Source organism: Megascapheus bottae, chromosome 2, assembly GCF_031878675.1.
Source record: "Megascapheus bottae isolate mThoBot1 chromosome 2, mThoBot2.hap1, whole genome shotgun sequence".
NCBI lineage: Eukaryota > Metazoa > Chordata > Mammalia > Rodentia > Geomyidae > Megascapheus > Megascapheus bottae.
Window position 1 is genome coordinate 83231801 of NC_143510.1, and position 72089 is coordinate 83303889.

At 41.7% G+C, this 72089-nt stretch overlaps 1 protein-coding gene across 1 annotated transcript; it reads right to left on the minus strand.

Annotated features, from left to right (window-relative positions):
* Positions 1–3654: 3654 nt before the first annotated feature.
* Pah (phenylalanine hydroxylase) lies at positions 3655–55204 on the minus strand. Its single transcript, XM_090328515.1, has 13 exons — positions 55066–55204; positions 51296–51403; positions 41084–41267; positions 27883–27971; positions 20126–20193; positions 16523–16719; positions 14320–14455; positions 13030–13099; positions 10275–10331; positions 7872–7967; positions 7205–7338; positions 5827–5942; positions 3655–3774 (listed from the first exon to the last, which is right to left on the minus strand). Exons 1-13 carry the CDS (start codon positions 55123–55125, stop codon positions 3731–3733), a joined length of 1359 nt encoding a protein of 452 aa, XP_090184641.1. The 5' UTR covers positions 55126–55204; the 3' UTR covers positions 3655–3730.
* Positions 55205–72089: the final 16885 nt, after the last annotated feature.

Sequence of the window (72089 nt, forward strand, 5' to 3'; positions counted from 1 at the left end):
AGGTCTAGAAATACTAAGGAATACCAACGAGTGATGCTGGCACACCAGGTCCCTGGAAGCCATGGAAATGTGGTCACAACCTGGATGTCACCAATAACTCTCTGCACTCTTCTTGGTTCCCAGTCATCACCAGTTAGCTTATTGCCAGAAATACAAAGAAAGATTCACTGTGTTCTCATCATCCACGTTTCTCATCGATGCCTTGCTATAAGTTCCTCGTGGGTCCATCATCCTTTCAAAATCCACCGCCATAGAAAATTATTTGGCGGTGATGGTGTGTGTGTGTGTGTGTGTGTGTGTGTGTGTGTGTAAAAATCTTAGTGCCAGTGATTGTATATAGAGATTACCTTCTTGAATACTTGTTTGTTAAGCATGTCATTTAAAATATGATGTAAAATCAATGTTAATAAATTCTTTAATAAAAAAAGAATATTCTCATCCTACTTCACTACCTAGCTACTAATGTCACTCCTTATCTTTTAAAAACTTTTGATGGATTCTTCTATTTATTATTGGCATAAGAGAAGCAATGTGTAAAAAACATCCAAAACAAGTATTGTTAAAGAATAACCAATTACAAATGACATTTTATGGAAAGGTCATGTTTATACTACAGAACTAGAATCTTTCTCTGTAATTATTTACCACTCTGACCTTATTTTTTGTATGGGGATTATGCTTGCTACAGATGAGACGATAACCTGTGTCTTAGCTGAATTGGAGTTCTTACTGGTACATATCAAAACTCCTATGGGTTACAGGTTTTCAAACATAGGAAATCTATTAAAGGCAAGACTATGAATCTGTTTCTACGGGTGTAAACTGTAGTGGAAAGCTCACATTTTTCTCTCTTTCCTTAGTAAGGGGTTATAGGCATTCTAATTTTGTCACTCTATGATTTCTTGCTACTGATAGGAACATCTACTTTTAGAATATTTCAGCTTCATTAAGGACAACTAGGAAGTTTCATTAGTGCACTATTTCCCCTTATTTGCTAAACAAATATTTACAAGCACTATAGGTATTTTCTAATAGTATAAATACAATTTAGGCATACTCTAATGTGCAATTTCTCAATCATTTTAGAAGACAACATTGCAGCTGGTTTTCTTTTTAAACTTTTCCTAATAAAAGTTTGTGAGATTATCTTCGCTACATTTTATGCGATGCCTAATCAGAATGGTTTTACATGGTTGAGCACCTACTATGTGCTAGGTACTAAGAGTTGCAGAGATAAAACTAAAGATCTCTGCTTTCATAAAACAGCTGTTTCATTGGTCAATTTGTTAGAGCCCAACTAACTTATAGAACTTAGAAATCTAGAATTAAAACTTAGATTCGTTCCTTTCAAAGACATATGGAACAATAGTGTTCCACAATTGTAAAGTCAGTTTATTTACTTCTTTTGTTTGTACACAGCAGGATTGTCTATCAGTGAAGTATAGTGACTGTTACCAGAAGATGGCTCCTTCATCAAAATCAAATAGTAATATTAGCATATTGTAAATATACATAATCCCATGGCAAGAAAAAACAATCCATGAACTGAGAAACATATTGTTATCTTACAACTTCCAATCTTTTTTCATATTTTTATTGTAATTAATAGAAGGGTTACATTATATTTGCCAGATAGAAGGTGAATTAATTCAGATACATTGATACCCTTTCTCATGTCTTGGTCCCCATTTCCCTCCCCCCACCCCTACCCCTCATCTTGTTTTCCCCCCTTCCCTATCCAATTTCAAATAACCAAATACAAATATATCCAATATATCAGATCTTAACTTTCATTTCAGTATTTCATTTCTTTTTAGAGAAAATCTTGCAATGCCACTCAAGCTGGCCTAAATAGACTTAACTCTCCTCCAGTTTCTACCTCCCAAGTGCATCAGTAAATAATTTCTTTCAATAAAATCATATCCCTAAGATTCAAACTCAAACATCTCAAAATATCTTTAGCAACACTAAAATCACTATTTGAAATCTTTACCTAACTTACTCTATAATATTTAGATTCCAAAGACAATTACTTTAAACGTGAAATAAAGGAATATTGATTGTTCCTTTGCAGAATTTTTGGTGTAGAGAGAAATATCAGGTCCACTTCTGCTTTTTTTTAATGACTGGGTTCTAAAAGGTTAAACAGAAATAGACATGACAATCTAAGCTCCAAAACAAACTCAGACAAAATTCAGATGCATTTAGACTAAGTGACTCTTTCCTCTCGGTTGACATTCTTAAGTCTCTCAGATAAAAGGCTTTCTTTCAAAATATCAGTGAATCAAAGACAGCTATGTAAATATAGGGGAACATTTGAGTTGTGTTTCAAAGCTGGAAAGGACTATAGTATAATTCTCTCATTGTTAAAAGACAAACTACTGAAATCTACAGAAAGAAAGTAGCATTTCCCTCTTTGATAAGTAGCAGACCAACTACTGAACTTTGGGTTTTCTCAGACTCTATAAGCCTAATAGATTCACTTTTGAGTAGTTAACAAAAGAACCAGGCATTCATAAAAATGTCAGTCCTTGGACTCATCCACAAGATCCTCGTTGATAGGGAGCTGGGACACAGCCCAGGTTGATGCTGCAGGTGATTTCTGATCTACACTTGAAAAAGCATTACACAAATCCCTCAAATATTAACTAATAACTACTTACAAAGATATAAATTAGAATACATCCTAGCATTAAAGACTGGATCTTAAACATCCCTGTGTTCCCATGAATTGCACCATCAATAAAAGTCCATCCATAGTGCTATGTATGACTGATTATTCCAATGTACCCCTAAAATGGGCTGGACATTTGAGCCTTTGATTACTCTTTCGTGCCACAAAATTACCCAGCTCATATATTTCCAGGCAATGAGGGTACTATTTAAATTTCAAGAAGCATTTGAAACTGTACAATTTTACAACCATAAATAGACTTCCAACATAAATAAAAGTCTTGCTTTGGACTGGATTTGCTGTTTAATTATGCATTCACTTATTTATTCAATGAATATGTACTGAATATCTTCCAATTATGTCATTAGTTAACATCTGCTGAAATCATAAATGTCGTCAAAATGTTCTCCAGACTTGACAAATAATTGCAAAATGGCACTGGAAGTTGTGGGGACCAGGTGGGAAGTTCGAATGTCTCATGTAGTAGTACTTATAATTACAATGAAATATGTTAAATGCCTTATATAATGTTATAAAACTTTATTGTTTGTAACTATTTCAGTGGGCTTTCAAATTAAATGAAATTTACATAGGCACAATAACAAAGCAGTAATCAGAATTGTAGTTAATGCAAATAGAAACTGAACTTTGCCCAACTAGAGTAAACCAAAAAGTTCTAGTCCAATGAACGTCAAGTGCTTTACATTCAATTATATATGTTCTATTAGAAACATATATGGAAGATAATAAGAGCCTATTTAATGCTTCACAAATTTTAATGAACCTGAAATGTGGAATGAGAGCGATTGCAATTATAACTACATTGACAGTATGAAACTACCATCTCCAAATCAAGGATGACTCTAAAATACTTGCCATTACGCTTTGGTTAAATATTAATAGACTGCCATTTTGGATTATTTTGACTCATTTGGTGACCTTCCATTTTGTTCCATAAATTACTTAAAGTTGATATTTCAGAGTTTTTCCAGACACAAGAAGTAGTTAGATTTCTATCTGCAGATTTTCAGTTGTCATGAAGTTCTGTTGCTGAGCTTACTTTATTTTCTGGAGAGCATTGCAAAGAATTCCAACTTCACCTGCAACAAAGGACACCATTCAAACATACCATTCACATAAGGAAGAAACACCCTTCAAGTATAGAATTCTAAGGGATCTGTGGTATGCACACATAAGCCCTTTGCTGCAAGATGTAAAATAGGACTGGAGTAGTTGTAGTATCTTCCACAAAGTACTGGAGTTATTAATGTGATCAACGTCCTCTTTCTATAAGTTGTTTCTAGTAGGATTTAACAGCTTTCTCTGAGCACTATTTTTTGAGCACTATGTTTTATAGGTACATCCCAACTGTTCTGTTTCTTTTAAGACCATCCACATAAGCTTTAAGTAGCTCAGTTGCAAAACCTAAAAGTGTGATTTATTCAAATCTTGTGTGCAGAAAGATACCACATGTAATATATGTACCTGAAATCTTATGAATACCTGTCATCAAGATTTGACACAAATGTAGTACATTTATTCTAGTGTTATAACTCCAGACTATTACTTTTGTCTCCATTTTTCCAAGCGTTTTTGTTTGAGAATACATTCATTTGAAAATGCATGGTCTTCACAGGTAACTCAGTCTAGCTGACCCATGAATTGTGTTGTCATATATTCATACAGCAAACAGCCCCAGGACGTAGACTCTTTATAGAAAGAGAAGAGACCTTAGAGATTGGTGAGAAAAAAAAGTGTGAAGAGATGAGAAGGCATAGCATAAGTCACATAGCCTTAAGGACCCTTCAATTCCTAAATTTGTTATTCTATGACATTAAGAAATATATATGCTATAGTCAGGCGCTACTGGCTTGCACCTATGATCCTAGCTACTCAGGAAGCTGAGATCTAAGGATCATGGTTTCAAGCCATCACATGCAGGAAAGTCTGCAAGATTCTTATTTCCAATTAATAACCAAAAAAACAGAAGTGGAGCTGTGGCTCAAGGTAGTAGAGTGCTAGACTTGAGCAGAAAAGCTCAGGGACAGTGCCCTGGCCCTGAATTCAAGCCCCACAACTGTCAATAGCCACTTGGAGACTACTCCAGGCCAATGCCTAGGAAAATGTCCATTGGGAGTGACTTAGCTTTGGGATTTTTCAAAACACCATATCTAATATGGAATAGTAATTATAACCAGGGCCAGCCAGTTGTTAGTGTGAGAGGGAATATTATAAAAGTGTCCACTGACATTTTTGGACTCTACTTGGCATATTATGTAAGGTAGAAACTCCTCCCCGACCAAGAATGTCTTTCCGTAGGCTCTCCCCAATTTGGTTGATTCATTCATTTATCTAATAGTTCCTGAATTCCTAATACAGTTCTTAGGAATAAGGCTAGGTGATCTGACAGTCAATCTAACCCAGCTTTCTGATCTGGTTTAGCTGGGGAGACAGACAAGTAAGCCATTATAACATAATACAATAATAAATCCCCTGGGAGAGAAGTCTGTAAGAATGCAAAAAACATGGGAAAAACAGCCAAGCCAAACTTCCAATAACAAGACTTAAGGAACAATTTGCTCTTGGACACCTCTAAATGGAAGTAAAAAGAGTGCCTGAAATAGGAAGAACTGTATGGGGAAAGGCCAGAAGAGGGGTGTGGAAGCACCAGGTTGGCCAGTATCACTGGAGAGTAATTTGAAAGGCTAGAGAGAATTGGGTAAGGAACAAGATAAATTGTGATTTTAAGGCCAGTTATTATCATATGCATCATATTATCATATGCAAGGAAGAATAAGAAGAAGATAGATAAGCTACTTGGGTCCAGACAATGTGAATAAAAGCCTAGCTTTTAGGAGAAGGAGATTTTGGACAGACAGATATCAACAGGACACTAAAGGAAACCATTTGGAGATCTTATAATGACAGGCCAGTTGAAAGGGGATATAGTGGGAGAATGGGAAAAAGAATACTCAAGGCAATTCTGACCTTTTATGCCCAGTTGCCCCTAGTGAATCTCTCTGGCTTATATGTAAATGTGTTCCCTTGGCTTAATATTGAATGAATTTCTTCTCGTTCTTTGAGCAAAGGTAAGAGAATGCCATCAGTGTCTGGGTAATCCTGGCTTTATGGGAAAGATAATCTCTACTTACTGTTGATGGAATCAGCCAAAATTTTCAGCTGCTGGGTATTATCCAACACCTCAACTCTTTGGGTATAAGGATCATAGCGAACTGAGAAGGGTCGAGGAATTGTGGCAGCAAAGTTTCTGAAAGCAATACCCAAGGCTTGGGTTAAGGCACCATTTGGAGGCAAAAACAATTCTCAGCATTTCCCTTAGCTATTCACCTATAGGGACTTCTGCAACCAGGGCTAAAATATGGAATGGAGTGTTTTTTAATTGTTATTATAAAGGTGATATACAGAGGGATTACAGTAACATAAGTCAGACAAAGACTAAATTTCTTTTCAGACCCCTTCCCTCACTCTCTCCTAGTTTTTCCCTCCCATCCCCAACCACAAGTGGTGTAGTTCATTTTCCACAGTGTCTAGTGACTGCCACTGCTGCATTTGTTTACCTTTTGTTCCTCCATTTCTGTGCTCCCCTACCTTTCCTAAGACAGATAAATATACAAAAGAAAAAGAAAAGATAAACAACAAAGAAAAAAACTCTTGTTTCTATTTTCTGGAGGTTTCGATAAGCATTATTTTATATGATCAAAAACCCTTAACTGTTGTGAGAAACACTTAGCGATTGTCCTTGACCTGTGGCTCAAAGTGGTAGAGCACTAGCCTACCACTAATAAAAGAGCTCAGGGACAGCACCCAGACCCTGTGTCCAAGTCTCTCAACCAATCAAAAAAAAGAAAAAAGGAAAATGGAATGGAGCTGTAATGAGGTCACACTGGAAGCCTTCATGTGTGTCTGTGTGTACACACACACTCTCTCTCTCTCTCTCTCTCTCTCTCTCTCTCTCTCTCTCTCTCTCTCTCTCTCTCTTTCTCTCTCTCTCTCTCACTGTAGTACTAAGAAGACAATTGACAATTATCAGGGAGAAAGTAATACCCCTCAAGCTTGGCCAAAGTAGTATTGCAGCTTCACAAGCAGCTTTCCAATTATATCCCTACTGCTACTATAAATTTTAGAGACACAGGGAAGATTAAATTTAAGGGAAGACTTAAAAGAAAGTGATAAAGCAGGTTAGGTAGATACCTGAGAAAATCAAGTGGTAAAACTACTTTGCAACTTTGGGAGATTTCTCTGGTTTTGTGGAGGGGACTTTTTTTGACCACGTGGCACACAGAAGAACTTAGTGCCTGAATTTGGTGTTTGCACTGAACTACTTTGAACCAGACAGCAAAATTGTGGAGGGGTCAACAATTACAATCTCCCAACAGACAATGGGCAAGAACAAGGGTAGAGAAGGTCAAGGGAGAAAGTCTATCTGGTACCCAAAGTTGCTGTGAGCAGTGGAATTCCGTGTCCTGGCCAACCAGCCCAAGTCAGGCGCCCATCCTGGTGCCACCTCACCTCACTTTCTCCTTGGCATCATTGAAACTCTCAGCCACATAGTAGATGGGTTGGAACTCTGTGATGGTATACTCTTGGACAGCCGTCTTCTCCAGCTCCAAAGGGAGGAGCTTTGGTTTGTCTGACAAGCAATACTACAGATACATAGTGAGAAGTTTTCAGTCAAACCACAATTCCATGCTCTCTGCTGTATCCCACAGGCCAGAGTCTCTCATCTCACCCTGATTCCTTCCACAGTCCAGCCCCAATGTAGTAAACTATTTTACATGTACTCGACTCAACTCACAGCTCAGCTAAGGTCCACAGCCTACATAGAAAGTATTAGTGCATTCTAACTACATTGGGGAAGGATGATCAGTAGATTCTGTGGAAACCAACCAAATATTTTGGCATGTGTATGCACACACACAAGGTTATAGACACAGGTCTACCTTAGGGTTGGAAGGCCCTACCCCCTAGAACCCTAGCAGCTGAAATTCTCCCTCTAACTGCACAGCCATAATCAAATCATAGCTGCTAAGGCTGCTTAAGGTACCTGTTCCTGGCAGGATGTTCCCCAGTTTGCATCTCTAAATATATGTAAACATGGTTTCAACAGTATCAAGGTAATGGTCTTTTATAATCATCACTTTAAAAATTGATGTTTTGCTTCTGTTAGGAGTCACACCTGTAATTCACCAAAGGATGACAGAAGCCCAGCACCATATGCCTTTATGGAGTCACCTTGCTTGCAGAGCCCAAATTCCAAAGTAAACCAGTAAATCTGGAATGGAAAGACAAGCTGAAGACACTGCTCAAGAAAGAACAAGGCAGAAGATGCTCAAAACCCAATAGCAGTACTGTTTATCTCAATCTATGCAACCTGGGGGCATTTCTCTGTGTTCTGTTTTGCACTATTCAGTCATCTGTTGAATCAAGAAGGGTGGAGCCCAGCTTTGGTGGCTCCTGGCTATAATCCTAGCTACTCAGGGCACTGAGATCTGAGGATCAAAGTTTGAAGCCAGCCTGGGCAGAAAAGTTCATGAGACTTGTATCTCCAATAAACTACTTAGAAACAGAAGTGGCACTGTGGCTCAAGTGGTAGCGTGCTAACCTTGAGCACAAAGAGGCTCAAGGACAACACTCAGGCCCTGAGTTGAAGCCCCATGATGGGCAAAACAAACAAACAAAAAACATGAATAATGGAATCCTATATATGATGGAAAGCACTCAAGGATATAAGGAAGTCTCCCCCAAAGTCACCCTCAACAAATCGCTTTGTCTGTGATTGGAATGCCCTCCATTCCTTTTGCATTTTTCTCTGTGCTCTATTCTTAAGATGCTCTTTAATTGGCAGGGCCTAGCAGATACATCCATAAGTCCCAGCAGTGGAAAGCAGGGAGTCATGTATCAGCATTTAACCCCAGAGGGCTCCAGCCTCCATGCTAAGACTTAGCGTTGAAATGACCCATTGTACTGCATGCACAAGCGTGCACGCCCGCGTGTGCACGTGTGTGTGTGTGTGTGTGTGTGTGTGTGTGTGTGTGTGTGTGGAAGAGAGAGAGAGAGAGACAGACAGACAGACAGACAGACAGACAGACAGACAGACAGAGAAGAGAGAGACAGAGAGAGTGGTTCTGGGCCTGGTGCTGTCACTGAGCTTTTTTGGTGCAAGGCTAGAACTCTACCACTGGAGCCACAGTTCCACTTTCAGCCTTTTTTGTTGGTTAACTGAAGATACAAGTCTCTTGGACTTCCTTATCTAGGCTGGCTTCAAACCTTGATCTTCAAACCTTAGCTTCTTGAGTAGCTAGGATTACAAGCATGAAACATTGGTGTTAACTTAATGTCCTTGTAAGTACGAGGTTCTATCTGGTTTTCCAACCTCACTGGAAGCTGCTTCTTACTCAACTAGCATTTTAAAACTCACATCGATGCAAATTTAATTCTTTAGACTCACGTGACATACCTTTGAGATGGGCAGGACACAAACTACCACCTCCATTTTTAGAAATGAGGGAACCTAAGCCACATTTCCAGGGTGTCAGAACAGATGAAGAAAAACACCTGGAAGTTTTTAACCTTTCTGATGAAATGGTGTAACTCCTTTCAACAACTAATTTACATGTTTAACAAAATGCATACCAAGAAGCTGGAACCTATGCTGGCAAGGAGAAGGGGGGAAGCAGAGAAGGGAGACGAGATAAAGAAAAGAAGGGAGAGAGGAAGCCTGGGCAAATGTAGTCATAGTATTCAGGTATATATGTGGAAATAGAGCTGAGTAGCCTGAGGGAATTGTGGGATTAGATGAGATCGCGAGAATGATGAAAGGGGTGCCACTGGTGAAGAGGCATTGTATTTATAAATTGACATGGTGAATTGAACCCCCTTTATATAACTATTTCAGGGTAGTAAAATATCACTGTCTAAAAATTTTTGGATTCATAAACTTAGATACTAAATCATCTTGATGAAAGATTTGCATTCACCTGTGGTCCAAAATTTATATACATGTATATATATATATTTCTCCTTAGAAGAGATGTGCTGAAGGATGGATAAGGAGGATGTGTTGACACTGGAGAGGAGCATGAAGAAGGAAATCACCTGTTGTGTAGATTTGCTACTGCCATAGCTGCGACAGATGAGTGTCCTCAGAGTTACACAGGGAAGGAAGTGTTTGGCAAAAATGAAAGGCCCTGTCTCATTTCTACTTCCTGTCTGAGAAGGGAAAGATGATAATGCTGGCTCCAGTGCAGAAATTAGGAGCATAAATATTCCCCTCTGAGAGTTATGACTCTAGACTACTGCCTAACACACTCCATTCCAGTGAAATTCCAGGACTATTTCTATTAGCCTGTTGGTGTTTCTGAAAACATTCTCTATTTAAAACTTACATGCAAGATATTTTCATGCTGCTGACTTAAAAATCAACACATGAAGAAAAACTCAATGTGGGAAGTTTCACTTGGACACATGTAACTTGCTACATTCTGACAATTTTGTGCCAAATGGCCTGACTTCCAGACAGGAACCAAGAGCCATCAGCCCACAGCCTCTCTCCTGCCTCTCCACAGCAGAGGAGACTTACCGTAGCGAGTTTCTCAATGTACTCATCGGGTGCTCCCAGAGAAGCCAGGCCAATTTCCTGCACACAGAGAAACAGCATCACTGGCACAGCCCACCGTCTCCTTTACCCATACTATCAACCTGTTCTTGACCTCAGGACGGTGATGGATGACCAGATTCATTCAGCAGGGCCCATCTATGCCTTGTGTGTTCCTGCAAGGCTTCCTTCATCATAGACTGCTATCTCTCTACAGCAAGGGAATCATGCCTCCATTTCTTTCAGCACTTCATAATAGAGAAGGAAGGTGGCCTTACCGTGATCCCACAGCAGGACAGAAACTACAGTAACATCTCATGACTCTAGCCTAATCCTTCTTCTCCCATGCAAGTCAAACATTCCTGAACTAGGGCACTGTATGAATTGTGTGCCATGAAAACCCCGGAGGAGAATATACAGAAGAAGTGACTGACTGGCATCTTTCTAGGCAAATATATAGCTGAGAGTCTTGAATATCATTAATCACTTCTGACCAGTGAAACTATAGAATGCCTCTCTTGTGATCTTTTTTACTCTCACAGCACTTGTTCTATCTCACCGTGTGTGTGTGTGTGTGTGTGTGTCCAACAATAGTCATTTACTGTATTGAATGCCCTCAATGTGTCAGGCAATGTATGAAACTGATTGACCTTGTAGTTTGTAATAAAGACAGAATAAATAACAAATAACTTTGACCACAGAAGTGGTTATTACTTGGTTTTTATTATCTGAGACTCTGTCTACTGTGTGAGAACAGATTGTAGAAATCAAGGGCACTAGTAAAGAGAAATAATTGTGCCCTGGATGCTTCCTTCTAGTCTGAAAGCCTGAGCTTGAAGGGGCCATTATATAGTAGGACTCAAGACTGGCTTTAGAGTTTCTTTAAATATTTAAAATGACGTATTGCCTTGGGATGGTACAGTTGAGATAGACTATCTCAGAGTTGAGACAGACTGTCTGAGAGTTGAGACAGACTATAAATAATAAGTATCTACATAGAAATGAGATGATAGGCTTTGGGGAGAAAATAAGGGAATTAGGGACGATGTTCTATAGAATCCATGGTGGGATTGAGGGGAGAGGCTGCAGTATTCAGTAGGGTTCTAGGGCTAAGCATCATTGAGAAGATGGGCCCAGTCCCACTTATAGGCCCATACTCATGGCTCCAGAGTTCTTGTTGATTTAATTGTCTACTCCTCAAAAGAAAATCTCTTATTGCCATTTTTCCACTTTTACCATCAGAATAGCTTCTGGTGGCAAAATTTTAAAGTTCCCCTTATTCTGTGAGGAAAAAAAATCAAAGTAGTAACAAATCTTTATTTTATTTATTTATTTATTTATTTAGTCAGTCCTGGGACTTGAACTAGGGCCCGAGTGCTATCCTTGGCCTTTCTCAAGGCTAGAGGTCTACCACTTGAGCCATAGCACCATTTCCAGCTTTTTTTCTATGTATGTGGTACTGAGGAATCAAACCCGGGTCTTCATGACTGCTAGGCAAGCACTCTACCACTAGGCCAAACTCCCAGACCCAAATCTTTATTTTAAAAATGAGTCATTGATGCCATCTTGACAACTGTAACTACACCCTTACTGATGACAGCCTCACATTTACAATTCAACTAGTCCCTAAATACTCCCACTCAAAAATCCAACAGTATTTTAACTTCTGAAAATCTCACATGGAAGAGGGGCAAGAGTAGCAGTTTTCTTTATCTAGACAGTGTGAATCTCCTAAATAAAAGCAGTGGATTTAGCTATAGGTTTGTTTTGTTTGTCTTAAATACTGACTGGATAGTCTCTTCACTCAGCAAGGGAAAAACTGATTCCTTTAAAGTGATGAAAACTGTTCATGAGATTGAATGCCTTTAGTTGAATGTATACTTGGCCCACCATTTTACTCATGGGTCATTTCCTTTGTTCTTTATTTCTCACTATAAGAAACAAAGCTAGTAGGAACTCCATTTTGCTGACTGACATATGTGGAAACTAAGACATGGGGTGACCAAGCAACTAGACCAGGGCCACACAACCCAACTGTGGTGAGGTTAGAGGGGCTTATTGGTGCATCCACATCATCAGCAGATCTCTCATGATTACAATTACCCAACCTCCTCAGTGCCTGAGAAGAACTAGAGGAGTTTTTAAAAGTTTATCCACAAGCACTTTGTAGAGCTTGTTTACTCCTGCAAAAGGTAACTAAGAGTCTAGTATTGCTTTGGTGATGGTGATGAGACATTTGGCTCTTTCTTTGTTTATTGGTATATTTGGTTAACTGCAAGTCAGACCACTGGTACTGCACTCTTAGTAAATATCATCCTACCTAATTTGAGAACCTATACCAGTGACAAGATAGCAAGTATTAAAATCTCTATGGAAAAAGCAAGCGATCGAAAATATGATGAGGATTTGGAAGAAGGTGGCCTGCCACCCTCATGAAGATCAGGTATAGTTTTATAAGTTAAAAGCCTCCAAAGTCATACCTGGTGGAATAAAGGGGCTTTGCCAATTTCGCCACACTTGACTCAGAGAACAAGTGCGTCCCAGGCTCTAGCCCCTGGAATGGGTATTTAGCCCATTATATAGAACCATGCACATTTCTCAGTGCTGTTTATCCCAGGTTGGATCACAGAGTTGTACCTGGCTTTTATTTTTGAATAAGAGGAGGACTTCTGCTGTGAGCCTGACTTATCTAAGCAATGCAGTTCCAGCACAACTAAGGCTATGAAGTTCTACCACTTACCTGAGAGAATTGGGCAAAGCTACGATCGGAAAACAAGGGCACATGTCCCAAGAGTTCATGGCAGACGTCACTGAAAGACAAAAAGCACAGAGCTTGGAGAAGAGGCTACATCCACTCTTTGTACACTAAGAATGGGCAGGGGCAAAGGTAGAAACTCATTTTGTCATAGGACTGTACTTGAGAATAAGTGATATGCAGAGCATGAGACTGACTGAGACAATGTGAAAAATGGAAGAGTGAGAAAGAAAAACAAGGTCAGGCAGAGCACTGGACTCAGATGCCTTGGCTCCTGGAACATGCCTGGTTGGTACAGCACCGAAGAGTTAATATTCCTCTGGAGCACCCACTCATTTACCTGAATGAGTTGTGGATCACAAACACCTCCCATCATGAATCTATGGCACTGACTTCCCCAGGGAAGTTATTCTCAATGGGAGCTTAGAAAATAGAATGTTGCCAGATACCCGTGCCTCATGCCTATAATCCTAGTGATAATCAGAAGGCTGAGATTGGAGGATTGAGATTCAAAGCCAATCTGAGAAGGAAAGTCCATGAGACTATTAGTTCTAATTAATCACCAAAAGCTAAAAGAGTTATAGCTCAAGTGATAAAATGTCATCACTGAATAAAAGACAACAATAACACAAACTAAGAGACAATGACCAGACTTCTAGTCTGGTAGATAACAACAGTCAGGAAGGAAAAGGTACATTTACTTAAAATTTAATGTGCCACATTCACTAGGAACAGGTTTTTTTCTGACTAGGAATGATAAATATTATGTGGGGAAATAAGAGATTTGAAGCATTCTACTAATTTTTGGATGAATTTTGGACTAAAGAAATAGCTAAGTATTCAAGTAGTAAAGAGAGTGGCCAGTCATTCTGTGTCTCTCTAGCTAAGACATACTCTAGGCAAACAACTGAAATCATCTGAGTCTGTATTTAAAAGGTGTTGAGATTTCTTGGCTACCACTTGTTCCTGTCCCATTTGGAACTGCATATCTCTGAGTTTGGAACTTGAACAGGACCTCTTGTTCCCACTACTTGGGTCAATTTGAATCCTTGGTTCACAGAATGTCCAAATCTGTGTGCCCAAATATGGTCTATGTGAACGGAGGAAAAAAATCTTCAGAATAGATAAGTTTTGTCCCTTAGTATTGCCACTAAACAATCCAGTAAAAGAATCCTGTAGACCAGTCTGCAATGAACTCAACCTCCTTCATTCCTGGAGCAAGAAGCAATGGCACCAGCTGTAACTGGCAGCTACTACCCAGAGGGCAATACTCACGGCTCAGGCGTGTACATGGGCTTGGAGCCATGTCGGATGTATTGTGTGCAGTGGAAGACTCGGAAGGCCAGGCCACCCAAGAAATCTCGTGAGGACAGAAGGCCAGCCACAGGTCGGAGGCGGAAACCGGTACAAGCTGGAAAATGAAGAATAAACACTCAAAAGTCCATCATGGTAGACCCAGAAGGGCCTAAGGATGTTTAGCTAGAAAAGAAATACAAACAAATGCCTTGGAGTAGGGGCTTTGATAGCAAACTGACTTGGATACAGATCTCTGTCCCATGCCTTCTAGTTGGTTGATTTGAATCAAGGAAACTCCTATTTCTGAGCCCCACTTCTCTCATCTGAAAAATGTAGGTAGATATTGCTTAGAGATACTCTAAACATCCATGAAATAGTGGCTTTAAAGTACTTATTCCAGAGTCTAGGTCATTAAAAACACCTAGTACATTTCCCTCTTTTTGTTGTTATTTATTGAGATAGAACACTTACTTGATAGTTCTCGTGTTCCCAGAGTAAGGGAGGGAATTTTCTCTGTACTTCCTAGAAGGAAGAGTGGCCTGTTTGTTTGGAGAATTGGGGAGGTGGAAATGATGTCTTCAGTTAAACTTTTTCTTGAATCTTCTCATTCCAGGACACTCTTTGCTTGGGTTAATGCACTGTGAACTGGCTGGTATATTTCTCTACTCAAGGGTGAAAACACTGAGTAATCCATTGTGACCCTATTTCTATAACTATGTCACTAAAGGAGAGCGACCCCCGATCATTAGCACAATCTATCCCAGCTATGTCTCCCCACCCTGCCGTTTGGTTTTCAGGCTCCATTTCCATCTCCGCATGGAAATATGGAATATGGAGTATGGACTGTCTCTCTATTTTTTCTTCACTATACCTGGCACACTATAGGTGTTCAATGCGTATTTACTGAAGGCTTCATGTTGCTTTTGTTGATCCTCTTGACAAAAGGGAAAACACTTAATAATATGTCAAAGCATACTACCTAAATAACCTATTTTAATAATGTATTTTTACACTAAGCTCCTTGGTGTGAAAATGCAGTCCCAGTTCACTGAGCACTGACTAGAGAGAACACAGGTTGCTCAGTCCTCTCGTGTGTGCGTGTGTGTGTGTGTGTGTGTGTGTGTGTGTGTGTGTGACATCCTATTTCAGGCTCATAATTTCCCTATGAGGAAACCAAAGGACTCAGTGGACACTCTCCATTGGCTGGATGGTAACACTGAGGTAAGTTTGCCCAGTCAGTGATGATCAATGGCAGAATCCTAAGCAGAGGCATAAACTCAAGAGATGGGGACTTTTGGCACTGCCTTGAAAAGAGTGTATTTATGAAGCAATCACAAAACAGCAGGAGCTGCACGAAGAGCCTCCACTTGACTACCCAGGGCTTTGAGAAGAAAAAATAATGCTCTTCCAGCCAAGAGCCTCACACCTATAATTCTAGCTATTCAAGAGTCGGAGATCTGAGGACTGCAGTTTGAAGCCAGCCCAAGCCGAAGAGACCTTGAGACTCTTACCTCCAAAAAAAGCTGGAAGTGTGTTGGGAGCCAGAGTGGAATCAAACTGTACCTTGATTTGCATCAGACAATGGCTTTATTGTCTTATTGTTTTCTGGCCTTATTCTGTTTAAATGACCTGAGATTTACCATATGAATGTAACACCTGGAAGTTCCCTGGGTCTCAAGGAGGGAAGAAGCTGGAGTGAAAAATAAACGCGGCAGTCTTTACCTGGACTGTGGACATCCCTGACCCGGTGTGTCTGTCTCTCTTCTATTTCTTCCTAGTCCTTGCCCCCGATTTCAGGAACCCCAATCTGCGAACCCTGGTTTGCTGCCGGTTGGCCCCGGCAGAAGTGGAGCTAGAGTTCATGGGATAGTGCAACCCTTGAGCTCAGGGACAGCACCCAGGTCCTGAGTTGAAGGCCCAGGACCAGCACCAAAAGAAAAAAAATGATAATACTCTTTAGGCACAAGTAGTAGGCCAATGACTGATGCCCTTGCCGGGATTCATGTAGATTAACAGTGGAGGCGAGAGGGGAGGCGGAGCTTGGTGCTCCAAGTCTTTCCAGGAGACTACTCCCTCTGGTTACCACAAACACTGACTGACGTTCGCCTTCTGGACTTTTCCTCTTCTCTCCCACAGCTCTCCCCACGCCCTGCAAGGGCCCTGACCCAGATGTGGGACTTACACTGCAGGAATTGAGAAACATCTTCCAGCTGGGGAATGTTATCTTCACGGAAGCCACAGTACTTTTCCAGAAGTGGAAAAATGTGATTGTGCTCGTAGCAAGCATGGGTCTTATACAAGGACTTCAGAGTCTTGAATACTGTCCCCCAAGTCTTCTTCTCCTCCTCTGTGTATTCCACCCGTGGGATGGGCTGTCCACTAGAACACAGGATGGAAAAGGTATCTCCAGGAAGGCAAAGCCAGACATACAATGCAGGGTGGTGGGGAGGTGGGGGTGAGGGGTGGGGAGGGGCTCAGGCTCATTGTTTGTGAGCTGCCACCACTCACTAGAACAGACTTCATACTGATTTGAAAGAGAAGAGCTCCACATTTCATACAGGAAATACTATGGTTGGGCTCCCAGAGTTGGTTATTCAAATGTGTAGCTTCACTAAGGGTTTATTCTCAGTCTGGGAACTCACATGGTCTTTCTGTTTTGTTTTGTTTGTTTCTTATACTTCAATCATTTGCTCAGGGAGGAAACTTACTAATCTTCAGATGGGTCCCCCTAGGCAAGTGATACACAGTGGCAAGTAGTAGATAGGGGAATTCAGAACAGTGAGGGTGTCGGGAGCTGGGGCTCACGCTTGTAATCCTAGCTACTCTGGAGGTTGAGATCTGAGGATCACAGTTCAAAGCTGGCCTGGGTATGAAAGTTTGTGAGACTTTTATTTCCAGTTTACCATTAGAAAACTAGAAGTGGTGCTATGGCTCAAGTGGTAGAGCACTAGCCTTGAGCACAAAAGCTCAGGGACAGTGCCCAGACCCCACAATCAACAAACAAACAAACAAAAATAAAGGTCAGAGGTGGGGGGGAATGAGGGCTTGAACAACTAAAGAATACATCCTCTTTCCAAACACAGGCATCTAAGTTCAGAAAAATTATACTCTACCATATGCACATTTGTATATGTATGTACATGCATGGGTATGTGTATGTGTATATAGAGAGAGAGTGAGCACATTATATACCATAAATATATTTTTTACGTGTCCATTAAAAAGAAATTTTAGATCAGGGATAAAAATACATAAATAAGCATTGAGATAGGATAAGTATCCAAATTAAAGTATAAGAGGCCTAAGAACACACATAGGACCTTGTTACCTTGAAATATGTTTTGGAAGAAGAGAAGGCCTGGACAACTAGATTCTAACATGTCTTCCAGGTGACTATGCAAACTGTAACTTACAGACTCACTATTTTGCAATATCCCAAGCTGTGCTCTGACGAGTGAAAACAAGTGACCACCAAATAAAACCCAACCTCAAAGACCAGATCCTCTTCCATGGGCTACAGGCCTATTGTCCTCGCCAGGTGCACAGAGTCTGGGACACAACGAGTCTGTTTATCTCAGAAGGAAGGGTCACACTCCAAACTAGGTTCCTCCTGTTCTTACAAAATTGTAGCTCATCCAAGGACATTCAAGCAAAGTCACACACACACACACAATTTACAGACAGCTTTTTGTTTAAGAATTAAAAATAAGTCACGCTTGGAAGTAGTGCTCTTGCGGGCCAGTAGAGATGATCAAATAACATCATGTGAACCCTGCCTTAAAATCCACCATTGTTTTAGGATTAAGTATTCATGGAGGAGAGTTCTCTGGAAATGGACAGAGATTGGCCAATATTTGGTCCTCCTATTAGTATCTATGTGGCCTCAGGCAATTTAGTAAATCTCTCTGAGCTGATACATGGACTAGTAACTAATAATGATAACACTGATTAATTGATTCTTACTCATAAGATTAAATGGAGTACTATGTATAAAGTACCTAACATGGGGGCTGATACCTATAACATAACGGATTTTTAACATCATCTCCAGTCTTCATTTGAAAAAAAAAGGATATTGTATATTTCTGTGACAGACTCCAAGAAATCATTAACATTCTGCACACCAAGGTGTCCCTTTAGTTAACATTTGCTGTTCCAAGGACCCAATTTCTGTGCCTCCATCCTTCAAGTAAAGCAGGTACCATTCTCTCCATCTATAAGATTGAGTCAAAGGAGATTCCATCTCTAGTTCAGAGGCTGGTACATGACCCGGGCTGGCCAATCAAGGGCCTCATTTTCCTGCTCAAAGTGATTGGCTGAGAAATGGGCCTGTATGTCCCGGGTCAGAGCCTGTGGGACTTAATGACAGAACTCTGTCTGACTCTATGAGAAAGAGACAGAACCTCTCAGTGAACTGGAGTGTCAGCTACAGGTGAAGTTCTGGGGGACATCTCCAAGAAAGATAAGGCCAATGCCTGAGTGCAAAATCTTTCAAAATAAAGGATATTTTATACACTTAGAGAAAGAATGAGAAACTGAGTCATGGGCCTACTTGGGTCCAAAGTTACCAGATAAACATATCAGTAGTTAACTCTGAAGATAAAATTTAAATATTGCTTATATATGACTTTGGTGAGTTTTCTTTCCCTATTTAAGGGTAAAATGAGAAGTCACTATAAAGACTAAACAAATAACATACACAAAGCATTCAGCAAAGCTCCAGAGACACCACAAATGACAAATCAGTTACCCTGACTGAGTTGGTTACATGTGCCTGTGAACATGTAGTAAGGAGGAGACAGAGAAAAGTTGCCATGTTCTAGGATCTTAGGTGAAGCCAAGAACCACATGGGCCTAGATTTGACTGGATGTTGGACAGTTCTGCATCCTTCCAATAGCAGGAATCACCCAGAGGAAAACGTTTCTTTCCATTTTTGTGTGTATGGGGTGGAGGCGGTCCAATCCCTTTCGCAGGCGACTGCTTTCAGTATACATGGCCTGGCAGGCCCTCTGTCTCGCTCAGGTTCCTTATCAAGCTCTGAGTGCTCTTGGCTCTGTTTCAGATAATTTTTGTATTTCTTCTTGTATGTCTCTTTCCATATTTCCTTGTCCAAGAACAGTGCTGTCCCCCAACACAAAAAACTGAGGTTCTTGAGAACTCAAAACAGCAAAACCTGTTCCACGACCCCCCTTGCCACATAAAAAAAGGTATTTCATATTTCATTTTCTTTTGACTAAGACAGAGAAAAAAGAGCCTAGAATTCTGAACCCATCTTCCTCCCCACCTCACCCCCAAAATAAAACCGCCCCAAACCATCATTTCACAGCTGGGTCAGACTGGAGCAAAGTACAATACTGAAGCTTGTCTGGCCTGAAATCTCCAGTGATTCATTATTTCGGTAAAGCAGCCAGCTCTGGCTTGAATGTAAACAATCCTCTTTTCTTCCTTATTCCTGGTCTAATGTGAAGTGGACCAGAGGCTGTTTCATTCAGGATGGGAGCTTTTGGTAATTATGTCAGACAGTGGATTATTAGGCAACAACAAAGCTTAGGAGAGAGCTGAGCCTCAGCACAGTGGGCAATTATGTTTTGTGTAATGACAGTTTTTTTAAACATGCGTTATTAAAGGGAGGACTTAAACTCTTTTAAACACACACACACACACACACACACACACACACACACACACAGGGCTGGATGTTCTGTCATTTTCCATTTAAAACAAGATAGATATAAGCTAGGGGTATGTTTGCTTGCCTTTCTTTTTTCAAAAGGTGAAACTTACTGGCGGTAGGTATAGGCAATATCAGCAAAATGCTTCCGTCTTGCTCGGTACACAGGATCTTTGAACCCCTAAGAGAAAGGAGACATTGAGTAACTCAAGACTATGAGCTGTTGTTGAATACCGAAATACATTGTTAGCAACACCTTCATTTCAGTGAGATCCTCTCAACCACTGGATGCCAATACCTACAAGGTATGTTCTGGTCTTAAATAAACCTCCTGAATTGGGCCAAGTTAATAGAACAGGCATCTATGATGGAGACTCACAATCTCCACTGACTCCCTGGCCAATAACATGTGTCTAGCAAGGCCACCTCATAGACAAGTGGGTTCATACCTAGTGCTATGGCAATTTTTGTTTGGCTTGTTGTTTAGTGACAGATTCTTGCTATGTTTCTGGATCAAATGAAATGAAAGTAGAACCAAGCTGTCTTCAAACTCACTATGTAACAGCCAAGGTTGGCCTTAATTAGCCTTGTACTTGTGATGTCCCCACTTTAGCCTTCTGAGCACTGGAATCACAGCACACAAGAACCACAGGACCACCAGACATCTGTAATGTCACCATCTGCATGTGCTAGAAAATGACTTTATTTAGGAACTCTCACAAAAGACTTTGTCAGTGTAACTCTTTCTTTTTTTTTCCTAGAAAAAACAGTGGCTCAGGAAAGCAGGGTCATAGTGAAGGAGAAGCCAAAAGTTGGATCACCCAGTTCTCTGTTCTTTTTACTACTCTTTAGTAACTATCAACCTTTACAATGTGAGAACTGCATCTCAGGACATAAAAGGATGATCACTTTCTCCTCTGAGTCTGACTGGCAGGTGGTCTCTCCCTAATAATTTAAGCAGTACATTTCCAAGTCAAAAGAAGTCAAGTATGTCCTTGAGTGTTTGGGGGAGAGTGGGGCACATTCAATTGATGGAAAGGCTATTGGCCAAAAAGAGTTCATTGTAAACTGAGGTTTGATGAGATGGAAGACTGGTAGTACTCTGCCTCCATCCTTCTCAGCCTGCCCCATTGAACCCATCCACCCAGAACTTCAGCTCAAAGTCTCTGCCTCACTATCCTTCAGACCATGAACCAACAACCAAGACTTGTATCATGGGGCATAATGTTGAAAAGAGTTTGGGGATTTTTTTGTTGCAGGGCGGGGGGGGGGGGGTAATTGGTTTGGTTTGGTTAGGTTTTGAGTCAAGTTCTTACTATGTGACCCAGACTGTCCCTGAACTTGAACCTAGCCTCTTGACTGTTGGGCTCTCAGGCATGTGCTGACACACCTGGCCTTAGGAACTTGAGAATTTGCAACTACTATCCAATTCACCTCATACTTAGTGAGGGTAAGTAGATTGAAGATGATACGGTAATACAATTAAGTTCTGTGATTTGATATCTACGCCTCCTTAGTAAACTGTCAACCAAACTAAATGAACACATATTTATCTACCTTTTCATACTTAGGACTCAAACTGTGCATTTTAATGTAAACTTAATATTTTTCATCCATATCTGCTATTCTTAGAAGACATCAGTGAATGGATTTATCTTCTCCCTAATTATAAGACAGGTGATTTGCACCTATCAGGCATTTTGGAAAATGTTTATTTCTGTATTTTGAGTTTTTTCCCATAAGTTGTGGAGCTTGAACTCTGAGGCCTGGGCACTGTTCCTGAGCTTTTTTGATGAAAGCTAGAGGTCTACCACTTTGAGTCATACCACTATTTCTGGTTTTCTGGTGGCTAATTGGAGATAAGAGTCTGAGGGACTTTCCCACCCTTACATCTCAGTCATGAACCAATGGTGCTGGACTATTTCTATATTCTGAATTAGAAATTTGGAGCCTATTCAATCATTTGCTGAAAGGATTCTTAGCTGTAGAACAAACACTTTTATTAAGGTTTTCTGATCATACTCAGGTTGGCAAGTTGAGATTTTTAAGAGCTAAGTAGGAAGCTGGGACATGAGAGAGAAATTCTTTTAGCCAATGGCTTTCTTCCTTTATCTGTCTACTTCATGCTACCTGTAAAGATGGGATGCCAGTAATGCCTTCTCATCCCCACTTGAGTTTGTTCTTCATCTTTAATGTGTCTAGCTGATTTAAGGTTCTTACATTTGTGAAAATAAAACTTACTACAAAAATCATATAGCAAGCTGGGCACAGTGGCTCATCCCTATAATCCTAGCTACTCAGAAGGCTGAGATCTGAGGATTGCAGTTCAAAGCCAGCTCTGGTACTAAAGACCATGAGACTCTTATCACCAATTAACCACTAGAAAACTGGAAGTGGTGCTGTGGCTCAAGGGATAGGACAGTAGCCTTGAGCTGAAGAGCTCAGGGACAGCACCCAGGCTCAGGGTTCAAGCTTCATGTCCACCACCACCAACAAAAAATCATATAGCTACTAGGCATCAACCTAGCCTATTTATATATAAATATATAATGGAAGTGATGGAAGAAATAAACCAAATTCTAACAAATCTTACTGACAGGTAGTGGGAAATGGGCAACTGTACTTGCTTCATTCTTCTATACTAGTTACCTTTTTGAAGTGCTATGAATATGGATTTCTTTTATTACCTGAGGAGCCAAATGCAAAATAATATTAAAATCCATCTCAAACCATTTGGGGGACATGACAAAAGATTCCAAAGTTGGAATGCATGAACACACATGTAATAGCATATGAAGCAAACTTTCTTCATGGAAAAAAGGCTCCTAATCATGGCCCTTTCCAGCTCCACATGTCTAAGGATTTCATTGTCAGCTTTCATTAAAGCCCACCAGTTAAATTGGAGGAATTTCCGATCTCTCAACTACCAATGGTCAGAGATATTTGTGTCCTTAAAGCCCAGAGTCTCAGGGATTTGGCCATTTGGGTTGCCAGGTGACCACAGAGTCCCTGTGTTCATCTATATGACATATATTCCAAATTAAACTGCAGTTGGCAATGACTGATCACCCTATCTCAATTTAGACTAATAGCAGCAATTTCAGTAGCACTGCATGTAATTTATTTATAATCACTCTGTCTCAATTAAGCTAATAGCAGTAATTTTGGTTGCACTGCATGTAACCAAGTATGTTTTGACAGGAAAATATATTGTCCGTGAAGAAATGGTGAGAAGAGGCAGGGAGGGAGGAAAACAGGAGGGGAAAATAGAATTCTACAAGATACAAAATTATGACTTGACCAGAATCTATTTATAATCCCTTGTCTTAATCTCAGTGTTATCATTCTGAATGTAGTGAGGGTTGTCATTTTTGTGGAGGAGCTTCTGAAGAGAGGATACAATATGGAAAAGTCTACTGAGGATTCCTCTAGATTGAAGAGATATTCTCCAGGTCCCCCTTGTAGCTGATAGTGATCATATGATAGTTCTCCCTGATAACTAGAGGGAGGTGAGTCTTCTCAGAAAGAGCCCGTGATCATCTCCCAGGAGCAATCCTCCTTATTCCAGGTGTTCCCAGAAAGTACAGGACTATACAGAGCTCGATGAAAGTATGATCATGAGGAGATGAGACCTTTATATCTGAAGGAACTTATGGAGTTATTTCCCGATGGTGCCACACTGCAAGCAAGTTAACCTGTCTGATAGTTGTTAGATAACTGGTCTACCACAGTGGTTAGAGTTTTCAGTTTAGATCCCCCTCCTCCCAGAAGTCTTTCCTGAATCCACTATGGCTTATAACTTCATAACTCATGCTCTCTGATTCTTTAAACTTAATGATGTTTTTGAGTTATTGTGGAATTATTACCTAATCTGTGTTCCAGGACAGCTACCATTCAAGACATTATTACTAAGTTTTCCATAGAAGGAGGGTTCTTCAGGATAAGAGGAGACATTAGGTTGAATGGGTTCCATTTTCTCAGGACTTCCCAGAGCCTCTGTTTACATAGTGTTTGGCAGTTAGAGAAATAGCATATCTCTCTTTGTTCCTGGGATTTTTTTCATAGAATACAGTTTGAGAAAGCTACATAAGGCTTTTTCACATGTATTTTTATATCTTGTGATTCTTATGAAGCCCAGTCATGATCATTTGATCAGAGGTTCTATGCTCTAAGTACAAGAGATACAGACACATAATTTTGAAATATATACAATGTGACTCCCCACAGTAACAGTGTGAAGCCTTAAACCTAGGGACAAGATGAATGATGTCCAAATGACTATATGAGTTCATCCTTCCAAGTTTGTCCCAGGTCATTTTGGCATTATTCTGAGATAATCTGACACTTCTTCTCCCTGTACTCCAGTAACTGGATGCCTCTGGCTGGAAAGGATCATGTCTTATCTATCATCCTAATTCTTCTCCCTTTATCTATCCTGGACCATAGATAGACCATAATGTCTATCTGAGATTTCTCACTGGAACATCAAAAGCATCATCTTCCTAGGATGTGTATGCACATTGAAATTCAAAGTGCATGCCAAGTATTTAACATAGCGCCTGGCTCACAGCCTGTGCTCAAGAAATGGTGGCTATTATGATCATTAACTTAATAAGCATTAGTTGAAGAAGACATGAAGAAGGGGAGGAGACAATAGGAAGAGACTGGTAACAAAAGGAGGAAAATAGGAAAGGCATTTTATCTTCTCAGTTAGTTAAAACCTAAAGACAGATGGCCTTTGCACTTTCTTTCCATAGCAATCCTTTCTTCTCTCCATTTCTCAACATGGCAGTAAGCTAACATCCAGCATGAGTACATTCTGCCAAGGGCAGAGGGTCAGGGGGAGGAAGGGATCACGCTGACTGCAAGGGGACAGGGTAGAACAGAGGGTCCTGAGGAGAAGAACAGCCCCTTGGATGCAGGTCTGGTGTCTGCTTGCAGTTCCCACGGTAAGACCAGGCCTTCAGGGACTGGAAGGCTGTAGACAAGCACTCCAGAGGGTTTGTTCTGTGCTTGGCCCCTGTTGCCAGGATCTGATGAGAAACCCAAGGAACAGAGAGAGCCTCGTGCCTCTTTTCCAGGGGACTATGTACCTGATAAGTTGTATTTTATGATAAAATTCATGACACTGGGAGGCAAAAGAGCCAAAGATGTGGCCAGGGTTGGCAAAGAGAAATGAATTCTAGAGCTGGAAGACGAGCTTGTTTGTCTCTGGGAGAATTGGAGAACAAAGAGAAGGAAATGTCCTTCTCTCTGGACTGGCTTTTTGTCCCTACTGACCGAAATGAGCAAAGAATAGAGCCAAGGAGAGGAACAGGGGGTCAAGGCAGGAAGATGGATGCTGGTAAGGAAGAGCAATATGGATGAGCAGACTCCAGGGACTGGGTCAAGAGCAGACAGCCTTCCTAAGAAAAACATGGAGATACTTTGCTTATAGGATCAGTCGAGAGACCTGTCAGAGCAGGCATCCAAGCTTCGTCATGGGAGCCTTTTCCTCTCCAGGACTCCACTGGAGTTGACTGAATTACATGTACAAAGACAAGAAAAGGAGTCAAAATCCTCCAGCATCATCTTTGACTCAGGTCTGGAGATTAAGCATTGGGGTGGGATTCGTTGTTGATTTTTTAGAGAATTTATTTTGAGATAAGGTCTCACTCTGTAGGTCGAGCTAGCCTCAAGCTCATAGTCCTCTTGCCTCCACCTCCCAAGTGCTGAGATTATAAAGGCTAACCACTTGTCACAACAAGACACAATGTATCATAAAACACATCAGAAGGCTGAACTGTAATTTTTGTCCATAGTTTAGCATAGCTTGAGCTACTATCTAAGCATCAGTTAAGGACAGAGAAGCCATCAGAAGTTCCCGAGAAGATGAACAAGCAGAGCCTTCACCTCAGGATTATGGCTACGGTGAAGACTGGAAGCTACCTACAGACTTGTTTCTGGGGCATGATTAGTAAGCTAGGCAATATAGTCAAGGATTCAGTGTATATTCTACAAAATTAAGAAAAGTGAGAGAAGGGTTGTGTAGGGGAGGGATGAGTGAGAATGGTGAAAGCGGTGACATTGACCAAGATGCATTGTATTCACAGACTGCTTTATTAAATGTGAACTACTTTAGAAAACTACAAGATACATACATACATACATACATACATACATACATACATACATACATTCACACAACCTATTAGAACTTATGTTAAGTGACACACATCAGGCTCAGAGACCAACAGCACACACTGTCTCTCATATGTAGAAGCTTGATCTAAAATACAGACATACAAAACATTGATACAAAAGGCCATATACTAGGACACTAAAAGAAAGGACCTCTAGAATATAGAAACATAAGCCATATAATGAATGATTGTTGTTCTTAAGGTACTATGTTATCTCTCATCTCTTTTGCTGTCCCTTGGTTATCTCATATTGTTACAGTATCTCACTTTGTTACCTGATATATCAGATACATTTTTGTATTTGGTTATTTGAAATTGGATAGGGAACAGGGGAAAACAAGATGAGGAGTGGGGGTAGGGGGGAGGAAAATGGGGACCAAGACATGTGAAAGGGTATCAATGTATGGGAATTAATGCACCATCTATCTGGCAAATATCATGTAACCCTTCTATTAATTACAATAAAAATATATGAAAAAAAGAAAAAAATACAGATATACATGCTAACATATACAGGGTCATGTGCATGTAGGTACACATAAATTTACAGGGTGGTGCGTGTAGGGAAGGAGTCCAATGGTGTAAGTTTTCTGAACAGCTAATGAACCATGTAACAAAACAAATACTAGGAAACTGAAACACTTTCATGGAGAAGGGGAGATGAGAGGAGGGCACAGGGCTGGAGGGAGGAAGGGGGAGCAGATACAGCAATTGGATCCAATGTATTATATAAAAATTGAACTACATAACCAAGGGGAGGTATGAGATGGGGAAAGCTATGGGAGAATGATAGAAAGCATGACATTAATTAAGACACATTGAGTTCATAACCTGACTTGTACAATTAAAACTCCTCTTTATGACTGCTTAATAAAAATAAGTAAATATAAATAAATATAAAAATGTCCACATGCTTATATGTGCATTTGTGCATGTGAGTATATATGGAAGAAGGAAGCAGTCTCAAAATCAATACTACTTTACAAGAATAAGATAGTAGGTCATTTTTTGTGTGTTTTGAAGTTTGGAAAACAAGAAGGAATTCACTTTGTTTCTGTTTGCAAAACACTTCCTCATTATTTAAAAAATATACAGATTAGAATGAAAAGAAAAATTGAAATAACTGAAGTTCTGGGATCAAATTTTCTTCCTTGTTCCTTTCTGTGTTTTCAAGACTACTGTTGAAAATGATGTATGGTTTAAAGATCAGCCTGAATCATCTGTACTTTAAAAAGCCACAAATGGCAAGGCCTTGTGTTCCTTCTCTCGAACATTTTTCTCTAGAAAGAAGAGAGTGGGAGAAGGGGAAAGGAGGAAGTAAAGGAAAAGGAAAAGAAGGAGGAGGAGGAGGAGATGAAGGAAGAGACAAAGGAAGATAAGAAAGAGGTAGAGAAGAAGATAAAGGAAAAGGAGGGGAGGAATAAGAGAAGATGAAGAAGAGAGAAAAAGGTGAGGAGATAGAAAATGATGAAAGCAAGAGAAGGAGATGATGAGAGAAGAGAAGAAGAAAAGGAAGAAGGAGAAGGAGAAAAAGAAGAGGTGGAAGAGGAGGAAGGAGGAGGAGGAAGAGGAGGAACTTGGTAAAATGCTTGTTGAACAAATACTCAGATACAGTGCTCTAAGCTGAGGATGAGGGGTAAGGAGAAGAGAGGATAGGAAATGAAATGAAAGACTCTTGGCACACTTACAGGGTGGTCTGCATCCAGTTCCGCTCCATAGCTGAGAATCTGATTGGCGAATCTGTCAAGGTCTTGAATGGTCCTTGGGAACCAGGGCACTGCAAGACAGAAGACACCCACCCTGAGTGCCACCACAGGATGTGACAGAACGCCTCACCAGCTGAATGCCAAAGACAAGTTTGAATCCCAAATTAGTCAAGAACACCACAAGTAGTACTCCACATCCTTCTTAATTCCCATTCCATCTTCTCTGCACACTGATTTTCAGCTATATCCCAAACACAGTCCCTTTATGGTCATTTATCTGAATTATCTCAAGTTCATCTCCTCTCCACAGCAATTATCTTCAGTGACTTCCTTTAACAGCAAAATATGATACATAGATCTTGAATACAAATGAGGGAAATGCCAGAGCTGCCACCTTTCTACTTTCTTTCAAAGCTCCCAGACAATCAAAGAAATCTGCTTAGTGATTCAGAACAAAGTCTTGAACTGGCTGGCCTCTGTAGTCGGGTCTTTGAGGTCTCTTTCACATTTGTACCCAACCTATGCACAAACCCTGTTGGTCCTATCACTCAATTTCCAATCCACTTGCCTCATTCCCAGAGTATTTTATTTTATTTTATTTTATTTGTCCTGGGTCTTGACCTCAGGGCCTGGCCACTGTCCCTGAACTCTTTTGCTCAAGGTTATAGCTCTACTACTTTGAGCCATAGCTCCACTTAGTGGTAGCTAATTGGAGACAAGAGTCTCATTGATTTTTCTTGCTTAGGCTGGCTTTGAACCACCACCCTGAGCTCTCAGTCTCCTGAGTAACTAGGATTGCAGGTGTGAGCTCCTGGCACTCAGCTCAAACCATCATTTAGGGCATTGTCATTTTAATTTAATACACAGGCAGATCTCCAGAACAAATAGGTCCTGCATAGGGTTCTGCTTTTTAATTAGCAGGTGTGAACTGTGTAAAGGTGTTTGGTTATGACACTGCCAGACATGCACATATCTTAGTCCCAGAGCCAGAATTGTAGTAAGCAGGACAAGTGGAGTCAGATAGTTTGGGTTTGGCAGATACTCATGGTTGCCTAAAACATGGACTTGTTGTTGAAGATGCATAGCCAGGCAAGGGATGATACCTGAGGCCTGTAGAGAGAAAGACCTCAGAGAGAAGAGTGGAGAAAACTACCTAAAAGGAACGACGATGCTCTTGAGTATGACTCTCATAAATGAAGGAAGTTAGTACTGTAAACTCTGTGGGCAGTAGTCATAGGTACTGGGCAGTTCCATAGGGAAGGAAGAAAGGGGATTAGGGAGATGAGGAGGGAGGGAGGGAGGGTAGAAATAGGAAATGATGGGGAGGGAGAAGGAAGCAATAAGGAAGAAAGGACCTCTGGTTATATTACCATGGAAGGATTGCCAGCAGTGACCACAATACATGGGTGGAATGTCAATTCTGTTCTATCATGGCTGCTATCTATCTCCAAAATAAGGAGGAGCTGAGCATCTATCCTATGCCTGTAATCCTAGCAACTCAGGAGGTTACGAACTGAAGATCATAGTTTCAAGCCAGCCTGAGTGAAACATTTGTGGAGCTTCTATCTTCAACTAACCGGCAAAAGGCCAGAAGTACAAGTGGTAGAGTATCAGCCTTGAGTGCTTAGGCCTTGAGTTCGAGCTCCAGTACTAGTATACGAAAGAACAAAGGGAAGAAGGAAGAAAAGGAAGGAAGGGAAGAAGAAAGGAAGATAGGAGAAGAAAGGAGAGGAGAGGGGGCCAGGAGTTTGGCCTAGTGGTAGAGTGCTTGCCTAGCATGCACGAAGACCTAGGTTCAATTCCTCGGTACCACATACATAGAAAAAAGCTGGAAGTGGTGCTGAGGCTCAAGTGATAGAGCTCTGGCCTTGAGAAAGTCCAAGGGCAGGGTTCATGCCCTGAGCTCAAGCCCAGGACTGGCAAAAAAAAAAAAAAAAAAAAAAAAAGAAAGAAAGGAGAGGAGAGGAAAGGAAAGGGAGGGAAATCCAATCTATGAAAATCAAAAAGTCTAAATGCATGACTTAAGAACAGAGGTGAAATGAAGAAATGGAGACCGCATAGAGCAGGCATCGATAGGATGAAGGACTTGGCCTAAGCCCAGAGCAGCTTCTGCTCCCCCTTGGAAAGAGACTCTGTGGGGAAGTGCTGAGCTTGCAACAGGCTCCAGGCCTGGTATATCACCTAGATGTCATGTGCCTGCTGTCCTCTCTCGGCCTCTGTCCCTGCTCTGTAACCATAGGAATGATAGCAAATGTTTTGAAAAGTTCTGCCTCCTTCCATCTCAAACTCTGTCTCGAGTACACCTTCATGTGCATCAGGAAAGAACAGGTCTGCCATCCAGTGGCCAGTCTAAGAATGTCATCGGTAGATCAGCTACATTTCCTTCAAAACCAAGCAAGAACTTAACTCATAAAACAGCTCAAGGCCTCATTTTCATAGATAGGAGGCACTTAAGCTCTGTGGTCACAACACAAACTAGTACCGTGTACTGACCTAAACACTACTTATTTGAGGACATATTACTAACAAAGAAACTGAGGTATAGAGAGGATAGGTAGCTATGGAGGAAGGAAATCTGAGATATCCCAAATGTAATTGTAGAAGAGAAAGAAAGAGAAGTGACATAGAGTTCATTATCAGTAGTAAACAAGCCCAGAGAACAGATAACCTTTAAGCATTCTTTCACCCTTAAGTCAAATTGTTACACTGTTAAATCTCTGGTGGCCCTTGAGATGCCACCATGTCATGCTCTAAACCACCCACAGGTTGTGGTTGTCGTGGTTGTTTCTCCTTGTGAAGGGTGCTCAGATCCCCAAGCTTTCCCTGAGCACTGTCACCTTAACCCTCTCATCGATGGTCCAGGCAGGATCTATCTAAACTTTTGCCTCCTTCCCAAAATTTTCATGATAAAGAATTCTGGGCTTTTCATTTGTCCAGTGGCTACGCATCCACACCAGTGGGGGATGAAGAACTGATGCCAGGCTGTTTGTTTCTGGTCAGCATCTGACCAGCGTCCTTTGCTTATCTTTGCCTCATCCACGCAGGGTGGGCACTGGTAGGTAAATGGTGCTAGGACACTCACTTTACTCAATAAGAGAATGGGGAACAAGAGAGAACCCTACGATAGACCTCCTTGCTCACAACTGCTGAGATCTGAGGTCTCAACAACTCAACACCACCCTGGGCCCACTTGACAGGGACCTGGCTTCCCACCACATCCTAATCTTCTCCCCAAGCTCTCCTTTCTTCCTAAGCCCTGTATTTGCCTTGCACAACCAACTTCTGCAGTCAGCCCTGGAGATGGCGTCTGTTTCCCACTCAGATTTGGAAAGGTTTAGGTAAGAGCCTGCTCTTGTAGCCATCTAGACTTCAGGCCTCCTGTGTGCCCTTTCTTGTCGCTACAGATGTTGCCCCCAGAGACTCTAAGAGATGTGCCCAACCCATGCCCCTGCCTTCTTATTTCCAAGGCATCCTTTCCCTGATCATCTCTCCCTCACCTGAGAATTATCTGTCACTTAAACAGTAACAGTATCTGTCACTATGGACAGGGCAAGCCATCCCCTCCTGCTGCACTGCCTTCTGACCTGGGGATACTGTGATTTCTAAAGCCTCTACTGGGCACCTGCCCCATTCTAGGTACTGGGCAATGAAGGATGATTATGTCCAGCTTCTGCCTGTGGCATGTTCTCCTGGAGGAAGCATGAGAGAAGTGATACATGGACTCTAATGGTCACTGAGGCTGGGAAGTTCTTCAAGAGGAAGTAATCAGGGTAAGGAGATGGGATTCAGTCTTGAGGATTGAACTCAAAGCAAGCCTGGGCATAGTCTTTGAGTTTTTTTTCCTTAAGGCTACACACTACCATTTTGAGCCACAGAGCCACTTCTCATTTTCGAGTGGTTAATTGGAAATAATCTCACAGACATTCCTGCCCAGGCTGGCTTTGAACCCATGATCCTCAGATCTCATCCTCCTGAGTAGCTTGGATTATAGGCATGAGACACTGATGCCTGGTTATATTTTTTTAAGTTGTTAAGGTATAATTAATGAACAAAAAATGTATGTAGTTAAGCTTAATGAGCTTTCTCTACTTATATATTATATGATGATTTCCACAATCAAGTTAATGAATATATCTATACCTCCTATAGTTACCATTGTGGAAGGACATGTATGTGCACTCATCTCTGTGTACATGTGTATGCATATATATATGCATGCCTATGTATGTACATGCATGGGTGTGTGGCAGGGATATAATTTCCTCTTAGCAATTTTAAGTATATATGACATTATTATTATGTGTCATATTTCAGGTCTGCATAGTTTCCCTAACTTATAACTGAAATTTTGTGACATTTCTTCTGCCTCCCAGGCCCTGTAAGCCATTCTGTATTTCTGTAAACTTAACTTTTTAGACAAAAAACTCTATAAATAATATCTGTCCTGGGCTTATTTCACTAAGCAGTGAGTCCCCAAGGTTCATTTGTAGGTCCAGATGGTAGATTCTCCTGTGTTTATGGCTAGACAAAGCACACACGCGCACACACACACACACACACACACACACACACACACACACACACACACACACACTTATAATCCACATTGTTTTTGTCCACTAACCCAAAAATGGTTGCTTAGTTTGTGTTCATGTCCTGGTTTCTGTGATCTTGTGGTTTGCGCTGTAATAAGTAAGTAAAGATTTCTCTTCAAGATACTGAAGAAATGGAAGAGCCATGATTCCACTCCACTTTTAACTTTCTATTAACTTGCCATTGTCCATAAAGGTATACCAATTTTCATTCCAACCAACAAGGCTGCCTGCTCTGCATACCTCACCAATACTGATAATCTCTTGTCTTTTTTTTTTAGCCAGTCCTGGGGCTTGAACTGAGGGCCTGGTAATTGTCTTCAGGCCTTCTCAAGACTACTGCTCTACCACTTGAGCCACAGCACCATTTCTGGCCTTTTCTGTGTATGTGGTATCAAAGAATTGAACCCAGGGCTTTGTGCATGCTAGGCAAGCAATCTACCACTAGTCCACAGTCTTGGCCCTTACTTGTCTTTGTAATGTTTCTCAAAGGATGCAATTTTAAATGATATTCTGTCACCAGACCACCATGAAGATTCTGGTGACTTGACCCTACCTTCCCATAGCTCAGTGAGATCTGAGATAATCAAGCTCTGTTCCAAGTCCAGAGTGGAAGAGGAGGAAGAGGAGGAGGAGAAGGAGGAAGAGGAGGAGGAGAAGGAGGAGGAGGAGGAGGAGGAAGAGGAGGAGGAGGAGGAGGAGGAGGAAGAGGAGGAGGAGAGACTGCAAAGCAGAAGCTGCTTCTCTATCTTTCTAATACCAAGTCTCCACTTTTCCCCCTCTAACACCCACACCACAGGCCCTGCAGGCTCTCCTGCAGATCTTATTCTGAGATCTGTGAGTCCTGTGAAGAACTGACCAGAGGACATGTTAAGAGATGCTGACACCAAGGGCAATGTGGCAGCCTTGTTTATTTTCTGGAAGTGTAGTCCTTATGGTTTTCAGCCTTGTTTATTTTCTGGAAGTGTAGTCCTTATGGTTTTCCATTCCCAACTGCATCCCCCTCAGAGTTTCTCATTCTCCTCTCACCAAAGAAACCACATATTCTGTCACAGACCCAAGCTGGATTGCCTGTGCTGCATGCAGCTGTCCAAGCTGTCCTTCTCTGAAGTGAACAACAGAGGGCAGCAGAGCCAGCATGTTTCCAGCTCAGAGAGAAAAGCAGGGCTGGACTGGGCCAAGAGACTAGCTGTGGACGAATGAATGAATACATGAATGGATGAAACAAAACAAACAACCACAGCAACACTAACCAAAGCCTCTAGAGAACGTGAGTGTTGCAAATATGAAATAGCTAAAAATCTCCACACTTCACCCAAATCTTTGAACACAGGACCTTTTCCATGGAGCCTGTGAAGAGACTACCTTCCAGGCAGCAAAGAGATGGAGTCTAGGAGATTCTGGTAACTTCAGGTCCCCATCATCCACCAGAAAGTGTCCCCAATATAGCCAGGCTAGAGCAGCTGACAAAGCTTAAGGGCTCAGGACAGAAATTTGGGCTCGAAGCATTACTCTGCTACTTTATAGCCTTGAGATTTTAAGGCAGATTTCTTAACCTCTTAGGTCCCCAGCTTCCCATTTGCAGAAGAACTATGAGTGTATGTCCCTGAGGGGCCTGGTGTGTGTGTGGCTGCAAACCTAAGATCATGCATGAATACATGAGTAATCTCAGAATTGGGTTTTCAACACGGTGAGTGCTTTGTTAGTATTCAGTAGTATCATTAATTTCATAGCCATTATTACCATTAGAAACCAAGGGATGAATACAGGCTCACTTACTCTAGGTATTAATCCCATCCAACCTTCAACCCATCCCCTGCCTCCTCCCCAGGCATCAGTTAAAAGCCCCTTGGGGCCAGCCAGTGAGCCATTTGAGACAGAAGAGAGACTCAGGTCAATGTGAGGGAAACTCACCAGCTTCCACCTTGGAGAGACAGAGGATGGCTTAAGAACGAGACTCTGGGTGCTGGGGAGAGGAGCAGTCCAGATCCCCAGGCAGCTCAATTTCTGGCTACCCAGCACAGAGGGCTAGGAGTCTGGAGACACTGGGAGCTAAAGCACAGAACCCCAGTCTGTGAAATGGACAGGGCAACCAAGACTTGGTGATCTCCTGAGCTACAGCAGGCAGATGTGTGCCATCAGGCGCTCTGTGGGAATCTCAGAGATGCCTAAATAGTGGTACCCAACCCATGATGGCAGAGCCACAGGTTTGTATCCTCAGTCTCTTCAGGTGCACTCATTGCACCTTTTCACTTAAAAGGTGATTGCTACTGCAGGGTGCTGGCGGCTCGCACCTCAAATCCTAGCTACTCCGGAGTCTGAGAACTGAGGATCACAGTTCAAAGGCAGCCTGCTCAAGACAGTCCATGAGATTCCTATCTCCAATGAACCAGAAATGGAGCTTCAGCTCAAAAGGCAGAGCACTATCCTTGAGAGAGAGAAAAAAAAAAGGTGAGGGATTGTACCAACGCCCTAAATTCAAGCCTTGGGACCACCACCTACACACACACACACACACACACACACACACACACACACACACACACACACACACACATTATATAGATGACCTTTTTTCCTCTAAAGTGACGTGATTTTGTTTTTCCTTTGTTCTCTTTTGTTGGCAAGCCCACTGCTTTACTCCCATTGTCTCTTAATTCTCAAAGCAGCTCTAGATGACGGACATTATTATTTCTGAGGTACAGAAAGATGAAGTGATTTGCTCAAGTTTACTGAGCTTCACCTGTCCTCTCAGGGGACAAGTAAAAGCAAGACCCTAAGAAACCCTGATGCTTCTACTCCTTTCATGCCAAGCCTCTGGACAGGCACATGACTTTTGAACACCTATGTTCCTCTCGTTTCACCCCCAGGCTCCCCTCACAAGGCTGGGAATAGAGACTGACCCGTGTCACACAGGCCATGGTTTTGAAAACGTTAAATCAGATTAGCTCATTAATGACCTTGCCAAATACCTCAGTGGTGGGCTGGCCTCTGCGAGTCCCTCTCCAGACCACTGGGCTCAGGGTTAATGAATGACTGGGCCGGCTGGTGCAACAGAGGTCTTCTGTGAAACCACAGGCACCCGGTGGTGATTGGGAGGGGGGAGAGGGGAGATCATTAATAAATATTGATTTGACTCCAAAGGAAGCAGCCTGCTGGAGAGCTGACTCTGGACACCCACGTTGTGGTCCTATTAAGTCAGGGTCAACTATTTAGCCCAGACTCCAAGAGATGGCTGATTCAGGGCTATTCCCCAGCCAAAGTCCCCCTCCAGGCCTGGCTGGGGCTTGCTTCCTGACCAATGGGTCAGAGCTGGCCCATTAAATTTACAGCAGTTCACAGCACATACTATGTAAAATCTAGCCCCTTCTCTCTCTCTCGCATAGTCTCCAGCCCCAGGGGTCTTCAGCAAGTAGGCACCCAAGGTTGTTTCCAGCCTGTCACAGGGACAGCAATAAATCCTCCATTTCAGATACCCTGAACAGAAGCGTGTTTTCATACAGACTCCCAGGCTCCTGGACATCTCCTCTGAGGCCATAGTCTCCTGCCCGCATTGAAGCAGATGCCTTGTGGGTCCCAAGAGTCCCTGCGAAGGTCAATACAACGGAAGGGCTACCCACAGCTTGCAGATGAAGTCATCAGAAGGCTTTATTTTTTTTCTCTTTTTAAGTAATATATAGCTGCTTTCTAGAGGGGGAAATACTCTTTAAGGAAGATCTTGGCAAGAATGGAGGAAGAGGAGAACTAGCCGAGGGGACAAGCTTCTCCCTCCTGAATGAGATAATGTTCAAGAATAGTGTCTGTCTCTCTGTATGAATCTCAGAATCTCGGAACCAGATGAATTAAAGGGGCCTAGCACATTAAGTAAGGAGCAGACATGTTGACCAAATATATAGAGTGAGGAATGAGTATGAGGATATCTGTGAATAATCAAAACGCTGGCCTGCTGGGCTGTATATTCCACTCAGCCACCTGAACTGGAACTACTCTCCCCATATTCCTTCAAAGAGGTCACATATCTTAAGGTATCTACTGACAGATGATCCCCTGAGATCTATTACACCTCCAAGTGTCTTCTGAACTTTCACAGTATGCTGAGATCTTAAAAGTAGACTTAGGGTCAATGGGCAAAGGTTCACATGGCATCAAGCTGGAGCTGACTGCGCATAGCACACTGTTTACCTCACTCCAGAGCATCTTGCCTGACCCTGCTTGTTTTTCCATCACTGGAATCCAATCCCTTTACCTCCAAACTGTAGCCCTTTGCAGAGCAAAGCAAAGTTAGAAGTAAATTTAGGACTGAGAAGAGGGTACTAGAATAGACAGGAGGAGGATCAGGAGTGGGGATTGGGTGAGGAGACTCAACTATCTAAATCTCCCATCAGAAATATGAGACAGTCTAAAGTTTCTTGACTCTTTTGGTGCCTTGATTCCTTTGAAAACTTTGCTCTTTAAAAATAAAATAGGTATCCATATCCATATATGATCTTGGGTTGGGGTTCCAGGGCTCCCACAAAGCAGATTAATAAGAAACATCAGCCTTACTCAGTACAGTTCTTGAGAGCAGCAGTATTGAAGAAGAAAAGAGAACACACAAGCGTGGTGGTGGAGGAAGAAAAGAAGTAATTGTAATATACTGCTTTTATGTTCTCACCATAATTATAAGTTCTTTTAGCATAGATAGTTGTGTGAGAAATAATAGAGAGGTATATGCAAGGATATATACCTGCATCCGTACATGTATCCATTCATACATCATACACAAATGTGTGTGTCGATAGACACCGAGATATATAGATATAGAGAGAGATAACATCTGACAGAGAGATAGATATAGACAGACATCGACATAATGACAGACAGATACATACAAACATACATACATATAATATAGGTACATAGATACATCTTTTTCTGTACCTTTTCTGCATAGAATATACAGTTGTTCTTTACTTCCCCACAGGGACCCTTTTTATTGCCACAACATGAGCCAAAAATCTGAATAAATGCCTATTTGCTTTTGGAAAATATCCCCAAAGAGATAAATTTCGAAAAAGATGACCCTAGCCTTCTTTCTACACAAGACAGACAAGGTCTGCTTCCCCTTGGCTTCAGACTGGCTCCTTCTAGGCATTCCCATCCCCCACTCAATGCAACACCATGCCAGTGGCTCAAAGGCACAGGTAAAAGGATTAGTGGATTGATCGCTAGCCAATATTAATGCTCTTTCATGTTGGGTTGAAGAAGGATTTGAGGTCATCAGGAAAGACGGTAGCAGAATAGTCTCAAGTATTCAAAAGACTCTCTGGATTAAAATCCTATTAAACTCTCATCAGCTTCTCCAGGAGGCATTTGAGAAGGTTGGGGTTTCTTTAACATGTCACCATAATTAACCTTCTCTCAAGCTGCTTTTTGGGTGGGAAACTCAAGCAATTAAGAAACTGGAAAACTTTTTATTTTCCATCACCCACATGGCTTTCTGAATGGTTTTTAAAAACCAAGAGTGGAAAGTGGTTTAACTTAATTGATTTGAGGGGGCTCAGATCTCCCACTTGAATCTGCTGTCAGACTCGCCCAGGCGATCCGAGCCTCTCATTAAAGGGACATTGAGTCCAGAGAAAGAATCAAAGGTTCTGATCTACTTCAGTGCTTTTCTTCCTCTGCTCATTCCCTTACCCAGAAAAGGGAGCCTTGGACCCAAACTACAGAAAGAGTGACTCTGCAAAGAGACAGGTGTTTGCCCACTGAAGCCTCTTCTTGCAGACCCAGAATCCCACCAAAATGACCACCGAAACTCAAACATCCCATTTCTGTGGGCCATAGGCACTACAGCATTCACTGCTTCGTTAGCATCTGTTCTATAACAGGTAAAGTCAGGGGGGTTAAGAGCAACATTGTGGGAGAGAGGAACCATTCTAAGAAGGGTCATAAGACACATGTGGTTTTGAAAGAGTTACTGTTAGCTGTTGTTCCTTCCTCACCTGGTCCTTTTGAGAAGCAATGAGGTGAGGAGGCTCCAGGGAATTGAAAGCAATAGATTTAGCCTCTGACAAAGTTGACTATGATTACATGGGACCCAGACATGACAATGGCACTGGTCATTTTGACCCACTAAAGCATCAGACTAGGGAGAAGAAAGCAAATTCTATGGACTCTGTCTCCCATACAGTATTCTCATGTCCCTCTTCTGAGCTTTCTTGGGTGTCCTGTCCCACTTGCTAGCTGTGAGCTCCACATCCATCCTCAAAAATGCTCCCTGTGGGCTGGGAGTTTGGCCTAGTGGTAGAGTGCTTGCCTAGCATGCACAAAGACCTGGGTTCGATTCCTTCGTACCATATGCTTAGAAAAGGCCAGAAGTGGTGCTGAGGCTCAAGTGCTCAAGTGGTAGAGTTCTAGCCTTGAGAAAGTCCAAGGACAGTCCTCAGGCCCCGAGCTTAAGCCCAGGACTGGCAAAAAAAAAAAATGCTCCCTGTGCCTTAAGGTGAGTCATGGCCACCAGTGAAGAATAAAGGCAGCCATGGTGCTTGCCCATCCTCTGAGGTCACATTCCAGTTCTCAGAATCTTTGAAAAAAGAACGGTGTTTCTGTAGACCCTGAGCTCACGGTATTATTAACAACAATGATGGCAAAAGGAAGATGAGAACCTCAATTAAAACCCTTAATCACACTATGCCCTGTTTCCACATATCCATGGTGGTAATTTCATTAATCCTATAGGCCGAGGCTCTTGGTATTCCTGTAGGATAGAGTAGGAGACCGTGAGCATCAATAACTTGCTCAAAGTTGCATATACACGCTAGTTTCAGGCCCCTGGACTCCTGACTTGCACTGGGAAGAATCTCCCTTCAGAGCTTCCAGTTCAAGCTGTAGCCCTCCCTGCAGGCAGCTGGTCCACATACATCTTCCTTGCTCCCCAAGGGGCGCCTGCCTGCCTGTCAACTGCTTTGATTTCCGACCCCAGGGCCCCAGCTGGCCTGCCCTCCACCTGCTCTAACCAGAGACTGGAGCTTGGCCCCAGGATCCTGCAGGTCCTTTGTCCCGAAGGCCCCCACAGCTCCTGTTGGGAGCAGGTGGCCGGAAAGAGGAGGAGAGGCTAGGCATCTGAGACACAGCCTGGGATGCTGAAGGGGAAAGCAGGCAGAAATGGCTGGAGAGAGGAGCATTCCATGCACCCACCCCACAGACCTGAGCCCATCTGCATGGCTGCTCACTCCAGGCAAGAAAAGAACCAGACATGAGCTCCCTGTTGGATTTCTAGTGACAGGAGGAGAAGGACAGGAGAGACCTCCTTGGGGAGAGGAGAAGCTGGGAGACAGGGGAAGCTGCCTTTCAGAAAACAGTTTAGAAGTGTCTCACAGACCTTCCTGTCTGGACTGGCTTTGATCTCTTTAGTCCTCAGACTCAACCTCCTCCATAGCTAGCTAGGATTATAGGCCTGAGCCATGGAGACCCAGATTTCTTTTGTTTCAAATAAATAAATAAATAAACTTTATCATATTATCTATTACCACCAAGAGTAATCACGAGTCAGGCTCTGGTGGCTCATGCATGTAATCCTAGCTGTTCAGGAAGCAGAGATCTGAAGTGCAAGATTTAAAGCCAGCCTGGACAGAAAAGTGTGTGGGATTCTTATCTCCAGTTAATCAACAAGGATCTGGAAGTGGAGGGAGAGGGTGGGGGAAAGGAAAGTGAGTTGAAAACATGAGAAGGGGTATCCATGTACCAGAAGTAATACACCCACTACCTGATGGTAGTAACCCCCCCACACATCACCCTGACAATAAAACACAATAATAATTTTTTTTAAAAAAAAATCTCAAAGTGGAGCTGTGGTTCAAGTGGTAGAGCTGTAGCCTTAAGCGAAAAGCTAAGGAACAGTGCTCCAGCCCTGAATTCAAGCCCTAGTCCTAGCATACATATACACACACAAAAGTGATCTGGATTCGTTATAAGACTACTAAAAGAACATTCAGAAAACAATTGGTGAAATATTTGAATAAGGTCTGACAATTACATAAAGACTGAATTTTAGTATTCATTTCTTCATTTTGATCATTGAATTATGGTTATTAGCATTAACTAACATTTGAAAGATGTTAACATTTAAAGAATCTGAGTAAAGAGTCTACAGAGATTTCTTGCACTATTTTTGCAAATGTTTTGTAAGTCTGGAAGAAAATGAAATAATAAAAAGGGAAAGAAAAAATCTTGTCTCAAGGCATTTCTGTCTGCTAAAATGCTATTTTTATTTTTTAATTGACACAGAAGAACTGTATCTATTCTTAACATAATAAAGACCTTTTTGGATTCATTCCCATGTATCAAAGAAAGGAAAGGAAGGGAAGGAGAGGGGAAGAGAGGGAAGGAGAGAGGGAAGGAAGAAGGGAGGGAGAGAGGAAGGAAGGAAAGAAGGAAGGAAGGAAGGAAGGAAGGAAGGAAGGAAGGAAGGAAGGAAGGAAGGGACTCAACTGCATGCCTATGACATCCTAGGCTCTGTAGATGTCCCTGACCTCATCTTCACACTTGGCTCCCACTACGATTTTCTAATGATGGGGTAAAGTCACGTGCCATGATATTCCTCTGATTCTTACCTGTGTTCTTCTCCTTATCTCTGGAAAGCTCATGAACAGTGGCACCAATGTCATGCCTCAGGATCTTGATGATACTGGCTAGAGCAGGCACACTGCGCTTATCCAGATTGGTAAAAAATTCATACTCATCTTTGTTTAAACGAGAAGGCCGGGATTCAATGTGAGTCAGGTTGATATCGTTCTCCTAGAAGAGAGAAAAGAGGGGGTGTAAAAGAACAGATTAATCTGTCTCTCTGTCTAATCTACCCATCCATCTGTCTGTCCATCCATCCATCATCTGACAGTCCATGAAGAAGTATGCATGTGTGTATGTGCATGTGTGTATATCTATGTGCGTGTGTGCATATATATATATATATCTATATAAATACACTTATCATCCATATCAACTTCCAGGATACTTGCCATAACTTGTAAGTTATGTAGGCCAGTCCTGGGGCTTGAATTCAGGAACTAGCACTATCCTTGGACACTTTATGTTCAAGACTAGCGCTCTGCCACTTAAGCCACAGCACCACTTTTTGGTGGTTATTTTGTACAGAGTTTCATATGTATGCTCTGGCCAGCCTAGACTGGCCAGAGCATACATATTTATGTTTCTCTCTGTAGCTAGGATAGCCGGCACCACCGCACTCGACCACTGTGCTTCCTCCATCACTTGGACTGTCAGGTGCATGCCACCCCAAGCAGCAGTAGCAGAGGGAGGCCCATGTTCTCCAACCCTGGAATCACTTTTTTATCATTGGGTGATATATAGAGAGGTTACAGTTACATTCTTCAAGTAATGGGTACATTACTTCTTGAACATTGCTACCCCTTCCCAAGTTTTCCTCCCACTTTTCCTCCCCCCACTCCTCCCACTCATCTTGTTTTTCCCTTACCTTCCCATTTTCAAATATACAAATAAATGTGTATACAATATACCAGATACCAAAGTCAGATAGAGTAACAACATGAGATAAGCCATAAGGGGGAAGAAAAGAGAAAAGAAATAACTTCACATAGTACATTAAGAACAACAATCATAAAGATAAATCTCTTAGAGCTGGAAGCATAGCCTAATGGTAGAGTGCTCACCTAGCATGCATGAAGCCCTGGGTTCGATTCCTTGGTACCACATAAACAGAAAAAGCTGGAAGTAGTGCTGTGGCTTAAGTGGCAGAGCAGTAGCCTTAAGCAAAAAGTGTCCAAGGACAGTGCCCAGGCCCTGAGTTCAAGGCCCCAGGACTAGCCAAAAAAGAAAAAAAGATAAATCTCTTGTTTCTGTACCCTGGAGTTCATTTCACTTAGCCTCATCTTATATGGCCATATGTACATAGATTTTGAGCTACTGTAATCCTCTGCTAGGAGGATCTTAGACATATACTAATGGTTAAAAGTGAGGGAAACCATGGAGCCTATGTTTCTTTGGAGCTGGCTTACTTGATTTAATATGATTCTTTCCAAGCCTTTCCACTCCCTTACAAATGGTGCAATATCATTCTTAACCTGGAATTATCTTGTCTACCTTTCCTGACAGGGATACAGATAGCACTCCAGGGAATTCTATCAACATTTAAGTGCTCAAGTCATATAGAACACACTCATATCTGCAGCCAGCTAACTTAGCAGGAGGGTCTCAAGAAAAGAGAGAGAAGCTTGAGGGCGGAAGGTGAGAGAGATAGAGAGCACTCTGGACTCTCTCCCTTGACAAACACAGATCACTTCTTAAACAAACCAAAGAGCAATGTCACAATGCCATCTATTCTTGGCTCAGGACAAAAGGAGACTGAAAGTTCTGCCTGCTGTTTACCTATGTTGAAATTTTTAAAGAAAAGACAGCCAAGTCATCGCCTTGCACAGAGCCAAGAACAAGAACAGACACAATTTTGGTGTGCTTATTTGTGAGGGAGTTTCAGCCAGAAGGGGGGAAGGGAAGAAGAGGATGAAGAGCCTTGTGTAGAAGGCAGCAGAAGTGGAGATGCTCACCACTCATGACCCACCCCTGAAAGCAGTCACTTACACACACACACACACACACACACACACACACACTTCCTGGTTCAGAAATAACCAGGAAAAAAATTGATAACCTATAATTCCATTTCCCTAATGCTAGTGATTTGCCTGATGGGGAGAATTAAGCTTCTCTCCAAAGTCTCTAAGCTGAATAAACCCCCATGAAAAGAGAATGATTAAGGGTACTTGGTATAGTCACTTGGTAGAAGATCACTGAACTATTAAAAAGCACCAGTATTTGTAAAACCTTATACACAATACCCTCAGATGTATTTCAAGTGAGTCTACAGGTAGTGAGCTGAGGACTAGTCTTGTGACCTTCTTTCTATTTTTTTAAATCATAGGTTAATTTTTCTAAAAATATTAATCACTTTTATTATGAAACATTATTTCCTCAATTGTTGTGATAAAATCTTGGAGAAATGATTATTATGGATTTAGATATATAATAATTAAAGCAATTATTCTCTTTCACCCCCTCCCTAGAAAATGGCTAGAATAGAATATAAAGATGGGGATTATAATGAGATCATATGAAATGTATTATTTGTCAAAGTCTTAGAAGTGAGAAGTTTCTGGTTAAGTATGTAGTGAGAATCCAGTTGGATTTAAAAAAAAATGATTTCTTTTGCATTTGAATCAGTGTAATGATTAAACCTCAGGTTTGGCACACAATTTCCTTGTTGGGTTATTTTTTTCTTGACTAATCAGGATAGATCCTTAGAAACCAGTAATTCTCATTGCTAAAAAAAGCTTTTGAAGTTAATTTCCAAGTCTGTTTAGGGTTATGGGTTTAGTAATGAGTGTTTATTGTGAATCAAGAGCTCTCTGCAGGCTTACAAGGTAACTCAAATCTTAGGTAAGGAAACCAGGAAGAACTCTGGAGATCACTCCAAACAGACATTTGTAAAAGGCAAGAAAGGTTTGAACTTCTCAAAAGAACAATACAATTTAGTCACTTACCCAAGAATTCATTTGTACACAAAGCATGTCATTATGTAACCTTCATTAATCTAGACCTTGGAGGAGAAATTGTAGGGTAAGGTGAAATGAATTACCTACTTCACTGAGAACAGATTCTTTGGGTTGGCATTCCCAAGGAAAACATTTTGAAGACAGCTTAGAAGCAAGTAAAAACTGCAGATTCACAATGATGAAAAACTGACTTGTCTTTCTGGATCATTTAAGTTCTATGTCATTTTCAGTCAGCAGTTGTATACATCTATGGAGAAGAATGTGATGTGTTGACCCGTGTGTGCATTGTTAATGATCAAGTCAGGCTAGTTAACAGATCCATCACTCCAAATATCTATCCATTTTTGAATTATGAAACCATTTCAATGCTTCTAGCTATTTTGAAATATTCCTACATTATTAACTATAGTCACTCTCCTATGAAATGACTTTTTTCCCATATATTTTTATTGTAATTAATAGAAGGGTTACATTATATTCACCAGATAGAAGGTGCATTACTTCACAAACATTGATAGCCTTTCTCATGTCTTAGTCTTCCAATTGAGGGTCTCCTCCCCTCCTTTTCCATTTAATTTTATGGGGACAAGGGGAGAATGTTATGGAAAGAGTGGGAAAGGTTGGGGGCTTTGGAATTCTGATTTTGTTGAAATTCTGATTTTGTTCAAATTCTGATTGTGTTATTCAGTACCTCTGGATACACTTATCAGCCATTCTGAACTTTTGTTGTGTTCGAATAAATATAACTTTATTATATGAGAATGAAACAGTGGGAAATCCCCTAGAACAATTTCAATTTGGTTCATGGATACATTACAGTTTGAGTCTGAAGTGTCTCCTGCAGGCTTGATTGTCAGCTTATGGGCTTGGAGGGGGGGTGGATCATAAGGGCACTGGATCCATTAATGGATTAATCCATCCCCAGTTGGAATTCAATGGGTTATTGGCAGGTGATGGAGACTTAGGAAGTGGAGATGAGGAGGAGGAGGTAGGTCCCTAGGGGGTAAATGTTGAAAGGCTACACCTTGTCTCTCCTCCCTTCATTGGTTTGTCCATTGCCTGGTCGCTTTGAGGTGAGACCTATTACCTTGCTCTGTACACTTGCTTCCCATGATGCTCTGCCTGACCCCAGGTTCACAGCATGGGGTAAGCTACCCAGGAATGGGTATCACTGGCAGCATGAGCTGAAGTGAACATCTCTTCAGTGGTTCATCTCAGTGATGGACAAGTGACTCACACAGAATGCTCAGGGCATTCTCATTGCATTCTATCTCAAGTGTGTAGATCCCCTTGCGTGGAGTTTTGTGTGTAATGAGAGAAGGAAAGGCTGGGCAGGATGTGAAATACAACTAGCCTGGGAACAGAGTTCCATCACATGCCTTGGACTAAACTTAATTTTTATCTTGAGCTCTTTCAGAGGTTTCCAGGGACAACAAAGACATTTATAAAGAATCTCCCAAGGACATTGTAATTGTAAGCAGAAACTGGCAATAATCTATCAAGTGCTTTTCTAGGGAGTGAGGTGTAATATGAGCAGATAAAATCCTTGCCCCCATACAGTTTATCATCTCAACAAAGGAGGTAAACAGTAGCTATAGTAAATAAATAAAATGTGCAGACTTTAGGTGACAACCAGCTCCATTAAGAAAAACAGAGCAAAAAGGATCAGACACAGTAGGGTCACAACCAAGGCACTCTCTTAAATTGGAGAACCTGGCGTAAATGGATGTATTCCTAGAAATCATCAGTATGCCTAACTGAGCAAAGATAATATAAGAGCAAGCAATGAAATTGAAATGGAATAAAAGACCTCCCATCCAAGAAAAGCCTTGGACCTGACTGATTTACAGCAGAATTCTGTAAGACCTTCAAAGAAGAACTAATATGAACCCTGCTCAAACTCTTCAATGAAATAGAAAAGGATCATTACCAAACTCAGTCTGTGAAGCCAGAATTACACTCATTCCCAAATCAGAAAGGGACTCATCAAAGAAGGGGGAGTATGGGAGCCTATTTCTTTGATGAACATAGATGGAAAGCTTTTCGATACATTTCCATCTAATCAAATTCAATAATTAGCCATAAAAATCATATTCAGGATCCAGGAATGCAAAGCTGTAACATACATAAATCAATAAATGGAATACAGCACATCAACAGAAGTAAGATCAAGAACTACACGATCATATCAATAGATGCAGAAAATGCTTCTGCCAAGATCAAACACTCCCTTACGATAAAAGCTCTGCAGCAGCTAGGAATACATGGAGCATTTCTCAAAATCTTTTCTTTGTTGCAATTTTTTTTGTTGTTAATGTTCTCAGTAAACATTTTACTGGCCCACAGCCAAGACCATCCTCATGATTCACCCTGGATCTAGGCCTGTGCTTCAATCTCAGGATTCACAGATACCTCTCAAAAAGTCCAAAGCTCAAAGTAGCAAATGCTGTGTATCTTCCCAGTTACACTTACGCTTACGTTGGCAGACAGAAAAGGAGTCAAGGGTTCAGCCACTTGACCACTGCTTGTTTATTCTCTCTGGCGTAAATCAACTGTTCTTCCGTCATAGATGTACCTCTCTATTCCTTTCAGATAGAACTCTTGTATCTCTATGAAATGTCCCCTGACCTCCTCAGCCTCAGGTCTGGATTGACAATGTTCATAGCTCAGGTGAGCACTGGATGCCAGTGGTTCACAATTGCTCGTTAATGTGGTCTGGGAGTTCTACAAGGACAAAGAATGGTTTTCCAGCTCGCTTCAGGATCCCCATCAACTACAGGATCTAACAACATACCCCAAAATGAATACTTAAATTACAATGTAACAATAGGAAAGTGTTTCTAGGACTAGGTTAGGGCACAGGAAGGGGGTGTAACACATATACATTGTGCCCTTTCTGTTTGTTACCAAAACAAATTGCCAAAGTTGTTTTGGCCAAATTGGCCAAAAAAAGTGAAGAGTGAATTCTGAAGCAATTTTTAGCTGTCTATATCAAGTTTTTGGTAACTTGATTAGTCAGGAGCTCTATGATTCCACAAAATAAATAAACGATGCTAATTGCAGAAATGAAACTACCTCTGAAATAATCTCAGCGGTCAGAGCTCTGTACATCTGCTTCTTTACTTGCTTCCTGCTCTGGAGAATACATGGAAAAGTGACTCCTTAGTAGGGTGTTGAAAGGCAGTAGGAAGCTTATTCATTAGGACTTTCCCCTGGAACTTGCTTCTAATTTTGTAGCTCATTACTAAGTCTTTTTTTTCCCTGAAGATTTGCAGAGGCTGTTTGCCTAAGAAAGCATGACACATGAGCCAGTGGGGAGCTATGGAGTATGTTTCTATCAAAGTAATACGTATGCCAAGTAGTGAGAGTGAAAACAATCTATGGGGGTGGTGGAATGTTCATAGTTTAACAGACAGAGGATGCAATGTGTTCCTCCACATTTGACTTTAAATCAGAATATTTATTTTGATCATCACTCCGTATTCCACACAACACCTGCAAACAAGGTAATGCACAGCTCTTTTGGAAATACCAGTCCTACTGAGTTGCATTCTGATGTAGTTATAAAAGGACAATCTAATGACAGGCAATAAGATTTTAAGGGATGATGACTTTAGAGCTGACCACTTCAGGCAGAGAAGCAAACCTGGCCAACCAAAGAAGTCTGCTTATATATTGCAGAACTCTCTGTTTCCTTATTTGATAGTCTATGATGCTTTGATAGGTTCTACTGGAAGATATTTGTATATGTGTCTGAAACATTACACTCACAAATACATATGTATGTATATATAAGAATATATATTTATAATACATAGTTATTGTTACTGAAAAGGTGGTAGGTAACTGTTCAGAGGCTTTCACATGTACTCAGTCACTTAATTCTCAGAACTACTAATCAGATACTATTATTATTATTATTATTATTATTATTATCAGTTTACAGATAAGGGCTGAAATACAAGGAAGGCAGGAGCCCTCAGAGCCACAGCTTTATCTTCCCTCAATCCATGACTTTGAATCTCCCAACAGGTTGACTCAGTTTGTAAAGACAATGGGCACAGAATGACATATGACATTTTACACAACTAGAAGAAACTTACTGAATGCTTAATTATATTTCCCTGGCCGGGAAGATGGTAGGATATCTAGGAATAGAGGACAATCTGAAAGGACTATTGTCCTGAATCACCTAAATTTTTTCCTTAAAGGGCAACAAAATGTTAACTTCTAATGTTTGATGTCATGCATGAAAAAAGTAAGAGTACATTCAAATGTTAGTAGTGTTTAGTTTTGAATACTGTGAATACAGGTAGCTAAGGCTATTTCAATTTGAAAGCCTGTCTGAAAAAGATAGATAGACAGATATACATACACATACACACACGCACACGCATGCATGCGCGCACATACTCCATCCACTTCTGGTAATTTATTATTTGTGGTTTATCTATTAGATTGTATACATCCTCTTTGTTTACTATTATTTGATCTCTTAGCTCTGACTTTGGCACAAGGTACAACCTTTCAAGAAGGAAATCTGATTAAGTGTAAAACACCAAGGCTAAACAGTTGCACAGAGCCTAACTCAGTCATGCTCCTTCTCATTCAGAAATAGCTAATTGTCTTTTCCACACATCACGTGCTCTCCTCAGCCATCCATCTATCCTGTCCCCCTATATTTCATTTTCTTTTTTTAAAAAATGTTTTCTCATCCTAGGGCTTGAACTCAGGTCCTAGGAACTGACCCTGAACTTCTTTTCCTCAAGGCTAGCACTCTATCACTTGAACCACAACTCCATTTCCTTTTGTTTCTTTGTTTTGGTTTGGGGGAGTAGCTCGTTGACAATAGTCTCATGGACTTTCCTGCCTGGACTGGCTTTGAACCATAATCCTCAGATCTCAGCCTCTTGATTAGCTAGGATTACAGATGTGAGCCACCTGTGCTCAGATGCATTTTCTAAAAAAAACCCTATGGATGTACATAAAATTAAAAGGAGAGAATTGAGGTCACTCAGCAGAAGAGTGTGTAAGCTGTTGAAATCTGGCAGCAAAAGACCTCACCCGAATTCGGAATATTAAAAACCAATAATGCCATTAAAAGCCAATATTGATACATTATTGTACATGAAAGACCAGACCATGCAAAATCTCAGGCTCCTGAGTAGCTAGGTTAAAGGTGTGAGTCAAATCTCCTTAATTTAATATCTAATATATTTGAACATTCTAATATCTCAACTTCAGCTACCACATTACATGTAATCTTCCTAACTGTTTAGGTTCCTCTTGTTTGTGACAATTTTTCAGTCATTTTGAGGACTGCCTCTCAGATATGTTGAAGAAAGACCTTCCATTGGGGTCCATCTAAGGATTTCCCCTTGGTTAGATTGGGGCTTTGAGTTTGGAAATATTAGAAAATACGGATAAGGTGCCATTTTTATTACATTATGTCCAGGATACATGTCATCAACTCTATGATTTCAGTGATGTTGGAATTTATTTTGTGGGGGGAGGGTCATGGGGCTTGAACTCGGCCTGGGCGCTGTCTCTGAGCTCTTCAGCTAAAGGCTACCGCCCTACCCTTGAGCCAAGCCCCACTTCCCATTTTCTAGTAGTTAATTGGAGATAAGAATGGCAGGACCTTTTGTGCCTGGGCTGGCTTTTAACCTTGATCCTCTGATCTCAGCCTCCTGAGTAGCTAGGATTATAGGCGTGAGCCACCGTGCTCATCTGAAATTGTTTCTTTTAGGTGGTGTTGATCTCAGTCACCTGACTGAAGCATGTTTACCCGCCTTTTTCACCAGGACATGACTCTTTTCCTCCTCCCTCTATAGTTGCTCTTTGGAGGGAAGTCTCTCTGAAACCCATGCTTCAGGATGGGAATTACTTGCTCCCTCTAGAAAGATAGAGAATCTGCCTAAATTTGTTGAAATTCTTCTATAAGAGAAATCTGTATGTTCTCTATTTATGTACTCATCACTAGATTTAATTTTCCTAAAGAACTCAGAGTAGCATTGGGCCCTGCTTAATGCTATAGCACTTGTCTACATGCATAAGGCCCTAGGTTTGATCCTCAGCACAACAACAACAACAAAAAGAAGCCATGCTGAACTAAAGCCTAAATGCACCCTAAATTCCATTTCAAGATGCTAATAAGTGTTCCTCAAATTCAGAGCATTTACAGTAATAAATAGTACATACATTTCCCATTTAGAATGACATAGTATGTATCAAAAATAAAGTACTCATTAAAAAGAAAGATACCATTGAGGACCAATGGGTCATACATGTACTCTTAGCTAGTCAAGAAGCTCAGAGCTGAGGATTGTGGTTCAAAACCATCCTGGGCAAAATAGACTATGAAGTTTTCATCTCCAATTAAACATCACAAAAAGCTGGAAGTGGAGCTATGGTTCCAGTGGTAGAGAGCTACCCTTGAGGAAAAAGAAAAAAAATTAAAAACATCCAAGTTCAAGCCCTAGGACTGTACAAAAATGAAATAAAATAAATCACTTGAAATGATATAATCTCAAGTTTCTCTAGCACATGGATCATGGAACCACTTTGGTTATAACGACATCTAGTAATATCTTCAAAAGCATTGGATACTTTCTAGAACACAATTTGGGGCCAACCTGGTTGAAGGAAGAAATAGTATCACATATGTTAACTTATACCCAGATGTAGACAATAATTAATATTAGTTTAGTGAATGAAATAATTAACAGCTCCTTTCATGTTGTTGAATGGTTAACCATAATTACATATAAACACATCTAAGTTTGTTCTTTGATCAAAACTGGAGACTGAACACAAGAGTGAGTCTTCATGCTCGCTAAGCAAGTGTGCAATCTCTTGAGCCACTCTCTCGGTCCTCTTGTGTCATTAGCTTGCTTTATCAGATAGAATCTCATGTTTTCTCTGAGCCAGTCTCAGACCACAATCCTCCTGCCTCTTCTTCCATAGTAACTGTGATTACTGGGGTACTTTACCATGCCTAATCCACAGAACACATAATACTCTGGCAAAGGCCCAAGTAAAGCTGAGAAGGCATGAAGACACTAAAGGTCCAAGAGATGGAATAATTTAAGGGAGTCACACAGTTGGTTAATGTAAAAACTTGGGCTAAAAAATCAAGTTTTCCAATTTCAGATCCCGCTTTTATTCTGCAGCTGACCACTAGAAAATGCCAAAGAACCTTGCTAGGCCATTATCCAAAAACACAAACAAAGCACTTACTTCAAATAAACGCAAGACTTTGGCCAGTGCACCAACTTCTTCTTTGAGAGAAAATATCAGTGATACGGCACCATGTTGATTGGAGTTGTCTTCAATATAGCTTGTTTCCTACAGGGTTATAGATGCTTGGTTAAAATGCTTTCCACAGCGGAATCGTTCATTTCTATGAAACTTTCAAGGAAAAAGTCTTAGCATACATTGAGTTACCACAAGAGATTCTATATGGAATCAATTCTAGTCGGGCATAGTGGCTCATGCCTGTAATCCTAGCTACTCAAGAGGCTGAGATCTGAGGATCAAGGTTCAAAGCCAATCCGGCACAAAAGGACCTGAGATGCTTATCTCCAATAAACTACTAGAAAATGGGAAGTGGGGTGTGGCTCCACTGGTCATCTGTCCAACCCATAAATCCTCTCTCTGTTAATGAGCACTTGCTGTTCATTTATGCCTTTGAGAGATACAAATATGAATAAGCCTGTGCCCACCCTTCAGAAGGTAAAAAATTCGTGGCTTAGTAGATGCACTTACAACAAACCAAGGTATCCTTAAAGATGACATAATGCAGTATAAAATATGTCCCAGGAAAACATTGAAGAATACAGCATGGAAAGAATCAAAAAGAGAGGAAATACTGGGGGGGAAAAAACCTGGCCAGGAGCATGGCCTTGTGGTAGAGTGTTTACCTTGTATGTACAAAGCCTTGGGTTCAATTCCTCAGTGCCACATACACAGAAAAAGCTGGAAGTGGTGCTGTGGCTCAAGTGGTAGAGTGCTACCCTTGAGCAAAAAGTGTCCAAGGACAATGCACAGGCCCTGAGTTCAAGTCCCAGGACTGGCAAACACCTCACTCTATTGCCTAGAAAATAAATAAAAGTGAGGGAAAATATGGATGAGGGGGAGAATGAGAATGTTGAAGTGGTGACATTGACCAAGATGCATTGTATTTATAAATTGTGCCATTGAATGGCAACTCCTTCGTACAATTACTTAAAGAAAGTAACATTTAAAAATCAGAAACAATCCCTGGCTTTTGTGCCTAAAGACTTGATTTGGAATCTTTGCTTTTCCATTTACCACCTGGACCACTTTGGCAAGTCACTTAGCCTCATGTATTCCCTATAAAACTCCATTTCCTATAAAAATAAGTTTTCTGATTTTCCTCTGTATAACTCCATCCTGACACATCATATGGCCTGGCAAAACAGCTTTCAGATGACAAAAAGAAGAAGAAAGGAAAGGAGGAAGGGAGGAAGGGAGGAAGGGAGGAAGGGAGGAAGGAAGGAAGGGAGGGAGGGAGGAAGGAAGGAAGGAAGGAAGAAAGGAAGGAAGGAAGGAAGGAAGGAAGGAAGGAAGGAAGGAAGGAAAGACATCTATTAAGAAAAAAAAAACAGCCATGGGGACTTCAGCCTAGGATCTTAGTTATTGATAGGTGAAGACCTGGGGGAAAATAAAGTTGACATTTCAACCAATATTTGGGTTTGATGAATGTGCCTGTCATTCCAACAACATGTAAAAAATAAAAATGCACAAAAGGGAGGATCACAGTCCAGCTTGACCTGGGTGGGCACAAAGTGAACCCTAATCAAAAATATCCAAGACAAAAAAGACTGATGGATCAGGCTTACTTCACTTAATATGTGAGAAGTAATGCACCTACTACCTGGTGAATATAACTGTAACCCCTCTATATATTACCCTGACAATTAAAAAAGAAAAAAGAAACCAAAAAAAGACTGGTGGAGTGGTTCAGATAGTAGGGCATCTGCATAGCTAGTTCAGGGCCCTGAGTTCATTATAATACCATGTAAAAGAAAAGAAACAAAAAAGGAGTTTAAGTAAAATGATAATCAAATTATATAAAAACAATACAAATATTATACATATACACGAATGACTTGTCAGTCTTGGCAAAAAAAAAAATCTCAGGGAGACATTAAATTCCTCCTGTATGCTGGACTTGCTAGAACAGACTCACAAATATATAAACATACACAAATAATCTACCAGAAGATAGATGCCTTTAGCTAAATAACAAAGAATGTCAAAGATGGAACACATACACCAGGCATGTGGCACCAGACCAATGAGAATAGTCCAGAGTTTACTGAAATACTTCCTGAAGCCATGAAAGAATACAAACTATTCTCCATGTGCCCGCCGATATGCCGCATGCTCCTAACACTGGGAGGAAGTAAATGGACAGAACAATCACTCTCTTGTAAGCAAGCTAACAAAATTAATGGGAATGGGTGTTATACCATCTCAACAAGAAGAGGCTATGTTGGGCAGATTCTTATCAGTGACTCAGAATAATAAATCCTGCATGAATGCCAATGACCCTTAGGACGAAATTCTTTCCATTCAGAGAATTCAAAATTTCCCAGAACCTCACATGAAGCAAGGTCACAGGGGATGCCAACAAATGGGTTACAGAGAATATCAACTAAATTAAAAGACGGTTACATATCTCTACTTGGACTACAATGTCACCTTTCTAAAGAGATGCTTCATGTCGAATTTAATATCCCAGATATTGATTTGAATGTGTCCCATTTAACTTGGAACTAGGAAGGACTTCTTATTCTTATTCTTATTCTTCGTATTATTATTATTATTCAAGCCAACAGTAAGCCAGAGAAAGGGTAAGCAACTGCTTAGTTAATGAAATTAGACCCTTTTTGATTCTGCCTACTATGGATAAATCATAACACTGCGGACTCCGTTCTCTCTTCTAATCCTTGCCAGAGCTGTGAACTGAAGGCTAATACTTCAGTCTCCTTTTTTTTTTTAAACCAGGATACAAGAAACTTTTAGTCATCTCTGGGTTTCTCAAAATGACAAAGGATTTCCCTGTTTCTAGTTCACTTTGCCTCTTTGACCTCCCAGAAAAAATAAGATACCCTTCAACAGCTGCCACCTCTTTGCACATTGAATTCTCCTGAACTTCAAGCATTAGGCTCCATTTTCAGAAGTCATTCTCTTAGGATCAAAAGCAAGCCAGCCCAGGGTTCTGCACTCTTTGATTATGTCAACTCTGCCATGAACCCTCCATGTCCTGGAGGAAAGAAAATGTTCTCCCCGTCCTACATGGAACCCAGGTCACCTGGAGTGTCTTGAATCTCAGAATCCAGCAGCCTCTGGTGAGCATCTAAGTCAAGTTAACAGGTTCAAATCTTCACCACAAGAAAAAGACAGCAAATCTTAGATGACACTTTCATTCTGGTGCCATCCCAGAAGCAAACCTATAGGCAACTCCTGATCATCTTCCTCTCTGTTCAATTTCTACCTCTTCTCTGTCTGAACTTCCAAATGCTCTTTATGCCTTACCTTCTCCCCAAAGTGAAAGAGTGATATGGTTGCTAACCTCTCTACCATTTCCATATCTGGTTGAGAGTTTGTCTAAACATCACAGGAAGGTTCTAGAAGGATCCCATCGTGCACACCAGATCATTAAGGACCAACCCTTATAAATGCACAGAATAGAAAGAAGGTAACAGAGGACAGTGACTTTGCCAGAATCATGTAGGTTGATGGCAGTTCAGAAAATCAGATTCTCAACCACTGAATCAGTGCTCTTTCTGTCCTGAAAACAATCTGCTTCTGATCAGGAAGCAGTTGTTGAGGACAGCCTTGTCTGTTGCCTGCCTGTTAAATGACCTCGGAGCTCTGGATGGATCACCCAAACACATGAACATCAGGATTCCTAGATCTCTCACAGCCCGGGAGTCAAATCCACCCACCCAAGAGGCCAAAGCTAACCCTGACCTCACCTGTCCAAAATCAGAAAGCTTCCGGCTGAAGGCTCGATTCTCCAAGACCACGGCTGACATACTGACTCCCAACAAATGAGGTCTCTTTTCCAGGCAGCAGGACCGGGCAGATCTGTGCCCAACACGTGGAGACTGAGCGTTTTAAACTGGCATTGCAGAGGACAAGGAAAGCTTCCAAAAGGTGTGTCCCCCAGGCAGGAGTAGCCAGCTCAGTCACGCCCCCAGTAGGTGTTGTCCTGACGCAATGTGCCAAGGCAGCAACCATCCCACGCCAGGTCACCTGTCCTGGACTGTTGGAGAGGGGAGAGATCCAGAAGGGTGTGGCAAACACAAAAGGGAGCCCTTGGCAGCCTGCCCTGGACAGAAGGAAGAAGCCAAAGAATGCAAAGCCACCTGTGCTCTAGCCATTCTGAGGCAGGCTGGGGACTCCTGGGGGATCCTGGGTGTGGATTCTATACCATGGGAACAGCCTGATGCTGTTGACACATTATTAAGACAACTGCCCTGTTCACTCATAGAAATAGAACCAGGATCCTAAATAAAATGTTGTTGAGGTGTTCTTCCTGCAACCAGTCCTTTTATTAAGCATAGTGTTTTGGTGCACTTTGAGTTAGAACATGTGATGATAACTCGAAGCTGAGTGCATCATCTAAAGAGAGAAGGGTTCTTGAGCTAGTTACATAACTGCTGATGAGTCCCAAAAGAGAGAGTGGAGGAGAGAAGCCCTGCAGGAGTGGGTGATAGGGAAGAGGACTGGGGGGCAGGGGACAGGCAATGTATTAAACTAAACATGTGGGGGATGATATCAAATGCACACTTCTTGCCCTATTGTTCAAAATCCAATAAATAGAAGGCATTGTTAATCAGGTCCACATTCCTGTGATAGCAGACAGCTACTGAGGACCAGCCTGCTCTGACTATGTTTCTGCTTAGTGAGGATTCAGCAAGGATCAAAGTAGCAGACTCTGTCGCCCTGCTAAGCTGCAGAGAAAAGGAACAAGGTTATTCTAAGAAGGTAAATTGAGGTCATGAGCCAGGGGTGAGCTGGTGGATATTAGAAAGTACCCCATAAGTAAGCAGAAACCTATCATGAACCCTCTTTTTTCAGGTGAGGAAAATAAGCCAGAAAGGGAAAAAAACAAAACAAAACAAAACAGAAAAGAATCCTGGGGAGTGAGAGTTTTGGAAACATGGGAAATCAGGGCCCCCAAGGCTCTGCATGCCTGCTTAATATTTATCCAGGGGAGGTTAATGGGCTGTGTGAAAATAAGCCAATAATACACATTCTAGGAATCCACCCCATTCACTCCCACAATTCTTTGACCTAATAACAAAGCATCTGCCAGAAGGTGGGTGGGAAGACCTCAAAGTTGGAGTTCAAAGCAAGTAGGTAAAATCCTGCTTCTACTACTAATTGTGTAGCTTTGCTTAAGTCTGTACCTCAGTTTCTCTGCCTTTACAATGGGAACTTAAGGGGTGTTGTTTAGGGTTCCTTGAGCATACAGAATGTGCTAGATTTCCTATAAGCTGCTAAGAGTATAAACACAGTATTATGTCTGTCCAAAAAAGAGTCCTATGATTATGGTTCCCTATAATAAGTTGGAAGTTCAGTATTACTGAACATAGGAGTCCAGTATCAACCTTGATTTCCACCCTTAGGAAAGAGAGTATTCCTTATCTGATTCCAGTATTCCCATAGGATAAAAAATGTGAAATGAAATGGTTCCCTCAAGCCTTATAGACATTATGTCAGCCCTTGGTGCTTAGACAACACCTGAAATAAAACTGATATACAATAAAGAAGGTCCATGGTAATGATCATGTGATAAACATCATGCCAAGCTCACCACATGTTTGAATCATTCCTCTCTCTCCACCATCTATGAACAGTGCATCCTCTCTGCAGAGGTTAAACGACAGAGGCCCAGAGTTTAAATCAATAGCTCAAATTCAAAGAGTGTTTGACTTTTAGAAGTCATCCTCAATTATTAAATAATCATTCCTTTTGGATATGAGAACACATGACTGATTTTAGAAGAACGAAATAATAGTCTTCTCTTTTCTACACATATCAGCTTAAAAAATATACTAGTACTAGGGCTTAAATTCAGGGCCTGGGCACTGTACCTTAGCTTGTTTGCTGGTGTGCTACCATTTGAGCCACAGTTCCATTTTTGGCCTTTTGATTGTTAATTGGAGATAAGAGTCTCATAAATCTTCCTATCTGGACTGGCTTTGAACCTCAATCCTCCTATTTCAGGCTCCTGAGTAGCTAGGATTATAGGAATGAGCTACCAGGCCCAGATAAAAGAAAAATTTTAATCCCATTTCACATAAGGATGCCTCAGATCTGGGTTGAGAGCAAAATGTGACTGTTCGCTATATCCAAGAAAAATCTATGTTCCAAGATAAATACTCACTAAGTGTGAGGTTGTGGCATGAACTTTGGGGAATGACTGGATGAAATACAATGCACTACTATAATAACAAGAGCAGGAAAATGAAGGAGAAATTCCAAATCTAGAAGAATTCACAAGGTTGATCTTCAGAACACTGGGATCATGTGACAGCCATGCAGAAGCAGGCCTACATGTTGCAAGATGGAACAGTTGTGTACCTCTCAACCTTAGACCTGACCTTCACTTATTTGGAAGTTGAAGATTTCCCAACCAGTTCTGGTTTATCAGCATCTTTTTATTTAACTTCATGTGCAAGGAGTTGAGTTAATCATAATCCATGGATGGATGGCATGCAACCAAAACCTTTAAGTCCCCTCTGTTGGTTTTCTTTATTCAATCTCACTTATCTTGATTCCTCTCATTGCCTTTCCCAAGGAATTGTTGTGATATGTATTGTAAAACACAGACAAATGCAAATATTTCTATATGGAGTTACTTTTACGGATTTGAGATCTTGCACTGAAGATTTATTGCAGTTTCTAGAGGTACTATAGATTCCATAGCTTCTAAACCTTTCCTTTCCATGGAAGTCTTATGATGGAGCCATGCTGCAGAATATCCATGTAGCTGTTTATCTAGTTGCTCAATTGGTTACAATATCTGCACCATTTCCCAATGGTGGATCTTTGGGTTGTCTCCCCTTCTTCATGCTGCAAGAAGCAACCTTCTCCTCTCCCTTACAGACTTAGAGGGGAAGATTTCTGGGACAGAGGAGCAAGGGTCTGAATCCTAGAACACATGCACTCTTCATTTCACACACATTCATAATCACCTATTCTTCTGTACTGCAGCTGAAATCTTTCTGTTCCAGCTTTGGGTCCAGTCATAGTATGCATAGATGCTAGGCCCCAATCTTCCTATGAATGCAGTCAATAACCCTCCCCATCCCCATGTGAATATACTGGATGTAGGCTTTTGAAGGTTTAGCCATTGTCAAATTGTAAAACCTCTATCTCCAGTGTACTGAGGTGGTTTGTTTTTATTGTGAAATAGAGAATTTGATAAATGGCTTTCCTGCATCTCCTGCAAAATGATGCACTATGTAACTTTGCATTTCTTCATCTGATAAATTACATTGAAATTGTTTTTCCAGTTATTAAGTTGGGCTGGCATCCAGAATAAGCCTTACTTACTCAGGGTATGTTCATTTTAGCACAGTATTAAATAGGGTTAGTGTATATTTTATGTAGGTTTTACTTGTTGAACAGAGCTGCAGTTTCATTACTTGGATTCTTTCTTTCTTCCTCTTTCTGTCTTTTTTGTTTGTTTGCTTGTTCGTTTGTTCATTTGGTTTGGACTGAGAGCATGAATGATGTCTCTGAGATTCTTTTGCTCAAGACTAGCACTCTGTTACTCAAGCCATAACGCTACTTCTGGTTTTCTGGTGGCTAACTGGAGATAAGAGTCTCATTGACATTGCTGCTCAGCCTGGCTTCAAACCATGATCCTCCAATCTCAGCCTCCTGCATAGCTCAGATTATAGGTATGAGCCACCAGTACCTGGCTTATTTAGACTGTTTTACCTCATTTTGAAATCAAGGCTATGGGAAGTAGTCTGATATAAGAAGCTATACAGCTTTCTCTGAATTTTTTCTTCTTGAGACTTCAGTAGGCACTCTTTTAAATACACTGGGCCTAAAATTTGGCAGGAAGGGAGAAAACATAAAGTGATAGTTTATATTTTAATTTATGCATCTATTATTGACTTAAATAAACTGGATCTAGAATTTGGTAGAAAATGGGGACAAGAAAAAATACCTGAATACATTTTAATTTATAAACCCATTATTAGCTATTCATTTTTTCTAATTCTTGGAAATAAGCATAGTATTGTTGATGCATTATTTTCTTTTTGCTATTAAAGTTCCATTGTGTCTGTGTTTGGTCTTTGTTTGATATTTCATTAGTTAGAATTTCTCTCATTTTGCCAGACTCATAAAATTTATCATTTCTAATAGTTGCATTACTTTCCTGTGTTAGTGTCTCTGTACCTTTCTCCATTATCTCCTTGTTTGAATTTTCCTCCATCTTTTCTAAGCTTCTTGAGCATTTAATTCATTTCTTTCAAACTTTCTCTGTTTCTTGATAAATACATCCAAACAAAATGACTTAAAGGAAGCATACCATTCTTTATGTCTTCCGTCTTGCAGATTCGAGTGCAGAACTACTGGAACAAGAGCAGCCATATTGAATTATATACTAGGCTTAGCAGTGAGAGCCATGCTTTGCAGAACAGAAAGAGAAAGGGGTCCAGTGGAAAGTACCTGGTTCTTCACAACAAGGAATGGTACCCAAGATCCTTATGCTGCTGCTCAGTCTTTGAAATAAATGGGAAATTATCTGCTATCCTCTTTAAAGCAATCCTTTTTAAGTTTCTGTAGTCTCCCCCACAATAAGATATAAAGGAATGGCATTGACATTGCATGTACCTGTCTAAGAACTACTCTTTTCTCATCAGCATTTAGGGAACAACACAGCGTTTCACTGTAAGAACTTAGCAGGCCAGATCTAGAAACTCATCTCCATGGCAACCAGCTTTTCAGTCTTTTTTCTCACAGATAGCCTGGAAATCTGAAGGTCACTATCAACCAGTGTCCATAGATATTAAATGCAATTAAGTTATGAAGTCATGGGGTTTTTTTTTATCAAAATAAGATTTAGGGCTAACTGTTCCAGGAATTCTTAGCAGAAATTTATTATAATAAAATCAGCTAGCAAACCCAGTGCCTGTGATCAAAGGTGTATTAAATGAAAAAAGATACATACTCATGGTCTAAAACCTCTGGAGCCATTGTATTCACATTCCTTGCCAGCAGCATCTGCATAGGATCACTGTACACTGTCATTTGTGTACTGACTCACTCAATAAGGATTTGTTGCACATGTATTAGCCATGGCACCACTCAACATGAAGCTTCTTCTTAATTTCCCATGCTGGACAGGAGCACGAAACACACAAGCCATAAAGAAAAACAAAACAAAGCAAAATGAACTCAGAACTGATCATGAACAAGAAGTAATAACATTATAGGAAGAGGTATTGCAAGAGGCTTTTTAAAGGAGGGTACCTAAACATGGTTGTTAGCCGGGAGCCAATGGCTCATACCTGTAATCCTAGCTGCTTAGAAGGCTGAGATTTGAGCATGGTGGTTCAAAGCCAGTCCAGGCAGAAAAGTCTAGGAGACTCTTATCTCTGATTAACCACCAGAAAACCAGAAGTGACACTGTGGTTCAAAGTAGTAAAGTGCTAGCCTTGAACGAATAAAGCTCAGGGACAGCACCCAGACACAAAATCGTGAGTTAGACGTAGAAGGAAGACTTACTTGAAAGCTGACATTCTGGGTGGAGTTGGGAGCTGTGGGGCAGTGGGGGATGATGGAAGGCATGACATTGGCTGGAATAGGGAAGAGATATACCACCAACAATACCAGTTCATGTAAGCTAGTTCAGTATAACCAGTCCTAGACTAGAGGTAGTTCATACAGAGCCTCAAGAGCTGATTTTTTTCCCAAGAACTTTTGTGACCTTCTTGCTACATACAGCTATGACTGACAATCACATATATAAACTTTCAACTGAATAACTTATATTGATAAAGGTAACAAATGCTCTCAAATTCACTGATTATTCCTGATTATTTCACCATACTTGATTATTATCTGGATTTTGCATTGTAAAAATATAACCTAATAGACTACAATGCTGGTTTTCTTTCCATCTGTACATTTTATGAAATCATGTAAAGAGCTCCACCTCAATCTTTGTATATTTATGCTACATATCGGGGCTGTCCATTTGCTTTGGTAGAGCCAAGTCTGGTAAACATGTAGCACCACCCCACTGATGATAACTATTGTAGAAAAAACCACTGGCAGGACTGAAACCAGTGTCACTTGAGCACCTGAAGATCCTCAAATCCAAGCAGAGAAGGAGAAATAAATATAAATATAAGGTTAATGCTGGGAGGAGCTACTACAACCCAAGGCTTAGACATAGGCTTGGTGCTTTGCAAGGTTTGGATAAGGGCCTCTCAAGGACCATGTATGAAGGCTTCTTCTTGGATCCCTAGTGCCACACTAGAAGAAAGAGGGTGGACCTCTCAGGAGGTGGGGCCTAGTGCAAGGAAATTAGGTCATTGAGGAAGTGGCTTTGAAAGGATACTGGAGCCCTAATCCTTCTTCTTTCTTTTGTTTTCTGGCTGCCATGATGTGAGCAGCTTCCTCTACCTTCACCACTCTCATGATACACTGGGCTGTCACAGGTCCCAAAACAATGAGGCCAGCCAACCTTGAAGTGCAGCTTCCCACACTCAGAACCAAAGAAACTTCTCATCTTTTAAAATGGATGATCTCAGGTGTTTTAGCCCAGAGATTGAAAGTCAATGCAAATATCTTCTCTTTTAGGAAGCTTTCTCTGACTCACTTTCCCTAACAGAAGTGGCCACCCTTCTATGGCTTTGATGGGGCCTTACTGTCCCTTATAAACACACAAACTTTCTAGGGGGTCTTATTTCCACTCTTCTGTCTCTTCTCCTAGAATAATAATATTAAAAAAAAACTCTCAGGAAAGAGAACAAATCTTTATGTCCAAATTCCCAAGATGAAGCACAGAACTGGAGAGACTGTAAGAAGCCCATGAGGCAGAGTCAAGGAGAGCACTGCAGGTAAGATGATGACAGTTCCAGCAAAAAAATGACCGTGGTGGCCTCTGTTACAGGTCAATAGTCTTCAACAGTGGAGCTGAAATAAATGGGTAGATCCGAAAAAAAAAGGGAAGCTTCAAAAGGGGTGACTTACACAGTGGACAAACATGAGGAATACACAAAAGCTGTATCCTAGGCTGTTCAGCAGATGACAACAGCACCACTTATAGAGAGGGGTCCATCTCTCCTCTGGAAGAGCCAGACAAGTCCATTGGAGACCAGATCTCTAGGCTAACCATTTTGAGAAGATCTCTATGGAACCAGAATTCATTGGGATATTAAGTGATAGTCAAAGAATATGGACCTTCCTTGGGATATCATATTTCTCAAAATAAATTTTCAATTTCCATTTTACTTTTGAGTTTACAGGATATTTTCAGGTATTTTTCTGTGAGTTATAGACATCCCCATTTTGAAAATAAGGATATAAATGGAATTATGTGTGTTCAAACTTACACAGGCCATCTTTCTCTGAACCCAGTATTCTTTGATCCTCTCTCTCATCTGTTCATTATTTCAGGCCTTTATTCAATATGCACTCATCAGGCTGGGTGCGGTGGCTCACATCTGTCATCCTAGCTACTCAGGAGGCTGAGATCTGAGGATCATGGTTCAAAGCCAGCCTAGGCAGGAAAGTCTGTGAGATTCTTACCTTCAATTACCTACCAAAAAAGCTAGAAGTGAAGCTATGGCTAAAGTGGCAGAAGGCCATTCTTGAGCAAAAAAGCCAGGAAACAGGGCCTAGGTCTTGAGTTCAAGCCCCAGTACCAGCACATTATATGCGCGAACACACACACACACACACACACACACACACACACACACACACACACACACTAGAAAAGTTAGGGAAGAGGGAAATGATGTAAACATTCAAAGGAAGGTAAAGATTGTGTTTCTAAGCCTAGCACATAATTGAAAGAATTTTTTGGTACTTCTTGTGTTATAGACGCGTGTCTTCTATATCATCTATAAAACTGTAGTTCTACCAAGTCCATCCCATTACTCGATGAGTGCTTTTGAGTACTTGATTTGTGCAGATACCATGCTGAGTGCTGAATGTAGGAAAAAAGCAAAGCAGAAACCCTACTTCTTCTAAGGTTTGGATGGTGCTGGGTTCCCTGAAAGCTATTGAAACATCTCTGTAATAATGTCTCCATCTCCTCCTCTCTTCAAGATCACCAGGGCATCCTCCTACTCTGAAGCAAGCGCAACTTTTTTAACTAGGAAAGATGAGTTCTCGCATTCCTCCAAGAGAGTGACAGGTCTCTCTCCACAGTGTACAGGTACTGCAGAGGGGCTTGTGGAAAGAGCCCATTTTCCAGTCTCTTTGGGTGAGTCTCAGGTCCATCTTGAGAACCAGAATGTTAAAAGAGTTCCAGAATGGGGCCGGGAGTTTGGCCTAGTGGTAGAGTGCTGGCCTAGCATGCACAAAGACCTGGGTTCGATTCCTTGGTACCACATATGTAGAAAAAAAGCCAGAAATGGTGCTGAGGCTCAAGTGGTAGAGCTCTAGCCTTGAGAAAGTCCAAGGACAGTGCTCAGGCCCTGAGCTCAAGCCCAGGACTGGCAAAAAAAGTTCCAGAATGTCCTCAACTGGACATCGTGGCACAGACTTCATGGTGTTCAATAAATAAACTGGATTGTATTGAGTAGGATGAACAGAAATTGGACTTAGTCAGGGAATGCCTGTAGAATTTTTTTAAATGACCACCAGATGGCGAGCGACCCACACATCCCATAAAGGAAGCTCTGAGGGGTCCCAGGCTCCCAAATCCCCAGGTGAAAAAAAACTGGCCAAGGCCAGATAACATAATTCTATGTCCCACGCAAAGCTGTCTGCAAGGGAGATGGGCTTCATCCCTTTCAATATGACTCTCTTGAAGTGCCAACACCTCACCTTTTGTCCTGGTCCCCAGGGCTAAAGTCATCTGCTGATTTCACAGTGCCATCTTCTGGCCTTTAGGAACTATCATCCTGGAAAAGAACAGAGAACAGTGTTTCAAATGGGGTGAGGATATTTGCCATGAGGTCCACTCTATTTTCTGTAGTCAGAACTGGAGGGGGAGAGCATCACATCATGCTCCTTTTCTATATTTCATAAATGGAAAAGAGTCAGGGGTAGGCAGATTGTTAGGGGTCCCAGAGCTTCCAGAGCTTCCTGAAGTCTGTCTCCAGGAAGACAAATGTTTACCTTTTCACTGCAGGTGACCCTAGCAGGAGAGAGAGAGAGAGAGAGAGAGAGAGAGAGAGAGAGAGAGAGAGAGAGAGAGAGAGAGAGAGAGAGAGAGAGAGAGAGAGAGAGATATTCACTAAGGTCTGCTCATGAACTGATATAGAGGAGCTTAGATGCAAACATCTGGCTGGGAAGGGAATGGATTAGAATGTGTCTGCAGTGATTGCTTTTAGGGAGAATTTGTGTTTATGTAAGGGTAGTTAGACAGATGGGAGAGTAAAGAGTCCAAAGATTAATGGAGGACTTTTTGCTGTCCCTCTGTGTTCAGTGAAGTGCTTTTTCTTACCCACCTCCTTTTCTATTTACTAAACTGTACGTTTAGGTAATGACTGTTTCATTTATCTCTGTGTTCTAGTCACCTGATGGGTCAGTAAGTATCACCTTCTTAGATCTAAACAGTATATCATGTTAGGTGACTAACATATGCTTTGTTACATAGTTCAGGATGGTTATGGAATTTAATGTATATCCACTGCCAGGCACTACTTTCACAATTTTGCAAGTGCTAGCTCATTTAGTCTTGACTTTGCTATTGTGTCTTTAGGATTTCATGTCAAGGAATAGCTATACATTAAACATCTCTTTTTCAATTGATAGTGTTCTTTGTTTCTCTCTAAGTATGGGTATCTATGTCTTTATCTCTCTGTCCCTGTCTGTCTGTCTCTTGTCTGTCTGTCTGTCTGTCTGTTGATATGATCCAAGTAGAAGAGTACTTGCCTAGCATGAGTGAGGCTTAGGTTCAATCTTTCCCCAATACTGACCATCTCCCATAAATCTCTTTTCTCCTCTCTTCATCCTTCTCCCATCACCCCTCTAAAAGACTAAAAATCAGTCACCATTTTCTGCCAGTAGTAGGCCTGAGTAGCAGGAAAAGAGAGAGAGTTAAGTTAGCCTGCTCCGTTCCCCTAGCAGTTGCTGGGCATTGGCCGAGAGGCTTCCTCCCCAACTGATGAGTGGTAGTTTGGGAGCCAGTGTCCAAATTTGCAGGAAGGAGAAAGGCCTCAGAGACACCAGCTGATTTATAGTCAAAACATTCCCAGGCTGTACCTCTAGGAGTCGGGCTGAGCCCAGACTTTGGAAAGGTGATGATGGACACAGGCCACGTGACCACACAATGGAGACACACGACTGACCTCTGTCACTTGGGTAAACCTCCTCTGCCTTCAGGAGGTAGCAGGAACATGTCAGAAATTTCTAGGTGTTAGGAGCTGAAGCTCCTCCTTCCCCAGGCCAATAGCTGCCCCTAGCCCTGCTGACTGACCAGGGACACCTGAGGACACACACACACAAGCCCTGTGACTCCTGACTTCAGGCTTTGAAGCCTTTCCTAGAGGCTGCAGCCATGGTGGGTGTGTTCCATGAGAACCATCACTTAGACTGATCAGGATGCCCTGGGAGAGAAATGTCCACGAAAGTCAGATAGGCACCAGAGGAAGGGTGACATACAGTGAGGCTCCTAAGAGCAAAGGGGGAAACGATTGTGTTGGGTGTATGAGGAGTGGGAAATCAGAATGAAAGAGGAATTTGGGGACCCATGAATTGAAGAAAGAGCAATCCAACTGGGGAAAAAGAAGAAGACTTCTCTTTCTTCTCTTGGGAGCCCTTATCTGGCTCATTAGCATGAGCTGTGACTAACATGCTTAAACCTTCTAATTATTTATTATGCCATCACCAAGGAGTAGAAATTGGGGCATGCACCTGTGGGCACCATGATGGGAACTGAGCATCTATCGTGTCAGGCTGAGCTGGGGTGCAGTGTCTGGCCTGGCTGTGCACTATCTGACAGGTTCATTCCAGTCACCCCCAGAGACGGAACAATGCCACCGAACACGGCAGCATTGTCCTGAATCTGGAAAAAGTCCTTTAGCCAACTTCATCTCCAAGTAGTAGTGGAGCACTTCTCTGGCCTACCCTCACTTGCCTCTGGAAGACTAACTCTAAGAAGTCAAGATGGAGACTAAACAATGAAGGGGATCCCAAAAGTTTCAGGGGACAAGGGAAGAGGAAACCCAAAACACACAGCAAGAAGACAGGGCTTGGGTCTTAATGGCATGTTAGATAGAAGGACTCTGGGCAGAATCTTCGGGTGATGGGAACCCTTTTTCTTTCTCCAACTTCCCATCCCCGAGTTCTAAAAGGGTCCATATAGTTAGTTGGATGTGTGTTTGGGTGGGAGGGACAGAATGAAATCTGCCCACTCGTGGGCCTATGAGTCTATTCAGAAAACAGTTTCAAAATAAGTTAACCTTGAGAGAGTGTGTCTCTCTCCCCCTCTCCTTCTAATTGTCCCCCTTTCTCTTCCTCCTCCCCTGTTTGAGTCTGTTTTATGTCCTCTTGCGTTGTGCCAACTATTTTTATCTTTATTCCCTCTCTTTCTCTGTTGCCATTCATTCTGGGGGTTTTTGTGTGTGTGCGTGTGTGTGTGGCTTTGGGGGGCTGATGGGCTGCTCATTACCCCCCCTGGAAGCTTGCTTCTGTGGCTGAGGTGTTTCTATACAAACTCCAGCGTCCAGTTGTCATATTAATTATTACACTGAGTAATGACTGAAATGGTCAAAATAAGAAGAGACTCAAGAGCGCTTTTTCTTGCTGCTCAAAGATTCAGCAAAGAAGCCGTTCAACAAAGCGCTAATTGGTCCCCAGAAACACTCTGACAAGGCATAGAAGATAGGTTTCACAGAGCCCTGCGATTGTAAAGAGAGGGGGGGTCTCTGAATGGACCCCACGCTTCTTTTCTAAACTCTCTTGCTGAGCAAAAAATGGACCTCTGTTTGAATACTGCCCTGATCCTTCAATACTATATCCAGCGGAGAAAAAAAAATGCACCATTTTATTGTAAGTTTTTTTTTTCCTTCCCAGCTATTCAAGGATCCTCTGTGAAGAATCAGCTGGCTTTGTTTATCATGAAAGACCTTTACTTTATTTTCATTCTTGGAAGAGTTGGGGGGGGCTGGAGGGGACAGCCTTGTGCCTAGACAGAGCAGAACTGGTCTACTGTAACAAAATAGAGTGTAACAAATCCTACAAAAGTTTAGAATGTATTGATTCTTTGGAGAGCTATATAGATTAACGACTTTCTTTATACTTATCCAAGGAAGGTATTTAATCATAATGTAAATGGGCCTTTAGAAAAAAATAATAATAAAGACTTAAGCGTTACTTCTCCTTATTTAGAGAACTTCAAAAGGACTTGTAAAGGTGGCTGAAAATTACCCCCTCCTCCCACTTTTTCTCCTTAAACCAAAAAGCCACAATAAAATATAGTTCGGGCTTTTGTTGTTGTTTCCTTTACTTTCTCAACTTTTTTCTTTCTTATTTTTTTTCAGGCACTTTGAAAAAAAAATAAATAAAAGCGAATAGATTTGTTAGAAGTCTGAATTCCTCAGTGCAGGTGCAGGCCTGGCTGTTGTAAGCAAAAAGCAGAACCCAAGCCAAATGCAAGGTCTGTGTTATGCTGCAAAACACGCCGCAAGACTGGAATAGACTCCGCTTAGGTTGTTCCTGGGCTTTGCTTGGGAAGGGTATACTTAGAGAAAGAACTATATAGAATCATGGACTGTGTACTTTACCAGAGGAGGACCAGCACACACTTTTCTGAGGCTAAGAGACCTTGAGTCATGGCTGCTGGATATCATGGATTACGCAAGGAAGCAAGCACACCACTTTTTCTGAAAGCACCTAGTATTCAAAAACACCAGTCTCCCACTCACCTGGATGTGAATTGCTTTACATACTTTGCTACCTCTATCAAAGACATGCTATCTTAGCTGGGTGTCAGTGACTCATGCCGGTAATGAGCTTAGCTTAGCTTCCTACTCAGGAGGCAGACCTGGATGTTGAAGTTTGAAGCCAGCCTGAGTATATAAATCAGTCTCAGAGAGACTTTTCTCCAATGAACAAAAGCCAGAAGTGGAAGTATGACTCAAATTGTGGGATATCAGCCTTGATTGAAAAAGCCAAGCAAGATGGTAAGGTCCTGAGTTCAAGCCCCAATGGGGTATGAAAGCATGAGTGTGTACACATGCATGTGCACGCACACATACAAACTTGCACTCAGATCCACTATAAAAACTTTTTCAAGTTCTTATCCCATAGTTTCAGATTCATCATTAACCCCTCCCCCAGAAGAAAAGCATAAGTGAAGGACTTTCAAAAAGATACGCCATCTCTCATCTCTACAGAGACCTCAAGGTTCTGGAGCATGAAGCTAGCATGTGGATAAACATGGCACTGGTCTATCCTGGAGCTGTAAGTAAAAATGAAGGTGATAAGAGGCACCTGGGAGAGCAGATGCCTACAAATCACAAAGAGAGCATTTCCCCAAGTTAGACCTCTGTGCTGAATATAAAGACTAGTCAAATGTGTCCTAGTTCAAAGATAGGGCAACATAGAAATCTGGCCCAGAGGTGCAGAAATTAAATCTCTTATTGTAGTCAAGGAGAAAACAAAGCTTTCCATTTTTCTGGAATGTCTTTAATTTGGGTGATAGTTATCATTTTGGGGGTAAATAGAACATTGCTTGCATCTGCTACCTTGAAAAATGGAACATCCTTTTTTGATGGCCAGGAAGCCATGGTGGAAGAGTAGGCCAGTGATTCTGCTTGCAGGCACTTCCATGGGAAGTTCGTATCTCTACTTCATCTCTTTGCTGCTGCTGTTCCTGTAAAACCACATGGTTCTAAGGCCAGGTGCTGGTGGCTCACATCTATAACCCTAGCAACTCAGGAGGCTGAGATCAGAGGATCACAGGTTGATGCCCAGGCAGGAAAGCCTAGGAGACATGTATCTCCAATTAACCAATGCAAAGCCAGAAGTGGAGCTCTAGCCACATCCACGAAGTGGCAGCATTGTCCTTCCATTGGCCGGGATGACAACCACAGTGGGACTCCACCATGTCCACTGCTGAGTAGTTTGCATCTCCAATGTTCCCCCAAGTCTCCATACCCAGGGTGGTGCCTTTAGGAGATGGTAGAAGATGGGGTAAGGAGGTCTTTGGGATTTCAGCCCCCTTCTCTTGCTCTTTTGCTTCCTGGACAAAAGTAAGTCATCTTTATTCTTCCATGAACTCCTGCCATGATGCACTGCGATACACAGGTCCAAAGCAATGGACGCAATTGATCAGGGACTACAGGCCTTCACGACTGAGCCTGAACAACGATTGAATTTTTACAAACTCATTGTCGCAGGTATGTCATAAGAGTGACAGGAACTTTTCCCTCCGTCTCATTCAACAATCCCTCTCCTGAATGGCAATGACTTCCTCACTATTTTCTTCCTATTGCTATCTAGCTTTGGGTACACTACATGCAGCACACTGAAATGTCGCCACTCCAATAGACAGGTGCTGTAAGTATCTCAGGACACAGGTAAGAAAACAAACACTCCCAGAATATAAGCCATGTGTTCAAGGCTACACAGCTTGGATACCTGTCAAGTCTATCTGCCTTTTCTTTTTTGGCCAGTCCTGGGGCTTGAACTCAGGGCCTGAGCACTGTCCTGGGCTTTCTCAAGACTAGAGCCTTACCACTTGAGCCACAGTACCTCTGTTGACTTTTTCTATGTATGTGGTACCAAGGAATTGAACCGGGGTCTTTGTGCCTGCAAAGCAAGCACTCTTACCTCTAGGCCACACTCCCAGCCCCATCAAGTCTATCTACTTATCTACTTTATCTGCAATTCCCTGGAAAGCACATGGCCAGTTCCTTCAGGGGAGGGAGGGAGGAAGAGAGAGACAGAGACAGAGACAGAGACAGAGAGAAAGACAGAAAGAGAGAGGGGGGAGGGAGAGGGAGAGAGAGAAAATATAAATGTAGGTCACAGGGTCAGAGGCAGGATTCTAATTCTGACTCTTAAGCCTTAGTCCTTTGCTTCAAACTTAAATAACATTTAGTTTTTCTTCCCCCAAACGATGGGAAGTTACCAGAACTAAAGTAAAAAAACAAAAAACAAAAACTTAATTTCAGAGGAAAACTGGCAATGCACCATCTCCAAGAACAGACTCTAGACTGTTCTGACTTGGGGCTGCAGAAAGTACTGAAAAATAGTTGGGGGCAGACCCTCTAGGGTTTGCCAAAGTCTCAGGGTCACCTAGGCAGCCTTCACACCTAGACAGACCTGCATACTGAAGACAGATAAAGACTAGTCATGTACAATCTAGCTCAAAAGATATAGTAACAGAAGGAAGCAGCTTTAGCACAGGAAGGAACCCTGGAACTGGAAAATGGGGACATACTTTCTGGTAACTTTGATTGGAAGGATTCTTAGGCCTGTTGTAGTTTCTCCTGGCTAGAGTCAGTGCAAACAGAGGCTTCACTGCAATCTTGCCATCTCTTCTATGTGCTGCCCATGTTTGGGGGGTGATGGAGAAGGAGGGAGACATTTAAGTCCCTAGTATTAAGCTTTGTGTGTTGTGTTCTATGGAGTCCAGATCACCCAGTGTGTGCTAGCTATGAGCAACTCTTCTGCTCTCCTGGCTACAGTTATCAAAATTAGCTGGTGTAGAAGCCCTCCAATGGAAATCGGGAAACTGAGGCTGGTAGGAGAGAGTGGGGCTTGTTCAAGATTACAAACACACAACAGTGTGAGAACTGGGATTCTGGACTTAGGTCAAATACGAACCAAAGGAGCTTGTGGCAAAAGGGTCATCAGTAATTCACTTAACACACAGGAAAATGCATTTCATGAGGAGGTACAGCTTCTTCTCTTCTGCCCTACAATGAAAAAGAATAGTGCATGGGGCAGGCAGAAGGTGTGTGTGTGTGTGTGTGTGTGTGTGTGTGTGTGTGTGTGTGTGTGTGTGTGTGTGTCTGCAAGAGTGCAGAAACCAGTCCTCATTTACCCAACCTCCCCTAATGATTTTGGGGGGGGGGGCAAGAGGCCCAGGCAGCGTGCATGGCTCTATTTTGCATGATTTTGGAGAAAGAAGACAAGTGTAACTTTTGGAGGTCTCTCATACTCTTTCCTGGACTCAGCAGAGTCTAGTGAGATGAGCTGGCATGGAGTATAGTGGGGTACCAGGGGCTGTGCGGGCGTCTAGTTTGGGGGGAAGGGGATGAAACGGGCTGGGCACAGTTAGATCCTATGCTTCTCAATCCAACCTATTCTGCAAAGAGGAAATTGAATCAGGAAAGAAAGGGAGCCACCTGAGGGGACACCTGTCTCAACTGCTCACAGCCATCACTCCCCTGCGAAAGCTGATACCCACTCACTCATGCCGCGATCCTCGTGGACCCTCGAGAAATATCCCTCTCCCCAGAGAGGAGTTGCATTAGAAATGATTGTCCACAACCGTTCCTGCATTCAGGTCTCACTCAGATCAACACTATCGCCGCTCTACTTGCTTTTGCCTCAGTGGATCCCGGGAGAGATGCTCCCCAGACTATCTCCCCACCAGAACATTTTCCTTCTTGCTCTGCTTTGCCTGGAGCACAGCTCTGCCACACTCGGGGAGGACGCTGACTGCTGTTGTGCCAGGTCGAGGGCTCTCTAAGGGCGCCTGGGCAGGCGCTGTCCCAGTGACCAAGGCATGGCTGCAGGCGCCTCCTCCTCCCTCCCTCCCGCGTGGCGCCAGCACAAGGTCCCACCGGGCTCAGCTCCCAGTCGCCTGCCACGGACCCCGCCAGGCACA

What these genes read in the sequence shown, in the direction of transcription:
- Pah (XM_090328515.1), bottom strand. Translation starts at nt 55,125, where the DNA reads ATGTCAGCCGTGGTCTTGGAGAATCGAGCCTTCAGCCGGAAGCTTTCT. An exon ending in TGTTTCTCAATTCCTGCAGT is followed by an intron (nt 14,456 to 16,522) that starts GTAAGTCCCACA and finishes TTCATTTTCCAG; the next exon opens with CTTGTACCGGTTTCCGCCTC. An exon ending in ACATTGAGAAACTCGCTACG is followed by an intron (nt 7,968 to 10,274) that starts GTAAGTCTCCTC and finishes TTTCCATTCCAG; the next exon opens with ATTTACTGGTTTACTTTGGA.